Source organism: Micromys minutus (genome assembly GCF_963924665.1).
Source record: "Micromys minutus genome assembly, chromosome: 9".
NCBI lineage: Eukaryota > Metazoa > Chordata > Mammalia > Rodentia > Muridae > Micromys > Micromys minutus.
The window spans coordinates 54,820,042-54,880,989 of record NC_137978.1 but is presented as its reverse complement, the minus strand read 5'-3'; the positions used below and the strand labels follow the sequence as shown (position 1 = coordinate 54,880,989).

General features: G+C 52.1%; 3 protein-coding genes across 7 annotated transcripts; all 3 read left to right on the top strand.

Moving 5' to 3' along the window:
- Nucleotides 1-1,000: 1,000 nt before the first annotated feature.
- PLEKHM2 (pleckstrin homology and RUN domain containing M2) lies at nt 1,001-38,539 on the top strand. Of its 3 annotated transcripts, XM_080920642.1 has the most exons (20): nt 1,001-1,256; nt 21,146-21,252; nt 21,392-21,501; nt 21,858-21,957; nt 22,435-22,522; nt 24,935-25,121; nt 26,593-26,652; nt 29,836-30,061; nt 32,128-32,970; nt 33,092-33,161; nt 33,296-33,386; nt 33,624-33,688; nt 34,012-34,100; nt 34,656-34,788; nt 35,027-35,217; nt 35,509-35,574; nt 36,274-36,433; nt 36,537-36,716; nt 36,809-36,925; nt 37,582-38,539. In XM_080920642.1, the coding sequence occupies exons 1-20, from the start codon at nt 1,197-1,199 to the stop codon at nt 37,717-37,719; spliced, it is 3,081 nt and encodes a 1,026-aa protein (XP_080776768.1). In that variant the 5' UTR covers nt 1,001-1,196; the 3' UTR covers nt 37,720-38,539. The 3 variants fall into 3 exon arrangements, with proteins under 3 accessions (XP_080776768.1, XP_080776769.1, XP_080776770.1); XM_080920643.1 differs by lacking the exon at nt 26,593-26,652; XM_080920644.1 differs by lacking the exons at nt 1,001-1,256; nt 21,146-21,252; nt 21,392-21,501; nt 21,858-21,957; nt 22,435-22,522 and adding an exon at nt 22,835-22,962.
- Nucleotides 38,540-40,445: 1,906 nt separating this feature from the next.
- SLC25A34 (solute carrier family 25 member 34) lies at nt 40,446-45,240 on the top strand. 3 transcript variants are annotated; one of them, XM_080922016.1, is made up of 5 exons: nt 40,446-40,988; nt 41,757-41,822; nt 41,908-42,060; nt 42,827-42,961; nt 43,589-45,240. In XM_080922016.1, exons 1-5 carry the CDS (start codon nt 40,569-40,571, stop codon nt 43,769-43,771), a joined length of 957 nt encoding a protein of 318 aa, XP_080778142.1. In that variant the 5' UTR covers nt 40,446-40,568; the 3' UTR covers nt 43,772-45,240. The 3 variants fall into 3 exon arrangements, with proteins under 3 accessions (XP_080778142.1, XP_080778143.1, XP_080778144.1); XM_080922017.1 differs by lacking the exon at nt 41,757-41,822; XM_080922018.1 differs by lacking the exon at nt 42,827-42,961.
- A 664-nt stretch (nt 45,241-45,904) lies between these two features.
- On the top strand, nt 45,905-49,497 carry TMEM82 (transmembrane protein 82; the record flags this gene model as incomplete). Its single annotated transcript, XM_080920974.1, has 6 exons — nt 45,905-45,992; nt 46,176-46,248; nt 46,412-46,586; nt 47,203-47,620; nt 48,670-48,860; nt 49,056-49,497. 6 exons carry the CDS (start codon nt 45,905-45,907, stop codon nt 49,110-49,112), a joined length of 1,002 nt encoding a protein of 333 aa, XP_080777100.1. The 3' UTR covers nt 49,113-49,497.
- Between the last annotated feature and the right edge of the window lie 11,451 nt (nt 49,498-60,948).

The window sequence follows — 60,948 nt, the reverse complement described above, 5'->3', positions numbered from 1 at the left end:
CTCTCTCTCAGATGACTCTAGCTTGTGTCCCTGGGTTGAGTTGATACAAAATTAGTGGGGACAGAAGGTGTGAGGGCCACAGGGCTTGTTTTGGAGGTTGGAGAGCCACCCGGGGTTTGCAATGGCCTGAAGTTAAGGACTGGACTTTGAAAATGGGGAACTGGAGTGTTGAGGAGGATGGAGGGTGGAGCTGGGCTGTGGGATTAGGGCAACTTTGGGTGCTGAATCTGTAGGCTGTCCGGACCTCTGAACCCTGGGTGTGTGTGTGGGGGACTGGAAAGGAATAGGTACGTGTCTCTGTCAGGACAGGCCTTGTCTCCTGCGTTTCTAAGTATTTGGTTATATCTGGGGTCCCTTGTGGGCAAGGATGAGTGAGGAATGTCAGATTGGGAATGAGGAAGGGGTCCTGTCCTGGTCCTGAGTGGGAGTGGGGTCTTCAAGGAGTTGGACAGACCCTGGAAAGAGGATCTTTGAGTGTTATAGGGAAGGGGAGTGTAGGCAAGGAGAGAGTGGGCGATGTCTAAGGAGTTGGAGCAGTTTTCGGGCCTGTGCTGGGCCTTGCTGCAAGGGGTTAGGGGAACGACAACCCGGTGTCTCAGGGGAGTGGAGAGGAGGCCCCAGGTCTGTGAGGTTCCCGGGGTCTTTGAGCATGGTGGCTCTGGGGATCTATGAGGTCCCGGGGTCTCATGAGGAGTTGTGCAGGGATGGGGAGTCGGGGGACGAAGTCTCTGAGTCCCAGGGTGTTTTGAGGTCCGAGGCTCTGCGGTGCCGCATCTATGCGATCCGGGCTCTGTGAGGTCCCGGGTCTATGCGATCCGGGCTGTATGAGTTCCGGGGTCTGCAGTACGGGGGCTCCGGATCTCTGAGCCCCCAGGTCTCCGCGGGCCCTGGTCTCCACCGCCCCGGGTCTCGGAGGAGGCGGGCCCGCCCGGTCCCCGCCGTCCCTCCCGGCCCGTGCTGGCACCGCCCCGCCTGACATCAGTTCCTGCGGCCGCGCACTGCCGGCGTCTCCTTCCCGGCTCGGCGCTCGGGAGGCGGCGGCGGCGGTGCGAGGCCCGGGCGAGGCGAGGCGAGGGTGGCGGGCGCCGGGGCCCGCGGCCGGCACGACGGAGTCCCCGCACGGCCGGCGGCAGCGGTTAGCGGCGGCCCCGGGCGCCCGGCGTGGGAAGCGGCGACGGGGCGGCGGCGGCGGCGCCATGGAGCCGCGGGAGGTGAAGGACCGAATCCTGGAGAACATCTCGCTGTCGGTGAAGAAGGTGAGCGGCCTCCTTCGGCCCCGGTCCCCTCCCCGGGTCGCCTATGTGGCGGGCCACCGTCCTCCCCGCGACCCCGGGCCCTGCTGGGGAAGCGGGCGGCTCCCCGGAACGCCGCGGCCTCTGAGCTATTTTTAAAGAACAAAGTTGAGGTCAGCGTCCTCGGAGCTCCCCTGTGCCCGACCCGGCCTTGCCTTCCCGAGACTAGCCGGTGACACCTCTGCAAGGCTCCGGGTAGGACCGGGCACAGAGAGCATCCCTGAGGAATCCACTGCATCCATCCTCCCTCGGGGCAAAGGACGAGGACGAGCATCTGCTGGTCACCCCAGCTGTGCCCTGCGATATTGCCTGGGGACCCGCGCAGCCCCCAAGTTGTCCTACTCCGGGATGGCAGTTTAGAAAAAGCTAATTACAGAGTTCTGGTTGGAGAGCTGAGGTGTGTAGGGTTGTATTTTTGGATGGTGAGCCTTGGGACAGTGACACTATGACACTTGGCGTCGGGGATTTGTTCGTATTGGTCATTGCCCTAATTCCTGGTAGAAATGACTACCTGTCAAGGGCATGCACATGGGTGAGGAGACAGGCCAGCCTCAGAAGGCTGGGTGTGGTGATCCAAGTCTGTCACCCCAGCACACAGGAGGCCAAAGCAGAAGCCTGAGGTGCAGGCTAGCCTGGACTACTTAGTGAGACCCTGTCTCAAAAACCAAAATTAGGGAAGTGGGAAAGACTGGTTAGTTTTTCTTCATGGTCTTTCATATGTTTTGTGTGTGTGTGTGTGTGTAAGAAATATATATATATACACACACACACATATATATATATACATACATACATACATACATACATACATACACTTATGAGTTTTGTGTGTGTGTCTATATATGAATGGAAGAGTGGAGGCTGTGAGAGGACAACTTTAGAGAATTGCTTCTCTCCTACCATGAAAAGTCCAGGAATCAAACTCACTTTGTAAGTGTTGGTAGCAATGCCTTTACCCACTGAGCCATTTCTTTGGCCCTCTTCTTTCTTGCTTTTCTTTCTTGCTTTTCTTTTTCGTTTTCAAAACAGTCTCATTATGTAGACAAGGCTAGCCCCAAACTCTCCCTCCGAGTGCCTGCCTCCTTTAAGGTTCTTTGTGCTTCTCATTGGGCATAGAGGCACTTGCCTTTGATCCCAGGATTTGGGAAGGAGAGTCAGGTGGATTTCTGTGAGTGTGAGGCCAGCCTGGTCTACATAGTGAGTTCCAGGACAGCCAGAGCTACACAGTGAGACTCTATCCCTAAAAAGCAAACAAAATAAAAAATAAAACGCTTTCTGCTTCTAATAACACTTACTGAGACAGGAAGTTAGTTGTGGCCACGTAGTTTGAAGGAAGCTAAGGAGTACTGATTCTCTGTCAGAACAAAGAGCGGGATGGTGGCACACACCTTTAATCCCAACACTCAGGAGCTAGAGGCAGGTGGATCTCTGTGAGTTCAAGGCCTACAGAGGAGAGTTCCACCCCTGTCAGGGAGGGTTCAATGAAGAAAATAAAAACAAAACAAACAAAACCACAACAGCTAGAAAATTCAGCTCCAGCGGTAGGCACTGAGGCTGAAACAGCCACGGCAGGCCTGGTTAAGATGGCCGTAGCATGTCAACTGGTTTGCAAGCCAAAGTTGGTGTGTGAACCGAATAGGTTCAATCCCCAGAACTCACGATGGAAAAAGAGAATTAAAACAAACAAAACAAATGTTGCTGGAGAGAGAGAGCCAGTTCACTGGCAACTTTTCCAGAGGACCTAAGTTGGGGTCCTAGCACCTACACAGGGGTGGCTAACTACCGCCTGTACAGTACAATGTGCGCCTCTCCCCACACTGACACACATTGATAAAAACCCTTTAAACAGTGGTCCTCCAAAGAGACAGGAAGGCCCTACGTAAGCTTTAACAGATTGGTAGTATTCTCAGAAGGTGGCATTCAGACTAAAGGGAACATCCTCTAAAGAAGTGCCCTGCCCCCAGGCAGTTTTCTGGGCACCGGTATCAAGGGGTCTGCAAGGAGATGTGGCCAAAATGTGTGCCCTGGGAAAGCCATACAGCCTGGCACAGAGGCCAGCAATGCGCAGGCCCCAGGCCTGGCATTGGATTCTGGATGTCACCCATCGGAATGATCCGAGCAGCCAGCGGGACCTCTGTTGACCTCAACAGTCAGACTCTGCTTGTGATGTGTGGAGGTTCAGTTCCACGAGAGAATATACCTGCACTGCTCCGCACGATCCCTGCCACGCACTTAGCTCTGTCACAGCTGCCACTGTCACCCGAATTGTTCTGTCTTTTCTTCCCCTGAGGTGGGGCTGGGACCCAGGGTGTGTGCATGTTGTATGAGCGCTCTACCAAGACCCACAACCATGGGCCTTTTTTAATTTCCTTATTTTACTTTACCTTATTCTTTTAGATAGCCCAGGGTGACAAAATGACCTGCTGATGAGTTTTGATCTTCCCTCCATCTTGCAATGGAATCACAGGCGTGTACCACATCTGGTCTCTGTATGTTGCCAAGGATTGAGCCCAAGGCACTTGTATGTTGGGCAGACACTTGGCCCACTGAGCTACATCCTGAGCGTCCCATTTCTGTTTTTTTTTTTTTTTTTTTTTTTTTTTTTTTTTGGTTTAGCAAGACAGGGTTTCTCCATGTAACCCTGGAACTCTCTCTGTAGACCAGGCTACCTCAAACTCACAGAGATCCATCTGCCTCTACCTCCAGAACGCTGGGATCAAAGGCATTCTACACTATACCCAGCCATTTTTAATTTTTCTGAGACAGTGTCTAACTCCCTTGCCCAGGCTGGTCTCGAACTCATGTCCTCTTGCCTTAGCTTCTGAAGAGCACAATTATAGACCAGAGGCACCATGCCTTCCTTCCTGGAAACTTTTTCTGAATATTTTTAAGCATTACAGCCTTGGCTGAAATTACCCACTGCTTTCCTTTTTACTCCAAAGCAACCACACATTTCTGGGTAGCTTGTGGGCTGTATTCCAGTGAACCTTTAGAATAGACTAAACTTCCGCCCGCAGGTAGGAGTTTATATATGGACATCTGGGTATACCCCCCAAAAAAAAAAAAAGTTCCCGTCAAGATGGGCTGGGGAGCACTTCTAGAAAAATGAGGGTGACAGGGCCTGTAGGGAGCCCAGTGGGCATGGCAGCTGCGTCTTGGTTATTTCAGGCTTTCGGGGTGAATGTGGGAGCCATGAATCCCAACTGTGGATTCAGTTTCTCGAGTGTCCTCTCCAGGTCCTCCTTCCAGGACCTAGGAAGGTGACATGGGACAGAGATAAGGGCTCCATCCTCCGGGAAGATGAGGAATGATGTGGTCAGATCTTGGCTCGGCCCATTTCACACTCAAGCTGATTCAGCACAGGCTTCAGGCAGAGTGTGATGAGAATGCAGGGGGTTAGCTTCAGCAGGGACCGCTCCTGAGGAGGGGGAAACGAAGGAAGAAAGACAGGGTATCATGCTGTAGCCTAAGCTGGCCTCGAACTCACTGTAGCCCAGGAGACTGCTGCCTGTAACAGTGCCTCCCTGGAATTACAAGCGTGTGACATTATGCTAAGCAACAAGTTCTGAAAACACACACATGACACAAATGTGTACCACACATACATGTACCACATACACACACATACATACATATAACATACACCCCCACACACACATATGTACCACACATACACATACATCACATACACACCACCACAAACGCACCATACACTACACACACCACACACACTACATACATGCATCACACACATACACATATGCTATACATACATGGGCAAACACAAATATGGACAGGGTGTGGCTCAGTGGTAGACTGCTTGCCTTAGCATGCACAAAGTCCTGAGCTGGACCCCCAGCACTGGATTGGGGGGTACACCTTTATCCCTGGTGCTAGAAGGTAGGAGTCGGAGGATTCAAAATTCAAGATTATCCTTGGCTACATTAGAGAGTTCTAGGCCAGCCTGGGCTACATGAGACTCTGTCTCAAAAAACAAAACAATGGCTAGAGAGATTGCTCAGTGGTTAGAGCACTGACTGCTCTTCCAGAGGTCCTGAGTTCAAATCCCAGCAACCACACGGTGGCTCACATTCATCCGTAATGGGATCCAATGCCCTCTAGGGTTAAAGGTGTATGCGGCTCTGTCTGGCCTTTCCTTTCACCTCCTCCAGAGAGCTTAGCCATGGCAGTGCGTTGAAAATCAGTGAAAGTCCAGGCCCTTTGCTTTTGCATCATTAGTTTTGTTCTCTCAGCTTTCTGGGAAAATATTCCGAAAACCCCCGAAAGACATGAGTCACTGGGGCGAAGATCTAAGTAAATTAATAGCCACACACATATTTTATGAAATAAGGTGCTTCCCTGTTCTTTCTGCTCGGTCGTGGTTTTGGTTGCAGAAGAGGCTGTGAAGGACCCAAGGACTCCCAGGCAGGCTCTGACCCTGTAGGTCACCCCACTGACACCCAGGAACAGGTGTGAGGCAAGTGTCATCTGCTTCTCCTGAGCCCGGCCCATCTGGCTTACAAAATGCTTCTCTGACATCAGGTCTCTGTTAGAAGCCTTCTAACACTATTACCGCCCAGTCCATCCAGGGCTTGGCTCCCGCTTAGAGCCGTTCAAATGGAAAGGCTTCCGGGTGATGGTTTGAGGCCAGGCAGAAATTCATCCGCTCCTGGGCTTAGAGGCACAGCCACCCCTGGCAATCATAGCACGTAAGGAGGACCAAGTCTGACTCCCTGTGGCCATAGCTCACACTTAAGATTGGGTGGTGCCTCTCTCTGATCTTCCTCAAAACTCAACTATCTTGAGTTTGGAAAGGTCATGAAAAAACTGAAACTCTGCTGTTCAGTCTAGACACATACTGAATGCCCAGGATGCGGAGAGGAGCTTGGTGTGAATGGTGCAGGGAGGACAAGGCTGGCTTTTCTAGGTAGCTTGCTGCCCTGGCCCCGCCCCCGGCCCAGGCAGACCGTTTGTCCTGCTGGAGTGCTTGTTTTGGCCTCAGGAGTCGTCACTATGTCCCTTGTCTGTTGCTGTCAGAGTAGACAGTACCCTGAATCCACGGGAAACACTGGGGCTCGCCTTCCTCCCATAACAAAGTTCTCCCATGTGTCCCCTTCGGTGGCAAAGGGGCTTCCCAGCATGCTCTGCAATGTGGATGGAGCAACCCTTGCTCTGAGCTGGCCTCCTGGAGTGTCCAGTCTAGTGAGCAGTCCTGCTTGGTGAGCAAATGCTCTCCACCAGCCTGTTGGTCCTTCTGTGCAGCCTCCTGGGTGCCCGCCGGGTGGGAGTGTCTTAGATGAGGCAGAGAGCCGAGGTTTTAAGCTGGGGCTGGAGGCTCACTTGTCTGTTGGCTTTTTCTTGACACAGTATTTATTCAGTGATGTTCTGTACTTGTCACCACAAGGCTCTCTACCTGCATCGCAGCCCCCCACCTTGGATTGTGAGGGCCACAGGGCTGGCCCCTATCTCTGATTCACAACAACAAACACAGGGTCACAATGAAAGAGCTCTGAGATGTTTGTGAACAGGAAGAATGAAGATATCATTATGAGTCCTGAGTAAGGGCCAGACAGGCTGCCCAACCACAGAACCCAAGGCCTGAGCAAGGCCTCAGAGGGTCCATCTAAGGGAGGGTCTCAGGCACCGTAGTGAAGGACATGCTCGGCCCACCAGTGTGGTCTTCTGTCTCATGGCAAACCTGATGAACCAGTACAACAAACATTCCACTTAGAAGGTCTTACTGGACGTCTGCAAGCAGCATTTGCTAATGAAGAGTGAAGACCAGGCCATTCTTAGAAGAGTGTGCCCCAGAAGGCACTCTGTCACAAGGTCCCTTTCTAAGGTCCCTGGGAATGGCAGCCTGGGAGCAACTAAGACTTTCAAAGGCTGACAAGGCTCAGAGTGGATGAATGAAAGATTAACAATACGTGGAGAAAACTTTGGCTCATAAAACTCCAACTCGAGGCAGGGGCAACAGTGTCAGCCAACATGCAGAAGTGGCTATGTGGGCAGCAGAGATGGTCTCAGGTTGTCAGCATCTCCCACACTGCCCAAATCTTTCCCAGCACCCCAGTAACACACACATGTGCACATATATGATTAGTCTGTTGGCTTTCATAAGCCTCTGGGGTCCTGAACGCATCTCACGTCCAACAGCCAGGTAGGTGGTCCTGCTTCAGACTTGTCCATGCTGTGTATGTATGATTTATCTTCTCCCGTGCTTGTGAGTGTTAGGCCTTACAGAAGCAGGCAAGGAGAACATCTCTGTTTCTTACGGTCCATTCTCTTCCCCAGACAGCTGCTTAACAGTGGGAACTACCAGATTCTGAGTAACCCAGTGGCTTAGGAGAACAAGGAAGAGACTGTCCCCATTTGAAATCCACAAGATCCCCCACCCGAGTTTTAGGAAGTCACAGATCGCTGATCTATCTCAGCACAAGTTGTCTGCTTTTTCTTTTTTCTTAGATGGCCTTGAACTCACTTCATAGCCAAGGATGACTTTGACCTTCTGGTCATCCTGCCTCCACATGGAGACCTCACCCAGCTTTATTTATGTGGTGCTGGGGATGGAACCCAAGGCTTCGTATTTGCGAGGCCAGCTCCCTACCCATCAAGCCACACACCCCCCAGCCTCACCCAGGCCCTTCATTTTTGGTGTCCACTGGCTGCTAAGGCTTGAAGGACCGAGAAGAGGCAATTGCAGACTCCTTCTTATATTACTCTACCAGAGTCGGCGCCTATCTGCAGCTTTCCCCAGTCTAACACTGCACACGGCAGGACAGCCCGTGCTGCCTGCCTACGGCAGGGAGGCAGCCTGTCCAAAACCATTAACCTCAGGAGGAGCAAGGCTGACCTTGGAACCTCCTTTCTGGCTCCTGTTCTTTCCAGTTCTCTGGGCGACGGCTGCCTTAAGATGATAATCAAAAAGTGTCTGTCTCTATAGGTCAGTCTTTCTTTTTTTAAGATTTATTTAATGTATATGAGTACACTGTCGCTGTCTTCAGACACACCAGAAGAGGGCATCAGATCTCATTACAGATGGTTGTGAGCAACTGCGTAGTTGTTGTGAATTGAACTCAGGACCTCTGGAAGAGCAGTCAGTGCTCTTCACCGCTGAGCCACCATCTCTCCAGCCCCTCGGGCGGTCTTTTTAATGTATATAATAGTGGGTTTCATTGTGATGGTTACACATGTGGATCTTTGTACTCATGTTTATCTCCTCCTGCCCCCACCCCCACCCCCTTCCCCTTGGGTCAGCCAATCCGTATTTGAGTGACTGCTGTGTGCTGAGCTTTCCTGTCCTTGCTCGGAACCGGCAGTGAGCGAATCTCAAGAAAGAGGTTCCAGTCTAGAGCCGAACTTGAGGCAGGTGGCAGTGTGGGTCTGTGGAGGTGGGGGCCAGTAGGTAAAGTGCACAGGGACCTGTGTGTTTGATCACTGGAACCCACCTTAGAAAGCTGCCCATAGCAGACTGTGCTTGGTGACATTCCTGGGGCTTGAGGGCCAGCCAGCCTAGCCCATTCAGTGACTTCCAGGCCTTAAGTAACCATGGTTTGGAATCCAGAATGTTCCAGGCAGACTTCCTCACCCTTTGCACTTTCGGTCTGTAATGTATCTTGACTAGACCATGGCATTGCACGGGCCACGTCCTCCAAATACTTCATTAGGCAGTGACCTTGGTGGCCATTTTCCTTTATTGGCACACTGCTCGGGTGGGGGATGGACTCCTGAGGTCATGCAGGCGCCATGGTTCGGGAAAGGGGAACTAAAAGAGACCACAGGCCATGAAGGTGCCGCTTGGAAGTCCTGGTTAAAGCAGGCTTTGAGCAACCCCTCCCCCATGCCTCACTGGTGCCTGAGAAAGCTGGCAGGATTCTGACAGCTCCAGCCTAGAAGGATGGGGAAAAGCTGCAGTGTGTTCTTTCAGGCCAGTGCCTGCCTTCTGGGCCTCTGGTGTTTGTCCAGGGGCTCTTGGCAGTTTTTCTCCCCACTCTGAAAAGGCATCCTTGGTTCCTCCAAAAGCGATCAAGGCTTGCTCCCAAGTCTGAGGAGTACTTTGAGGCTTGGGCAATCTCCTTCCTGGAAGGAGAAGTATTTAACTACTTTTTAAAAGTGTTTTTAGGGCTGGAGAGACGCTCGCTCGGCTGTAAGGAGCACTGGCTGCTCTTGCAGAGGACTCTCAGGGTGGGTTCCCAGCGGGACATGGTGGCTCCCAGCCATCGGTAGCTCCCGTTCTGGGGCATCCAATTCTCTCTCTTGGTTTCTAGCGGCTTTGGGCATGGTTATGGCTGTATACTCAGAAGCAGGTCAAACAGTTTATACACAAAACAAACAATTTTAAAAAAGAGTAAAAATTTTAAATCACATATAATTATTTGTGGGGAGCATGCTACGTGGAGGTCAGAGGACAACTTTTGAGTCACTTCTTGCCTTCCACCATATGGGATGGAGGGATTGAACTCAGGTCATCAGGCTTAGTGGCAAACACCTTTACCTGCTAAGCCATCTTGTTGGCCCTTAACAACTTTAAATTTTATTTTATTTTTTAAATTAAAATTTTAGACATATGCCTATAATCCCAGTACTTGAGGCAGAGGCAGGTGGATCTCTGAGTTTGAGGCCAGCCTGGTCTACAGAGTAAGTTCCAAGATAGCCAGGGCTATCCTTTCTCAAAGAAACAAAATTTTACATAACAAAAATGAATGCCACGTGTTGGGTGTTTGCCCGAATGTTTGTCTGTGCACCATGTCTGTGCCCGGTGCTCGTAGAGACCAGAAGAGGACATAGGGTCTCCTGGAACGGGAGTTACAGGTATTTGTGAGTTATGTGGGTGTGGGTGCTGAGAACCTAACCTAGGTCCTCTGGAAGAGCAGTGACTCTTAACCACTGACCTGTGCATGTAACCCTGATGTCCTCAAACTCCCTGTCCCGCTGCGACTGACTGAACTGACCACTGTGATTACCGGCATGTCCTTCTCCATTGAACCTGGTGTTGGAAAGTGAAGCTGCCTCCTGCACGCTTACCAGGTACTCTAACCAGCTGAGCCACGTCCCAGCCCAGGCCGTTAGAAACTGCATTCTGTTGAATTGTTTAAGAGGTCTGTCCTCTTCACCCACCATTACGGACTAAGTAAGGCACATAAAAAACCTCCAGAACCTGGGTTTCCCCCAACCCCCATGGAAGCTTCTTTGTAGATCCACCAGCCCGGTGTGATGTCTGCCATTGTCCTGCGGCTCTCTGCAGTGATTTGGGAGGTGGGGAACAGCTGTGAGATGTTACCAGTGTTGATTCAAGATAGTGCAGGCTGTGGCAAACGGACCCTTGGGACCCCTCAGGGACTAGGTAGTGACTGCCACACAGAGATGGACGGGAATGTCGCGTCCATGGGGAAGCAGGGCCCAGGTCTCTGAGTTCCTCCAACCCTGTGCTTCATGTCAGGTGGGATGGAAGCGGGGTTGCTGCCTCTGGGGACTGAGCAAATACGGTTCAGAGGGGGCAGGGAGTACCGTTGCCTCCCTCAGCCTTAAAATGAGGGTTCGTTTTTCTGACTTACCAGTGTGCTTGTGGTTTGCTAGGTGTCCCGTGCTGCCCCCACTCTCTGGGTCACTCTCCCTTCGTATGCCTTTGTGCACTGGCATTCCTACGGAGACCGTGGGAAACTGCTTGATGGTCACGCGGTTGTCTTGGAAACACTGGGATGTTGGAGTTCTTCATCCCTGGCTGCCATCCGGTCCTGACTGAGACCTTGCTGGGGATTCTCCTCAGAAGTGCTGTTGGCACTGCTGTGCTGCCCCTTGGATCATGTGACAGGGGCACTGTGGTTCTTAAGCTTCCTGGGACTGGAGATACAACACAGTTGGTAGACGACTGGCTTAGCATGCATGAGACTGGGGCTGTGATTTCCCGCACTGCATAAAACCAGACGTGACAATGGGTACCTCTAACTTCAGCACTTAGGGGACCGGGCAGGAGGGCCAGAAGTTCAAGGTCACCCTTGGCTACTAGACAGCCTGGACTACTTAAGACACCCCTACACACAGACACACACACACACACACAAAAGAAGTGTCGCTAAAATGCATATTTACTATGCACCTACATATGTCTGTTTTTGAGGAACTAGGTGATGGGCACCAGCCTTTCCCATCAGTTCTCTGGCATCGGTACCTAAAGATGGTAAAGACTTCTGATCTGTATAAAGCTGGGCCTGGTTGCAAAAGTTTGTAATGCAACTCTTTGGGAATCGGAGGCAGGAGGATCTCAAGTTCAAGGCCAACCTGGGTAACCTATTGTCTTAGTCATCCCTTTGAAGTCCCAGTGGCGCCCCCCCACCCCAGTTACACACACCTCTAAGAGGCCACACCTCCTAATCCTGTAACCTTATCAAGGAGTACCACTTTCGAGGGACCAAACACAGGAGCCTGTGGGTAACAGGCTATTCAAATCTCTGCATGGTTAAAACCTTGTTTCAAGATGAAAAGTTTAAAAAGGGCCAGAATTATGGAGACCCTCCTGAAGGGACACAGTCACACCGGCCCTTCTCCATCTGTCACTGATTGGACACGTCGGCCTTTATCCTCTTTCTGAGACGCTTAAGAATCAGAATTGGAAGATGTCATTCCTGAGACAGTAAATGGAGTCTGTCCTATGGTTCAGCCTCTGCTGTTCCTCTGAGGACCAGCCTCAGATGCATGTCTGGGGAGGCCAGAGGGGTCGCCTGGGCTGGTGGCATACACAGCAATGCCAGCACTTGAGAGGCTGAGGCAGCCTGGGCTACACAGTGAGTCACCCTGACTCAAAAGGGACACGGAGCCCGGCATCCTGCCTGGTCAGTGGCCGTGCCTGGAGTAGAATTTTAAACTGCAAGGCAGACACTGTCCTGTCATTTTTCCTGGGACTATTACTCACTCATCCCTGCTGCTGCCACATCCCAGGGAAGTACCCCGGAGGATCGCTGTCTGCTCCACCGTTTGAGCTCACAGAAGTGTGGCTACCATCAACTTAATTATTTAAAGGCTGACTCGGGTGAGCCCATCCTTCCTTCCTTTGCTTCTGGACCTGGACTTTTGAGAGCTTCCTTAGCCGTCAGCCATCCGAATACTCACCCATGCAAGACAAGAGGAGGCTGCTGTTACCAGGTTACCTCTACTCCTGGCAACAGAAGAGAGGCTCGCCTGCCTTCCATGTTGCCAGGCTATTTCATTTTAGGTTTGTATATTCTCTGAGTGAGCAGGGCTCGTCACAAGGATGGGACAGGACTAGGGACCCGTTTGCATTGTGACTGGCAGGTGTGGGGATAGACATGTACTACTGTGGAGCCTCCAAGCAGCCAGGCGGTTAAAACAGCCACTCACAGCCCTGGATTCATCCTGCCTCATACACTCTCCTGATGCAGGGTTTATCCTGCCCTGTGAGGACAGGAACAGGACCCACTGTTCCCGCAGGACAGCTTCAGTCAACAGCAGAGTCTCTGTCAGTCTGGACAGCATATGGCCTCTTTTAGTCCATATCAACCAGGGTAAAACCATTTTTGCATGTGGCCATTTATAATCTCACACGGCCACCTTTAAGTTACCTACGAGGGGCCAATTCAGAAGGGTTGGTGGGACATGCCGTGGGATTCAGTGTTGTTTTGGGTCCCTTGTCCCATAGGGGAGACAAGACCAAGCTCTCAGAACAGAGCCTGAGACCAGCCCTAACCAGAATGTTTTGCGTCAGACATTTCTTGGCTTGCTGGTGAGTGCCACCCACGTCTCCCTGAAGTCACGGGGCTGATGCAGTCACATGACGGCTAGTCTCCCTGGCACTTAAGGAGCGCATCCTCTTAGCTTTAAGGGAGTCTTGGGTGAACCAGGCAAGCTCTCCCTGGGCCTGGTGCCTGAGCACACCACTAAAAATGGGGGGCAAAGTATCAGTTTAGCCAGACTAGGGTGTGGTCTGGGAATAGGCAGCCTTTTAAGAAAGCCAACTTTACGTAATATTATAATGTTCAGGCCCTCCCTTGTCCAGCAGATCTGTATTTTTTGTCTTTGTTGTTATTTGGTGTAGTTTAGTTTTTGAGACAGGGTATCTCTGTGTAAAGCCCTGGCTGTCCTTGAACTCACTGTAGACCAGACTGGCCTTGAACTCACAGAGATCCACTTGCCTCTGCTTCCTGAGTGCTGGGGTTAAAGGTGTACACCAGCTTGATCTTTTGGTTTTGTACTGTTTTATTTCTGCGTATGTGTCTCTGTGGGTGTATGGCATGTGTGTGTAGGGAGGTTGGATCCCCTGGAACCGGAGCTACAGACAATTGTGAGTCACCTGATGTGGGTGCCGTGGACTGAGCTTGGGTGCTCTGGAAGAGCAGCCAGTGTGCTTAACCACCAAGCCCCTTACGCCGATACTTTTAAACGTCTTCCGAAGGGAGCTTTCACACCCTCCCGTGTAGTCGAACATACCAGCCCACCTGTGTCACGGCGGGCGCCCGCCATTCCTGGAACAAGCCTGACTTTCTTGTTCCACCCGTTTTCCCTGACATCCTTTTAGCAAACTGGTTAAAGGCGGTTTTAGTGTTTGTAGTCTCCTGTTCTTTTGTTCCCTTCCTTCCGCTCTGCCTTTTCTTATTCTTTTGAATGTGTTCTACTGAATGTACTCTGGCCGTCCATAGCTACTTCAGTGTACAGATAGACAATTCTTCTTCCTACAGGACCTGATTCCACTGTTACCTTTACCTCCTTCACAGTTCAGTGACACAGTGATGGGGGCTGTGAGGGGAGGCTCGCTGCTCCTCCCAGCACTCAGGAGGCAGAGGTGGACAGATAAGAGTTTTAGACCAGCCTGGCGTACAGAGTGATCTAGGACAGCCCGGGCTACACAGAGAAAGCCTGTCTCACAAGAAGGGAAAAATAACAGTGACACTTTTCATTGATGTCACCAGGGCTGGCTTGTAGCTCAGTTGTTAAATAAAGTGCATGCCTTCCGAACATGAACTGTGTAAACCAGGCATGGTGGCACACGCCTGCAGTCTCAGCACCTGGGAGCTAAGGCAGGAGGATCAGCAGTTTAAGGTCATGCTCTGCTATATAGCAAGTTCAAGGCTAGCCTGGGCTACAAGAGATGGTAACTTGGAACAGAGAGATCAAGAATCTGCTGTTTTATAATCAGGTTTTAGTTATTTCAGTCATTTTTTAAAAATTCCTTGTTTACACTAGACATGTTCCACGGGACTTCCCTGCTCCGCACCCCAGGGGCTTCCATCAAGGTTCCCATCACATCCTTTAAGTCCTTGGCCACTGTGACCCCACAGTACACTCTCTCTGGAAACTCTCTCACATGGCTTCTGCAGCATACACTGTCCCACGTGACTCTCAGCTGCCCTCCTGACCTCACTGTGTATCATCAGCCCCTCAGACTGCGCTCCAGCCTCTGGACCACACCCACTGCCCCCCCCCCCCCCCCCGCAAGCTGGCAATGCATGGGGCTTCCTGGGAAAGCTGAGAGTATGGTGGTGCGTGGCCTGCGTGTGCACTCTGCTGTGTCAGCCTGGGAAGGAGCCTGGGCATGGGTTCTCAAGTTCTGCGGGGGGCTCCTGTAGAACCCCTGGTCAAGCAGCACTCAGAAGTCCTTTTCCTGACCTCAGCTTCCAGCATGGCTGCTGTGCCTCTGAGCCCATCTCCCCACCACCTCCTGGACAGCTCCCCTTTCATGTCTCCTGGCAGAGCTCCACCTGCTGCAGGAATGGGACTATTTGGTGGCGGGGACCTGGAAACCTGGAATCACCATGGCTTCCATTTTCTTACACATAGCTTCTTACTTACTGAAGAACCCCTGGACACTGTTCTTAGGTCCTCAGTCTGATTCCCCTCTCACTTCCTCCAACACCACGGCTGCCCTGGTGCCATTGCCCTGGCTCCCCATCTGCACGATGGTCAGGATTCTCCCAACCAAGCTTTCTGCCTCCTCTTGGCATCCACAGTCTGGACATGCCACACAAAAGCCTATGATATGCATCCGATCATCCTGTCTCCTAGTGGTTAAACCTTTAGCGGGTTCCTGTCCAACTGGGAATTAAGTATGGATGGAGTCCTTACATGGCCCACGCCTCCCTTCATGGCCTCATCTTGCTCACATCCTTAGTCCTGAGCCATGTCAGCCTTCTCACTGTTGGTCCTACCTCAGTGATCATCCTTGGACGGATTGTCCCTGGCCCAGAACGGATAACAGGCCCGTGTCTTTCTTTGCTTTAAAATAAGGCTTAGCACCTTTGCCATATCAGATGTATAGTCACCTATAGTTTATCACTAGCACTAGAATGTAAGTGTTACAAACGCCAGGACTTTGTAGATTTCTCTGAAGAATGACATCGGAGGCTAAGGGCATAGTCAGTGTGGTCTGCTTGTTTGGCAGACACAAGGCCCTGGGTTTGAGCCTCCAAGACTGCCAGACTGAGAGGCACAAATTTCATACCCATGCATACTAGGAAGTTAGTAATATTAACTGAACTGTGTAACTCCCGGAGACGTGAACCACCTGCTTCCAACCTCTGCTGAGCTGACCTTAGGAGATGCTGCTCCTGGTTCAGCTGTCACAGTGTGCTGCTTGCCACCTCTCTCGGGACCTTAGGCCGTGGGCCAGCATCCTTTCTCTACACAGCCGGATAGAATCTACTTACCTCTGTCACCGTGACAGCAAGGCAGCATAGATAACACAGCAGAAGAATGTGTTCTGCCAACTCTGAAATCTGCCTTTGCCCAGGGGACAGCCTCTGAACAGTAGAGTGAGTTCTTCCCAGAACTAGGGTGTTCCTGTGAGTCTCAGAGGACAGGCACAAGGAGGGAGGGCCATGGGCCCATGCAGTTCTCTGACCATCATCTGAGAAACAGGTTCAAATCTACAGGCTTTTAAGTTTTTACTTTCGCTTTTAAGATTTTTGTGTATACAGTGTTCTGCCTGCATGTATGCTGGAAGAGGGCACCAGATCCCATTACAGATGGTTGTGAGCCACCATGTGGTTGCTGGGGATTGAACTCAGGACCTCTGGAAGAACAGTCAGTGCTCTTAACCACTGAGCCATCTCTCCAGCCCCTGATTTACTTATTTTTAGTGTGTGTGTGTGTGTGTGTGTGTGTGTGTGTGTGTGTGTGTGTGTGTGTGAATGTTGTGCCTGTGTACAGGTATGTGGACCACATGTGAGCCAGGCACTCACAGAAGCTAGAAGAGGGCACTGGGTCCCCTGGAAATGGAGTTACAGTTGCTAAGGGGGTGCTGGGAACTGAGCCCTGGTCCCCTGCAAGAGCTGTCTATGTTATTGACCACTGAGCCATCTCTCGGGGCCCTGTTGTGAACTTTTAAATCCTGCTTGGGTGGCACTTGAGCTTTTCTTTCTTGGTCTCTCTTAAAACAGATTAGAAAAGAATTTAAAGAGAGTCTAACTTTTTTTTTTTTTTTTTTTTTTTTTTGCTTTGTGTTGGTTTTTGAGGTAATGACTAGCTATGTAGCTAGCCCAGGCTAGCCTTCAAGTCTCAATCCTTCCTTAGCTGCTGCAGCGCTGGGATCACAGACATGCACCATCACGTCTGGTAACCCTGACATTCATTCAGAGATTTTGAACTCCGGTGTGATAAAAAATACTTGTTTTTAAAATCTGGCTGTGCCAAATGCTAGCTGTGTGACTTGAGCTATGGTGTGGCTGTGGCAATTACATAGACTCTGAGTAACAGGGACATCACCAGATCACAGCTGCCCAGACTCATAAAGGGTTTATGAGACCCTTTGATTCTGGCTTGTTTGGCTTTTCGAGATGGGGTCTCCCTAGGTAGCTCCGGCTGTCCTGGAACTCACTATGTAGACCACCCTGGCCTTGAACTAACTAGATCTTCCTGCCTCTGCCTCCCAAAGGACTGGAAGGCCTGGTCACCACACCCAGCTTGCCTTTTGATGAATAAGGTGTTAATCTCACTGGAAGCCTTGTGGGAACCAAGTTTGGAGCTGCTAGCTGGGTGACCTACCCCTGGGTCTCTCCGTGAGTAACAGAGTCAGCATCCGACCCATGTCTGATCCCAGGACCCACACTCTGAGGCTCTCTCTGCAGCCTTCCTGCTGCACATAACAAGGGCTCGGTCCCTGACGGATCTCATCATGGGTAATAGTGCTCTCGGCAGACACTGAATGCTTGTGCTCGTTACATCACTCTGAACTAATCAGCCGCTCGCTGTCCCTGTCCTGCAGCTGTGGGAGGCGCTGCCAGCTGCCTCTCTGGCTCGCCTCTGCCATTTGTCTACCGTGGCGCTGTGCTTTGCTGACCAGCTCCCGGCGTGAGAGCTTAAGCTGTCGATGAAGCTCCTTGAACAGAGGGTCAGGCAGATCTCTGGAACCCACCGATCAGCTAGCTTAGCCGATTGGTGAGCTCTCATTTCAGAGACTCTGTCTTTAAAAATAAGGCAGTTAGCTTGGCATAGTGGCACAGGCCTTTAATCCCAGCATTTGGGAATCAGAGGAAATTGGATCTTCTAGAGTTTGAAGCCAACTTGATCTACATAGCAAGTTCCAGGCTAGTCAGGGCTATATAACAAGACTCTGTTTCAAAACAAGAAAGAATATGCACACACATATACCATGCACACACATTTTGCGATGGTTCCTTCTAACTGTCAGTGTAACACAGTCTGGAATGACCTGGAGATAGCTTCAACAGGGATTTTTCTAGATTAAGGTTGGCCTGTGGGCACATCTGGCAGATTGTCCCGGTTTTAAGTGATGTGGGAAGTCCCAGCCCACCCTGGGCAGTACCATTCCCTAAGCAGGATGACCTGGGCTCTATAAGTGTAAAGGGTGGGCTAAGGACACATTACGACACACAGTCGTTTGGATCGATCTGCTTGTGACTCTGGATGTAGTGTCTCAAGTTCCTGCTGTTTTGGTTTCTCCCAACTTGACAGGGCTGTGACCTGGAATTGTGAGCTAGAAGAAACCCTTTCTTCCCTAAATTGATTTTTGTCGGGGTATTTTATCACAATAACAGAAATGAAACTAGGACACATGCACACAAAATAATTTTTTTTTTTAAAAAAAGAGGGAAGAGTAGGAACCACAGCTGATAAAACAGTAGTTGCTGAGAGCAGAGTTTATCATCTTCACACCGAAGGGTACATTCAGCCAGAGCCTATCCCATCAGTATGAACGACAATCCAAGTTTGTTGTGGTTCATCATCTCAGCTAAGGTTTATTTGCTTTATGCTCACCAGCTACGCTGAGCCTCTGGGATGCTTTTGTTACCTGATCCCCTCAGTCAGCAGCATCCAGCAGGACCGGCTGCTGTGCTGGCTGTGCCTGCGTATGCAGTGCCCAGGACAGAGCGGCTAGCCCAGGCTCATGCCGCCAGAGTGGTGGACGTTTTGTTTCATTTAAGTTCGTTTAAATCTTGTTTTATTTTTAAAAATGGGCATTGTGTATGGTGCTGGAGATTAAGCTCTAGCCCTGTGTGTGTGTGTGTGTGTGTGTGTGTGTGTGTGTGTGTGTGTGTGTCTGTGTGTGTGTGGGTGGGTGGGTGGGTAAGTGCTCCATTACTCCAGTCCTTAAGTTAGCTTCAAATAGTCACTTAAGGTCAGCAGGCACCGGACTGGACTGCTCATCTCAAAAAAAAAAAAAAATCTCTTCAACTATTTTTTTTTCAGGGGTGGGGTTTTGTTTCGAGACATGATTTCTCTGGATGCTCTGGAACCCACTTCGATAGACCAGGCTGATTTAGAACTCACAGATCCACCTGCCTCTGTCTCTGGAGTTCTGGGACTAAAAGGTGTGAGCCACCAGCACCCAACTTCCCCTTTAACTGATTTTATTTATTTATTTAAAAAATATTTATTTGTTTGTTTTATATATGTGAGGACACTATCTCTGACTTCAGACACACCAGAAGAGGGCAGCAGATCCCATCACAGATGGTTGTGAGCCATCATGTGGTTGCTGGGATTTGAACTCAGAACCTCTGGAAGAGCAGTCAGTGCTCCTAACCACTGAGCCATCTCTGCAGCCCCTTGAACTCATTTTAAAGGGGAGAAAAATGAGCAGGGAGTCAAGTAACTGAGGTGTACTGCTGTGTGGCACCGCCAGGCCTAGCTCCCTCTCCTGCCTCAGCCCCTCTGCCACTACTGTCTGCTTCCCTACAGCTTTTACTTACACGTTTTTATTGATTTGGTATGTGTTGGGGGTGCACACATGCTGTGGCACACGTCTAGAGCCCAAAGAACAATTTATGAGACTCAGTGCTCTCCACCTACCCTGTGGGTATGGAGAATTGAACTCAGATCATCAAGCTTGGCAGCAAGCCCCTTTGATTGGTGAGCCATGGTGTGATTTTTTTTTCCTCCCTTAAAAAATGGTTTTATGTTGTAGTTTGCTCTCTGAGTCATGAAATCACGGGTAGATTTGCAACTGTGTATTTTTACAATATTTGCACATTTACAGTGTGTAGATTCGTAAGATATAACTAAGGACACTTGTCAGATTTCTCAAGGGGTCCCAAAGAAGAGCTGAGAAAATGGGAACAGGGCCTGTGTCCCTAGGTAGGAGGACTAGACACTGAAACACCATCCCTCCACGCGAACAGTCTTTGGGTTCAGCGTAATTCTATTATAAATCCAAGATGGGGCTGGAGAGATGGCTCAGCAGTTAAAAAGCACTGGCTGCTCTTGCAGAGGATCTTGGTTCAGTTCCCAGCACCAACATGGCAGCTCACAGTCATCTGGAACTCCGTTCCAGGGGATCCAATGATCTCTTCTGGCCACTTTATAAACAAAAGTAGTCATATACATTAAATAAATTAATAATAATAAAATGTTAAAGTAGCCAATGGGGACTCAAGTAAAACACACGGAGACAAAATCCGCCTTCAGCCACTGCATCGTAAACAAGCCCGTCCTCTCTGTGCCCCTTCTGCCTGCATGAGAAATGGGCAGATCCTCTGGGACTGAATTCCAATTCCGGGCTGCTAGGCTTGTTCCGGGTCATAGAGAAGAGGCTACTTTTGTTGTGGGAGCTCAATGGTTGGCCTCCCTCCAAGAGCATGTGCTCCCTGGTGTGGCCGATCCTTCAGGGCTTCCTTCTGGAAAACATTTGAGAATGAAGTTGTCCCAGGAGCTTAACCCACCCCCAGGGTGCGGGGTGGGGTGTCTCTGCTCTTTTTTTGCATTTTCCCTCTGGCCACTGGGAAGGTGACAAGGGGGCTTTGGCTCTGCTCTGGCTGAATAGCACTCAGGATCTACACTGTCTTGCCCATTAAGCTAAGCATCAGCCTGGTGGGCTGGGAGTGCTTCAAAGCACCTCCTCTGTGATCTCCATCTTCTCCCCTTCCCCTCCTTTCTCTCTCTTTCTTCCATCTTTCTCCCCTCCCTCCCGCCCTCTCCCTGTCCCCCTCTCGAGCCCTGGGAACAGAGTCCTTCTTGGCCCAGAGCTTGACACAAATCTGGCACACACCTAGATGTGGCCATGTTCCTCGGGTACATCTAATGTCTATGTCAGCCTCTGGCAGGAAAGTCATCAAAGCTGGTGACCCAGCCTTTCAGACCTTGGTGTGTACAGAGGACAGCTCCAAGCAGGGCCTACACATTAAATAGTTTTTTTAAAAAAGCAATTAGGAATCTTTTAAAATGCTTTCAGACATCACCAACAGGCTGTGTGTGTGTGTGTGTGTGTGTGTGTGTGTGTGTGTGTGTGTGTCTGTATCTATGTTTGTCTGACTTATATAGGCACTACTATGTCTGCATCTGCAGCCTATGACCCTACCCTGGGGAACCTCCTGGGCCGACTCTGCTGGCCATCACAGGCCGGCATATGCCTGGAGCGTCCCTGGCCAGCACTGTTTTCTGCCTTTCAGCTTCAGAGCTACTTCGCAGCATGTGAGGACGAGACCCCTGCCATCCGGAACCACGACAAGGTCCTGCAGCGACTGTGTGAGCACCTGGACCACGCCCTGCTGTATGGGTGAGCGCAGGCACAGGGACCTTATGGAGGGAACCAGGCACAGGGAGGGACCATGATGCCCTCCAGAGAGAAATTCCTGTTCTTGTCTGCCTGTTTGTTTTTCTTTTCTCTCCCAGCACTGTTTGTTTTGCCCTCACAGATTGCAAGACTTGTCCTCTGGCTACTGGGTGCTTGTGGTCCATTTCACCCGCAGAGAGGCCGTCCGGCAAATTGAGGTGTTACAGCATGTGGCCACCAACCTGGGGCGAAGTGAGTAGAACCTGGGGCCAGCTGTGCTCTCCCTGTGGGGAGCTTGGGGCTCTGGTCCTGCCTGGTGTCAGCCTGAGGCAGTGGGGGTTTGTGCGCTGGTCACTGCTGAAGTGAAGGGGAACAGGGTACACAAGGAAACCTTTGGAGTCCCAGGCCAAGTGTACGTGTCAGAAACCATGTTAGCCTATAGGGTTGGGGCAGCATCCTTGACTCTATAAAAAAGTCACTGACCACCACCAGCACTTCTTGCCTTCTGTGCTCTAACTCTCCTGGCCAAGCACAAGCTAAGGCCTGGAGCTGTTAGGTTCCCAGGTTCCTCACTGGCCTTTAGCTAAGTCACTCCTGCCTCTCTGCAGGCCGGGCCTGGCTCTACCTGGCTCTCAACGAGAATTCCTTGGAGAGCTACCTGCGGCTGTTCCAGGAGAACCTGGGTCTGTTACAGAAGTACTATGTCAGGTAAGTGGCTGGACTGCCTGGTCCCTAAGCCTCCTGTCACACAGAGACAGAGGCCCAGCTCCGTGTCACCTGCTGAAGGCCTTGACAGTGGAGCACCTGGAGTCTTGCTGGCAGTCCGAGGCCTCCTCCGGAGTCCCAGTGGGGCTCTGAAGAGTCTGGTGACTGTCCTGGCCCCAGACTGACCAAACACCCAGCGCTTGCCTACCCATTTCCTGGGGACACTTCAGGGACAGAGTGTTTAGAGCAGCCACCGAGAGCCTGGTAAGCCTTATGCTCCAGGCCCATCTCCGGAGGCATTGGCAAGCTTCACAGCCAGTAAGAGTTGGAGAGAAGTGGGCGTGGCTGAATGAGCTGGGCACCATCCAGGGGTGGGCTGTCATGTGTCCAACTTCAACACCATGGGCATTCTGGTGAGGGTGAGCCAGGCTGGTGACCAGACTCAGAAGTCTCCAGGTTGGTTTTTTTTCTGTCTGGCAGGAATGCCCTGGTCTGCAGCCACGATCACCTGACTCTCTTCCTGACCTTGGTGTCTGGGTTGGAGTTTATTAGGTTCGACCTGGATCTGGTGAGATACCTTGGCTCTTGGTACTGGAGGGAGGGAGGCAAGAGAGGGAGCATAGAGAACTTCATTTTCTAGTCCATCTGGAACTTGCTGGGTGTGGCCGGGCTTGGCTGTGTCTGCTTGTTCAGATAAAGGGTGCCTTTAGGGTCAGCAGGATTGGATGGAAAGGGGGACTCTTGCCTTACTTCTGGCCAGGATTCTTGCTTCAGTGTTTTTCTGCTTTTCTATCCACCCGGGGAAATGGAACACTGTCTGAAGTGTCTTAGCTCAGAAGAACTTTACCTTTGTGTCTAGGAGGTGAGGACAAGGGTCCTTGGCTCTGTGCTTCTTTACAGAGCCGCTCTGACTCCTCTTGAAATCCTCAAGTTTCCTTCACGGCCATGTGTTGTAGCGACCTTGTCATAGTGAGGGTTTTACAACTGTGAGCAGACACCGTGACCAAGGCAAGTCTTATAAGGACATTTAATTGGGGCTGGCTCACAGGTTCAGAGATTCAGTCCATTATCATCAAGGCAGGAACACGGCAGCATCCAGGCAGACATGGTGCAGGAGGAGCTGAGGGTTCTACATCTTCATCTGAAGGCTGCTAGCAGAATACTGAGTTCCAGGAAGTTAGGATGAGGGTCTTTAAGCCCACACCCAAAGTGACACACCTACTTCAACAAGGCCACACTCCCTTATAGTGCCACTCCCTGGGCCAAGCATATACAAACCATCATAGACCCTCTCAGGTCCACTGGCCTGATAGATACAGATATATAGATAAAGAGATAGATAGATGGATAGATAGATAGATAGATAGATAGATAGAGAGAGAGAGAGAGAGAGAGAGAGAGAGAGATCCCTGTTCTAAAGTTTAATTTGCACATTATGCACAGGGGTAAGAGAGATGGCCCAGTGGTTAAGAACATGGACTGCTTTTGCAGGGGAACTGAGTTTAGTCCCCAGCACCTGTGTATGAGACAGGCAGCTCACAACTGCCTGTAACCCCAACTCCAGGGGATCTGAACCCCTCTTCTGGCCTCAAGAGCATTGAACTCACAAATGCACATACCCCATCACTAGCACATGTGAACACACACTTAAAATACAAACTTAAAAAGAAAGCTACCTGGGCTGGAGTGATGGCTCAGCTGTTAAGAGCACTTACTGCTCTTCCAAAGGTCCTGAGTTCAATTCCCAGCAACCACACGGTGGCTCACAGCCATCTGTAATGAGATCTGACGTCCTCTTCTGGATGTATATGCAGCAGAGCACTCATACAGTAAATGAATAAAAAAAGAGAAAAAAAAGCTACTTGACACCACCACACATATATCATGAACACAAAGTAAAAACAAATAATTTTTTTATTGAGACAGGATCTCACTACGTAGCCTAGGCTAGCCTGGAACTCACATAGATACCTGCCTCCACCTTCTGCCTCGACCTTCCAAGAGCTAGGATTAGAAGTTTGTACCACTATGCTTAGATTCTAATATTCTGAAAACTTACCAATTACTTATTTCTGGAAGTTTCCATTTAGTATTTCCAGACCACAGTAACAAATTGTAGCAAGCCAAACTGCAGGCCTGAGGAAATGTCTGAGGACAATGCTGTCCCTAAGGCCAGCGCACCTCACAGACCCAGCTGCCCCATTCCAGCTGCACTCCTCCCCCTCCCCATCAGCAGGTGGAGGCCAGACTCGGCTTTTAGACATCAGAGCAAGTGAGAGTCTCAAGCCAAGAGCCATCAAGAGAACGTTGCTGGTCTAGACAGCTCCTGCCTTTCTATGTGTGGTGCGATGACAGACCCCCTGCCTTGCACGTCTTCATGCAGGCAATGCACTGTTGACAAGTCAGACACATCTGCGGGACACACCCGTGGGACACACCCGTGTTTTTAGGACGGCTTCCTTATTTTCTGGGGGAAGTTATCTTCTAATTAACTCCTGAGGCATGTTGGTTTTCCTAAGAAAAGAGCATAGTGTGTGTGTGTGTGTGTGTGTGTGTGTGTGTGTGTTGTAGGGGTGTGTGTGTGTGTGTATGATGCGTGTCTGTGTGTGTTTTATCTGTATGTCTCTGTGTGTGGTGCTTAGGGGTCTGTGGTATGTTTGTCTATGTGTATTATATGTCTCTGTATGTCGTGTGCATGTGTGTATGTATGTGTGTTTTATAAGTGTGTGTAGTGTGCAGGGATGTGTGTGTATCTGTGTGGTGTGTATCATGTGTGTAGGGGTATGTGTGTATCTGCATGGTATGTATCATGTGTTTTTGTGTGTGTATCTGTATGTGTGCATGAGTGTGTGTATGCCATGTGTGTGGTATGTGTGAGCCCCATTTTCCCATCCTGAATCTGGTGACTGCTCACCCAGCCATGTTTTCTGTCCCCCAGGTTTCTATCCAGCATCCCTCTCTTCCTCTGCTCTCTCCCCAGGACGCCCCGTACTTAGACCTGGCCCCGTACATGCCTGACTACTATAAACCTCAGTACCTGCTGGACTTTGAGGACCGCCTTCCCAGCTCAGTTCACGGTTCAGACAGCCTGTCCCTTAACTCCTTCAACTCTGTCACCTCCACCAACCTGGAATGGGATGACAGCGCGATTGCCCCATCGAGCGAGGGTAAGCAGCTCCAGGGGAAGCAACCAGGCCTGTGCCCTGAAGCTCCTCCGGAGCCTCCTGAGCCTGAGGGAGCGGAGCATGGTGGCTCCCTCCTGGAGTTTGGGATTTGCAGCTGAACAGAGCTGGTCATCTCTACGATCTACATTTCCTCGGTTTCTATAGTAGCTTAAAAAAAAAGAAGAAGAAGAATCAGGCTTTATGAACCTCACTGACTTTTCCAGAAGTTTCTAACCTCATCCCCAGGGGCAATGTGCCCTGGAAACTCTCTTGTCTGAGTCTGCCCAGCATCAGCTGCCTGGGCAGGACTGCCCTGCAGCAGGTTCTACAGAGACTGAGCAAGTTCAGGAGAGACACAGCTGGTCTGAGTACCCGCAGTTTCTTGGGCAGTCCCTGCTAGTGCCCCTCCATGGGTCAGAGAGGGCTGCACCTGTCGTTGAGACTGAAAAGCCATAGATGGGTCCCTTCATCTCAGATCAGTTGTTAGAAACCGCTGATTTCCCTCAGACCTTAGTCCTCAGCCCTCGAAAAACTAGCCTTTGCCCAACTCATTCACTCAACTTCACCTCTCGGGGGCGGGGGCCAGGGCCAGGCAGTCACTTGGTTCCACTGGACTTGCTCCCCGAGACCTGGCCTTCCTTATTCTTGGTTCTGCCTATACCATGGGTCATGTGCCCGACTTTGAGACTTGCTGTTAGTAAGATCTGCATTGCAGGATCTGGCAGTGTTGCTCAGTGGGTAGAACACTGGTCTACTGTGTATGAGGCTCTGGGTTCAATCCCCAGGACCGCATAAGCCCAGTCTTGGGGCCAGTGAGATGGCCTGGTGGCTGACCACCTTTTATCCTGGGAACTCACCATGAAAGGAGAGAACTTTTTGAAGCTTATCCTCTGATTTACACATACACTTTGCTATAAACACACACACATGCATGGTGGGGGCAGTAACCTATCATCTTCAGCACTTGGGAGGTAGAATCAGGAGGATCAGAAGTTCTAGGTCTGTAGCAAGTTCAAGATCAAACATGTTTCAAAAAAGCAGTCAGAATAGTAAGTAATACACTGCGTATTTGCCTGTGGTAGAAGTGCTAATGCCATTGAGACTCTGCCTGGGCCTCATGGGAGGAGGCCTGGAGGAGGAGTCAGGGGGGCAGACCTTGAAGCACCCAGGCCATCCATGAATGGGGGTCTCCCTGCCCCCACTAAGGTCAGCGATTTATTCTGTCTGACTCAAGGCAGAAGGACAGGACCTCATTATCCCAATATCACAGCTAGAAGGCAGGCAAGGAGTGGGAACTCGGGTTCTTCTCTGCCAGAACAGGCTCTGAGTTGGGAAGGAGTGGCCCTCGGGGCAGCCGAGGTCACACTTGCATGTTAGAACATGCACTGAGCTCTTCGCCCATGTCTCCCACCCTCTGCCCCGACGTCCCTCCACTGCCTGTTTCTAACCCTGAGTTTTATCCCTCGTTTTATAGATTATGATTTTGGAGATGTGTTTCCAGCAGTGCCGTCTGTACCCAGCACAGACTGGGAAGGTGGGACAGAGTCCTCTGTGACCCTCTTTTCCTGTTTGCACCGTTTCCACGCCAAGCTTGCTGCATGTTTGGGAATCAGCTCCTTCTTACTTATAACAACGCCACAGCTGGTGTTGGAGTAGGTGGAATTCTGCAGTAGGGAACTTGGCCCTTAGTCCGGAGCTCTTCCCTTGGGGAGCGTTTGTGCCTTCCCATGGGGGCCTCAGGAGTCACTAGCGACTGTGGCACATACAACAGGCCACCTGGTTCCAGTCCAAGTCATGTATGTCAGTGGCCTGGCTCAGTGGAGTGGAAGAGTGATGCTTTGAGATACAGGGATTGTGAGCATCCTGGAGGAAGATGGAGGCTTGATCCTTTCAGGTTATCCCTAATGGACTGAGGAAACTGCCCAGGCACAGCTAAAACTCCCTACAGGGAGAGCCAGCAAGATCGCTTGGCATCAAACATGACCACATAAATTCTATCCCTAGAAGCTACATGGTGGGAGGTGCAAACTAAATTCCCCAAGTCAGCCTCTGACCCCTGCACACATGCCCAGCATCCTCTGACCCCTGCACACATACAGCATCCTCTGACCTTTGCACACAGAACATCCTCTGACCCCTGAACATGTGCACAGCATCCTCTGATCCCTGCACACACACACACACACACACACACACACTCACACTCACACAGCATCCTCTGACCCCTGCACACACACACACACACACACACACACACACACACACACACACACACAGCATCCTCCGACCACAGCACACATGCACAGCTTCCTCTTCCCCTCTGCATACATCCATAGCATACCCTGCCCCATTAATAAGTCAATATAGAGGTTCTCTTTGGAATTTTTAAAAAATATTTATTTATTTGATGTTTATGAATACACTACTGCTGTCTTCAGACACCAGAAGAGGGCATTAGATCCTGCTATAGATGGTTGTGAGCCCCCACGTGGTTGCTGGGAATTGAATTCAGGTCCTCTGGAAGAGAGGTTAGTGCTCTTAACAATTGAGCCATCTCTCCAGTCCCTTCTCTGGGATTTTAAAGCAGCTTAGCTTCCTTCACTGTCTACCGAGCATCAGCATTAGGGCATTTTTCTACCTGCGACCCATGGCTGGGCTTGGACAGATCCACATTCCAAGGTTGTGCGCCTTACTCAGAGCATGGTCTGTGTTTGATATGGTAAATGTTTGCTCCTTAAATCTGAGGCTGTCCCAGACTCCCTTCCTAAAGAGCCCCTACCCTGGGGACCCCTTCTTGCCTGAGGTGAGGTTCCTCTGAGCAGTGGGAGAGAACTGATTTCCCATGTAATATAGTGTGAACCAGCTTAACCTTCAGCGGCATGGGGTCTAACACTGAGGTAAATTGTGCTGCTCGGCCAAGAAGGTAGCTTTGAGGAATGTGTATTTGAGGGCAGGTAGCATGAGACCGGGAATTCCACCTTAACATCTTTTCTCCTCTTAGGGTCTTCTGAAGCCTGATGCCAGCCAGAATTGGCTTTTCCCTCTGATTCTAACCACTAACCCTTTCCCAACCTTCTGACCGTCCTCTGCAGCCCTCACATCCTCCTTAGATCTTGTCCAGGAACTAATATCCCAGCTTGCCCAGACTGGGCAGGGCCAGTTAGATTCAACAGTGGCAACAGTGACTTCCCAAGTTTCCCTGGCCCACTGTAGCAGCTCACCTAGCTCAGGTCCAGCTGCTTCCTTGAGACTGAAGGAAAGCAGGACTTGGGGGTGGGGGCCTGGAGTTCCAAACTTGGGGCCCTGAGCAGGGCTGCATAGGGTCTTAAGTTTCTTTATGGAGTTACTAGGTACCCAGGCTTAGCACCTCTTGTGTTCTGGGGTCTGTTTGCTGGTCTCTCATGACCCCTCCACAAGCAGCTACAAGTGTTAAGGCAGAGGGAGGGAGTAGATGAACTCGGTCCCCGTGAGAGCCTCTGTGCTGTCTGAAGGCATGGCTTCCTTCCTCTGAGAGCTAGGCTCCAAGCTCAGGGAAGCTGAAGAGCCTCGCTAGCTGTAATTACGTTGAATCATTCCTGAGGCAGGAGGACTGCTGCTTGTCACAGACTAGTCAGGGCTACAGGGGAGTAAGAAACAAGATCCCACATCTTTAAAATAAAATATAAAACAAAAAGAAAGAGGAAAGGCAGCCACTTAAGAGAAATGAAGTACAATGTCAGCCAGCAGGCCCTGGCCCTTGCAGCGGGCTTAGGGAAGTGTGTTTCTCCCGCTCCTGCACAGTCTTTGTGGCCATTAGTCCTCACCTGGGCTGTACCTCGGCTGGTCTCAGCTCTCTGCCTGGGCAGTTCCCACCTAACACCAGATAAATGGCCCTGTTCTCGCCACCCATGATGGTGCTCCCTGCCTACCCGTCCCAGTGCGTTAGGACAGAAGGGTTTGGAGGGGGCCAGTTAGAACAGCTCCTCACTGGAAGGCAGCATCCTCCAGCTCACCCTAGAGGGGTACCTGGCTCTGTTGCCCAAGAGTGCTGTTGGATTTGGGAGACAAAAGCCAAAATCCTCTGAAGGGCCTTCAGTGTCTTGGGGGGCAGCATCTTGCACCCCTTCCTCTCTGTATCTCCTCTTGCCCCTGGTCTGTCCTGCTGGGTCCTGTGTTCCCTCCCCAGCACCCCTCCTCTGTGTTCCCCAACCCATGCTTCCGTGTTCTCTGTTCCTTCCGTTCGCTTGTGTCCTCTGTTCACCGTTGTCCATGGCGGAGCGGGGCTTGCAGAGGACTTTGGGTATCACTTTCCACAGGGAGTGGTGTTGAGGAGCTGCTGGGCATCCCGAATCCTTGTGGGATTGGGGGCTCTGAGGTTATCCTAGGAGGCATGCAGCTGTCTCCTCCTGGGGGCCCAGCCACCCTGGGAAACATCAAAGTCACCCTGCCCGGGGCTTAGGCCTAGAAGCTGTTTGACATTGTGGACCCTTAACTGAACTTGGCTAAGTGTGAGTACTGAGGGCTCCCGGTGACAGACAAGAGGGTGTCCCCATCAATTAATTGGCTCCAAAAGAATTGATTCCATGTCCTGTGGGTTGGAGCCTCTGCTCTTGAACCAGGGCCACTGTGATCAGGCTTCCTTGGGAGGAACTTGCCCACCTCCCCTGCGATAAGGCATCCTCTGGGGTCCCGCTGGTGGCTGACAGGCTGTCGGTGTCCTGTCTCCTTGTCCTTGCAGATGGAGACCTCACAGATACCATCAGTGGTCCCCGCTCCACTGCCTCAGATCTGACCAGTAGCAAGGCATCCACCAAGAGCCCCACCCAGCGCCATAACCCCTTCAATGAGGAGCAGGTGGAGACCGCATCATCTGACACCACCCCCGTGCACACTACCTCGCAGGAGAACGAGGAGGCCCAGACCCCAGACCAGCCAGATACTTGTACAGAGCTTGAAGTTATCAGGTCAGCAGGAAGCGGGCCTGGGAGAAGGCGGACAAGTGCCCGGTGGCCAGCATCCACCTCTGAACTCACTGTAGTCCAGGGCAGACAGAGGCTTCCCCAAGGGCAGGGCACATCTCTGAGACTGTCGGTGTTATTAACTCTATCAGTCACCCCCCAAATGGAGACTGAGCCCTGTCGATTTATTTAATCAGCTTAGCACAATTCCTGGGTGATTATCCCTAATCTGTTTTTCCATACACTAGACTGGCTAGTTCCCAGCTGTGCTCCCAAAGTTACTTGCTGGTTGAATGTTGCCAAGGCTCTTTCTGCTCCATCAGCCTGTCCTCAGGATGCAGTTTTGTTAGCCTCGCACCCACAGTCTATCTTAATGGAGACCTCCCGTTCCTCCCTCCCTCTTCACTTTCCTTCCTCTCCTTCTCTCTCGCCTGGTGGTCTCTACCTGTGAGCCCCCAGCCCTATAACTTACCCCCAGCCTACCTTTACTCTCCCCAGAAATTGGCTATAGCTACTTTTATTTAACCAGTCAGAGGAGATTGGCCAGCAAAGTTTATACATCATTTAGTTGTACGTGAGGATGTGCTCACGGGGCTGCAACCAGATCTTGGGGGCCAGTGTTCGGCAATGTGTATGCACAGCACCAGACCAATTCCTGATATTCTAGGCCACAGGGATCAGATGTCTGTCCCCTACAGGGTGCTATAACCAAGTACAGAGACAGAACCATGGACTTCCCCTCCTGCCTTTACCCCCTGAAACAGCATTTCTCTGGGTAGCCCTGGCTGGTCTGGAACTCACTGTGTAAACCAGGCTGGCTTTAACTCACAGAGATCCTCCAGCCTCTGCCTCCCAAGTGCTGGGAAGTTGGCTGGCATTCTGAGATCTCTTTGGTTTTGGTTTTAGTTGAGCCTGCTTCGTTTGTGTATACATGGACAGGAGTGTGTACACAAGGGACAGAGGAGGGACACTTGGTCAGAGCAGTCTCAGCTCTGAGAACTTTCCAAACCAATTGAAGAAATGCCCCTATCCTGTCATATCTACTCATCTGAGGCAGGAGCATTACTCTCTAGGATCTCAGCCCAGGACACACATAAACACACACATACACATACTCTCACACTCTCTTTCACACATCCATACTTACTCACATATGCTTTCATACATCCACACTTGCTCACACACACACTCACACACATCTACACTTGCTCACACACACACACTTACTCACACACATCCACACTTGCTCACACACACTGTCACACTCTTTCACACATCCACACTTTCTCACACACACTCACTTACACACATCTACACTTGCTCACATACACTGTCACACTCTCTTTCACATGTTTACACTTGCTCACACACACTCTCTTCCACACATCCACACTTGCTCATACACACTCTCATACACTCTCTTTCACACATCCACACTTGCTCACACATACTCACTCAGGCTGTACACAGCAGCTGTAGTGAGTCAGAGCTGAAGTGGCTTAGCCAGGACCTTCCCAGCCATCTTGGAACTAAAGAACAGGGCCAAGACAATGGGCCCAGAAACTCTGAGGCACTTCTGGGCATATCAGTCATTCACAATGATAAGTACCTGACAGAAAGGATCTGCTGCTCAGATCCTAAGGGAACACTGAGAAGAGAGCCTTTGGCCCAACTCTTCGTGGCCTAGGTTTGATCCCTGGGCAGGTGCTCAGTTAGGTTTGTTTTGCCTTGTTTCGCTTTCTGAGACACTGCCTCACTGTGTAGCCCTGCTTAGCCTGGAACTTGCCGTGTAGCCCAGGCTGGCTTTGTATTCACTCCTCCAGCCTCTGCTCCTGAGTGCTGGGACCATCAAGTCTACACCAGCAGGCCTGGCTGCTCCCTCGGTTCTATCCCCTAGAATGTGCAGGCCTGCTCGGGGGTCGTTCATGACTGTCCCTCCTGCTCTGTCAGCAGCAGGACACCTTAGGCCTCTTACCTTGCACTGCCCGGGACCACACACCCTCGGGATTGCCTCTCTGGCCCCCAGCCGGTTTCAAGTGTTACCTCCCTCCCTGTCCCTGCTGTTGTTGCAGGGTCACCAAGAAGAAGAAGATTGGCAAGAAGAAAAAGACCAAGCTGGACGAGGAAGCAAGCCCACTGCACCCCACCTCTAGCCAGCAGAAGTGTGGCCCGCAGGGAGATGGTGACAGACTTGTGGGCACCCCAGGCCTGCTGAGGGACTGTTTAGACACCGTGCCTGCCTCCCGACAGGAGCAAGGGGAAGGGCCCAGCAGTGGGCACTCAGAACTCAGCCAGGTGGGCTTGCTTATCCCCGAGATGAAGGACACCTCCATGGAGTGCCTGGGACAGCCCCTGAGCAAGGTCATTGACAAGCTACATGGCCAACTGGACCCTAGCACCTGGTGCTCCCATATCGACCCCCCAGATCAGTCCTTTCGGACCGGCTCTCCGGGGGAGGGCCCGGAGAAACCACCATTTTGTGACTTTAGTGAGGGGCTTCCGGCCCCCATGGACTTCTACCGGTTTACAGTCGAGAGTCCAAGTACTGTTGCACCAGGTGGCGGCCACCATGACCCTCCAGGGCCTAGCCAACCGTTGCATGTTCCTGGTAGCCCTGCGGCTGCTCTCCAAAAAGAAGAGGGAGGAAGAGGAGAGGGACAGACATCTCAGCCCCTAGAGGACCAGCAAGGGGAGGAGATTCAGGAGCCAGAGCCTCAGGAACCAGACAACCAGTTACCACTGATCAGCCAGGAGCCTGTGCCTGAACCTGTGTCCCAGCCTGAACCTGTGTCCCAGGAGGCTCTTTGCAAGATCAAGCAAGACCAGCCCAGTCCTTGTCCGAGCAGCGCTGAGGACTCCGGGGTAGAGGAGGGCCAGGGGAGCCCTTCAGAGATGACGCACCCCTCAGAGTTCAGGTGAGGGCTGTGCAGGATCTGCCAGGCCAGCAGGGATGGCAGGTCTAGCCTGCTGTGGGAGGCGGGAAGGAGGGTGACCTCCTGCCTGACCACCGCTCCTCCCTACCCTTGTTCCTGACAGAGTAGACAACAACCACTTACTCCTACTCATGATCCACGTCTTTCGAGAAAATGAAGAACAGTTGTTCAAAGTAAGTCCCACCAGGGGAAACCATGAAGTGGCACAGAAAGGCGGGTTGTCACCCAGGCTGTTCAGTGCGCATGCGGGTCCCATGTGGGGGGGGGGGGGGGACTCAAGCTGACCACCGTTTGCCTCGGCCCATAGATGATCCGGATGAGCACAGGGCACATGGAGGGTAATCTGCAGCTGCTCTACGTGCTACTCACAGACTGCTATGTCTACCTGCTTCGGAAAGGTGCCTGCCACCCCAGGCCAGGGTGGGTGGGGCTGGGCTCCTTCCCATCCCCCACCGTAGGCCTGAACTAATGACAGAGTGTCCCGAGGGAGGGAGCTGGACTGAGCACCCTGTCTGTCTTTCTGCTACACCGTCACTTCCTGTTGCAGGGCAAGGAGGGCTGGGTCTTCGAAAATGGGGCTGGGGAAGGGGAAAGAGGCCAGCCAGGGTAATAGGCTTTCCGGTCTCCTCTCTCAGGGGCCACAGAGAAGCCATACCTGGTGGAAGAGGCTGTTTCTTACAATGAACTTGACTATGTGTCGGTGAGTGCAGGCTCTGCAGTTGGTGTGCCCACAAGTACGGGGCTTCTCGGGCTACCCCTGCCTAGAGCTATAGAGCGTAGCAGGGTGCCAACATCCAGAGGCCTCTGTACCTGTGCCGGAGACGGGAGTTCAGGGTGAAGACACCTCTTCCCACACCACATCTCTGATCATCTTCCCTAACTCATCCAGACCCCAGTCTTGGTCAGAGGCCTTCTTAGAAGTGACCCCAAGCATGTGGTTTCTCCCTTCCCAATCTTAGCCAACCTTTAGTATGCACGCTCCTTCCGCCAGGCAGTGGCCAAGTCCTATGTGTTTTCTGTCAGGTTGGCCTCGACCAACAGACTGTCAAGCTGGTGTGCACCAACCGCAGGAAGCAGTTTCTGCTGGACACAGCTGACATGGCCCTGGCTGAGTGAGTGTCAGCCCCCACCCCTCAACAGGACAGGAGAATCAGCATCTGCCGTGGGCATGGCCCTGGCTGGGGGTAGAAGGAGGCACCAATCTGTTCCCCCAAGAGCCTTCGGTCTGCTCAGAGAGGCAGAGAAGTGAACAGTCACTGACCGACTGACTCACGTCAGCTCAGGTGACCTCAGCCTCTCAGGACCCACGGAGCGGAAGGGGTCTGGTATGAGGTCCGATGGGAGGGGAGGCGCAAGAGCTGGGCTGCTGCTGTCCCAGGTGTGGCCTGAACTACCGACACGGGAGTTCCGTGTGCTGAGGTCATGTCTGTCCTGATTGGAGTGGTCATACCCTACTGCCCAGCGGTCTGGGGGTAGCCCACTGTCAGAACCCAAGGCCACTTGGGCATCATCAAGTGATGCAGGGCTCCGACCGCGTCATTGCCTGCTGCTGCCCAGCACCCTCAGCCCCTACTTTCTGTGAGCTCTCCGGGCCAGGCATTCTCAGGACAAAGCCCACCAAGGACCTGTCCCCAGGTCTCTGACAGCAAACTGCACTCTCTGAACAGGCTCTTCTTGGCGTCTCTGAAGTCAGCCATGATCAAAGGTTGCCGGGAACCACCCTACCCCAGCATCTTGACTGATGCCACCATGGAGAAGCTGGCACTGGCTAAATTTGTTGCCCAGGAATCCAAATGTGAGGTGAGTAGCTGGGGCCAGTGGCACACCATTGGCCTGCCTTGGTTCAAGGCTAACTTAATACACATGGTGCCTTAGGCATTTCTCCATCACCTCCTGGCAAGTACGTTTTTCATCTAGGCCCTGTCCTCTTGTCCCCTTGGCTATGTCCTGAGGTCACCTTGTTCTCCTGGGGCCATTCCTGGTTCCTTGGCCTCAGCTCTGCAAACGTCTCACCTGCTTTGTTGCCTGCACCCCGCAGGCATCCACTGTGACGGTGCACTTCTATGGGCTTGTGCACTGGGAGGACCCCATGGAAGAGGCCCTGGGCGCCGTTCCTTGCCAATGCTCACCTGCTGAGGGCACCATCACCAAAGAAGGCATGCTCCACTACAAGGCCAGCACCTCCTACCTGGGCAAAGAACACTGGAAGGCCTGCTTCGTGGTGCTCAGGTGGGAACCCCAGGAGCTGTGGGCCCAGGCCTGTGTCAAGTCCCTGGCAGGAAAGCCTGAGGGCGGGTGCCTCCTGTTCCCCCGTGCTGTGGGGTCACCCAGGGGCATAGAGCTTCTCTATATAGCTGGTTTTCTGGGCCCAGGATTTCTAGGGGCAATGTTCTCCACTGCCACGCTCAGATTCCTTCCTTACCCCTCCGTCGAAGGCAGATCCCTGGTTCCCAGTCAGTATATGGGGAGTTCCTGGGATCTTCTTAGCCAGGCCTCACCTCGCTGTAACTGACCCTGTAGCAATGGGATCCTCTACCAGTATCCGGATCGCACTGACGTCATCCCCCTGCTCTCGGTGAACATGGGGTAAGTGTCCCAGGGAAAGGGAACTGTTCTGGTGTCATGGTTAGGTGTCTTGCCTGGAGGTCAGCTATGGCTGAGTCTGAAGCCTGACCTTCTGTCTTCCTCCTCTCGCCTTATCCCGTAACCCTGACTGGTGCCTTGTGCTTTGCAAGCTGTGAGGAGCTGTGGAGGCCAGAGGAATGAGGAGGTGCCCTTTTGCTGAAAAAAGGGAACCCTGTTCCAAAAATTCCAGCCAATGAGAGGCGAGCTGTAGAGGTAGTGGGTGGGCAGTCCCTAGTTCTGAGCAGGTGCATTGAGTGGCTTTGTTTTGGGGAACCCCAAGTGTGCTTGATAATTCTAGAGATATGGGTTGTCAGAGTGGCTCACTTCCAGTGTGGGAGACAGAAGCAGGAGATCAGAAGTTCCAGGTCATCCTGTGCTATATAACAAGTTCTGGGCCAGCCTGGGCTACATCAGACCCTGTCTTAAAGGAAAAAGGAGAAAAAAGGCTGTTTTACATACACAGACATACACACACACACACACACACACACACACACACACACTCACACACTCACACATACACACACACAACCAGAGGGCTAGCCAAGCATATGCAAACATCCCTAGAACCTGAGGCCCAGTGCCTGCACACTTCAGCCCACCCCAGGGTCCCCCACCCCTGCCTCTGCCCTCCCATTTCACCCTCTTCCTCTGGCCCAGCGGGGAGCAGTGCGGTGGCTGCCGGAGATCCAACACCACGGATCGGCCCCACGCCTTCCAGGTCATTCTGGCTGACCGGCCCTGCCTGGAGCTAAGCGCCGACAGTGAAGCCGAGATGGCCGACTGGATGCAACATCTTTGCCAGGCTGTGTCCAAAGGAGTAAGTCTGCTCATGTCCACCACCCCCACCCCAACAGGGGGATTCCTGGCGCAGGTCACCCTGGAGAAACAACCCACCTCTCCCACCTTCTGCTTATGACCAGGTCATACCCCAGGGCATAGCTCCCAGCCCCTGTATCCCTTGCTGCCTGGTGATCACGGCGGACCGCCTCTTCACATGCCACGAGGATTGCCAGACCAGCTTCTTTCGCTCCCTGGGCACAGCCAGGCTCGCAGACATCACTGCTATCTCCACAGAGCTGGGCAAGGAGTACTGTATTCTGGTGAGCGGGCAGGGTTAGGGTTAGGTAGGGGTGGGCGGGACTCAGGCTTCGCCCAAGGAAATCCATGCTCACGTGGAATCCGCTGCCCCTAGGAGTTCTCCCAGGATAGCCCACAGCTGCTCCAACCCTGGGTCATCTACCTGAGCTGCACTTCCGAGTTGGACCGGTTCCTGACTGCCCTGAGCTCTGGGTGGAAAGCCATCTACCAGGTACCTAACCATTCTTGGGGCGAGGCCTGGCCTAGCCTGAAGGGTTCTGGGGACAACAGTTTGCCAACAACTCTAGACAGACAGAAACTTTGAGCCAAAGAAGCAAGCACCACTGTCAGCATGTCTGTCAGAACTAAAAATACCACCAGGAGCTGCCCATTCCTGACCTGAGTTCCAGTCACTGTGAGACTCTGGTGGGCCTGGTGAGATGCCGGACAGGCCCTCCCCCACCCCAGCCCTGGAGAAGCAGTGACTTGGTGTGGTTTGGTTTTGAGACGAGGCCTTACTATGCAGTTCTGCCCAGCCTAGAACTCACAGGGAAAAATCTGTCTCTGGCTTCTGGGATTAAAGGCTGTGTCCAAAGGTGCCACCACACCCAGGGAGAGGTACTGTTGTGTGTGCGGTGCCCCCTGCACCCTGTCGTTCCAGGGCAGCTCTAAACTGTGCCAGAAACAGAAAACAGTCAAGAACAGATCCCCTCCCCCAGTGAATTCCAGGGAGAACGGAGAGCTGGGCCTTGGGGTCTGTATGCCAAGCAGAAGAGAAACTCACAACATGGAAGGTGTTCCAAAAGGCTACGCAGGGCCCTGGAGGTCTTCCATGGCTCTTGGGAGAGCAACCTGGAGTCCTTATGTTTTCTGCGTATCCCAACACAGGTAGACCTCCCTCACAAGCCAATCCATGAAGCTTCCGTCAAGCAGAAGTTTGAAGACGCCCTGAGCCTCATCCACAGTGCCTGGCAGCGGAGCGACAGCCTCTGCCGCGGCAGGGCCTCCCGGGACCCCTGGTGCTGAGGCGTGGCTGGGTGACATTGAGCAGGCGGGAAGGAGGCAGGCCGACCAGCTTCTGCACTGTGGTATGCCACCACGGTGTTTCAGAGCCAGGTGTCGACAGCCCACTCCTACCTTGGGGTGGCAGAACCAGTCTGTGTGGCCTGAGATAGGGATTCAGAGTCAGTGCCTGGCACTGTAGGCATCCTGCCCAGCGGTAGTGACTAGAAGTCACTGGGGCAGAAGGTCTGAGCCCTGTGGGCTCCGTAGGCACTTGGTGTCCCCTGGCCACCACTTTAGTCCTCACCATCTGCTCAGGGTGACAGAGAGAATGATAGCATCTATTGAAGTGGAAGCAGAGACAGGAGGGTGGGTGTGCCATCTTCCTCTCCTGGGTCAGGGGCCTGGGCGGATGGTCAGGGCCCCCTGGGGGTCCTGAGTGCCCAGCCACCCTTGTTCATTTTTGAACACTGTCCCCACTGCACAGGGAAAGGCAAACACTAGGTATCTGTGCATGCCCCCTCTCACAAATCAACCCCACGCACAGCGGCCTGCCTTGCACAGCCTGGGCCCAGCAGCTCTCCACGGCTGCCAGAAGGCCCTGCATGTCCTCTCCTTTTCCTCAAATACAGCAGAGCTCGTAGGACCACGGATCAGTTGGCTCCTCTTGCTGGGAGCAAAGGAGAGGGGCCGAGAGAGGAGCAGAGCCCATGAGCCTGGTGGCTTCTTTGACAACCGACCCTTGCTTGGCTGGAGCTAGCCCTTCCTGAGGTCTTTATTAGGTCCCTTGAGGGACAGGTCAGGTGGATTGGGTATTTGTTTTTTAAAATAAAACTGATGTTATATTGCTGAGACTTGTCACTGACCCTCTTTCAGTGGGAGGTGGGTAGAAGAGAGTCCCCCCCCCCCCGTCTCCATTGTCACACACACACACACACACACACACACACACACACACACACACAGGTTGGTCTTGGCTGCCTGGAGGAGGAAGGCCCTGGAAGGCTGTTTCCTACATGGCCACCACAAGAGGGAGCCTGGTGGTTTGGCTGTTAAGGGAAATGGATAGAGCCAGCAGGGTCACTCTTCATGGGACCCTGAACACGCCGTTCCATCGCACACGGGCTCTGCAGTGTCTGGTGAGGGTGAGCATGGCTGAGGCACTAGAAGTTGGGGACGCAGGAGGGGCATGGGCCACCTTTTACTGGGTGAAGCGGGTTTTTCACCCGTCGGTCTCCCAGAGGCCTCTCTGGAGGCACCTGCACCAGGCAGCAAGCACTGAAACTAGGAAATGGAAAATTCTAGAAATAAGCACTGACGCAGGTTTTAAATATGCGCACTGGTTTGCATACTGTGTGCCACCTGCACAGGTGTGGCTCATCCAGTTGTCCAGCGTGTCCGTGCTGGGTCCGCCGTCAGGCACCTGGTTTTCACATCGACTGGGGGTGGAGCAGGATTTGTATTCAAGTAACCCTTTTTTTAATTTAATAACAGCCCTCAAAGTCACCCTCTGTGTCATGTGTGTGTGTATATATGCCCTCACACACATGCACACATACAGGATAACCTAAGCTATATACTGAGACCCTGTCTTTTTTATAAAGGCATTGACATCAGTGGTGTTTTCTGGGTGTGCTGTTGTATGCCTTGAAATCCAGCACTCGAGGGGTGGAGGCAGGTGGATCTCTGTGAGTTCCAGGCCAGTCTGGTCTCCATAGTTCCAGCACAACCAAAGCTACACGGAGAAACCCTGTCTTTAAAAAAATAATAATAATAGTGGGCTGGGAGAGATGGCTCGGTGGTTGGAGCACTGAATTAGCTGCTCTTCCAGAGGGCCTGGGTTCAATTCCTAGCACCTGCCCACATGGTGGCTTGCACTCACGTGTAACTCCAATTCCAGAGTATGTTTATGTAGTACCCTTTCTGGTCTCCATGTGCACCAGGCACACACACACACATGTAGGCAAAATGCCCATATACATTAAAAAGTACAAGACAAAGTCATGGCAGATCTGTAAGTTTGTGCTGTCAGTACTGGGGGACAGAGGCACACGGAGCTTGCCATGAGTCTGGAGGTGGCCTGGTCAGCACAGTGAGCCCTTGAGAAAGAGACACCGTCACACCTGAGACTGAACAAATCTCACCAGTGGTTCTGCAGGCTCTGGGGTCCTCCCTTGCATTCACTCTCGTTGAAATGGGACGATAAGGCTGGGCGTGGTGGCCTGCCCCTTTACTCCCAGCACTTGGGAGGCAGAGCAGGTGGATCTCTGGGAGTTTGTGGCCACCTGGTCTACAGAGCTCAAGTCAGGCCAGCCAGGGTTATATCAAATGACCTTGTTTCAAAAACCAAACAAGATAATTGAGTGAATAAATCTGAAAGAAAAGAAGGAAGAAAGAAGGAAAGAAAGAAAGGAAAGGAAAGTTGAGCTATAATATGGCGGATGCACAAATGGGACAGTTAGTTGCTGGTAGGCCATTGGTAGGGACAAGTCACCACAACCCCCAAGCTCTAGCTGTAGCCGAACAGGGACCAGAGATGGGACAGGAAGTCTAGAGGACAAGGAGGAGTGCCCTCCCTTACTCTTTCTTCCTGCCCACTGTCCTTGCAGTCACAAGTGACCTTTCCTCCAGATCCCAGGGCCTAGGCCCGCCCTGGCCAGCAGCAACTGGGATTGGTCCGAGCCAGAGGAGGTGTGTCTAGATTCCCATAGCCCTGCAGATGAACAGCAGGTGGAGTTCCAAGACAACCAGGGGCCTCCAGCCAGTGGCAGACTCTCTGTCCTCTAGACATGGAGCTGACCCCCCTTGGTCCCCAGCCCTGTGGCTACACAAGGGTGTGGACCGCCTAGACACTACCACCTCCAGACTATGCCATGGCGCTGACCCAGGCACAGACAACTCCTGCCATGGATCAGAGGGAGATGGTGTCACCAGCTGTGGACCTGGTGCTGGGTGCCTCAGCCTGCTGCCTGGCCTGTGTATTCACCAATCCCTTGGAAGTGGTAAAGACTCGTCTGCAACTACAGGGGGAACTGCAGGCCCCAGGCACCTACCCACGGCCCTACCGGGGCTTTGTGTCCTCGGTTGCAGCTGTTGCCCGGGCAGATGGGCTGTGGGGCCTGCAGAAGGGGCTGGCCGCTGGCCTTCTCTACCAGGGCCTCATGAATGGTGTCCGTTTCTACTGCTATAGCCTGGCATGCCAGGCCGGCCTCACCCAGCAAGCAGGTGGCACTCTGGTTGCAGGTGCTGTGGCTGGGGCATTGGGAGCCTTTGTGGGGAGTCCTGCTTACCTGGTAAGTGTCTTCTCCTTCCTTTACAGCTCTGTGACCAATGTGACCAGTGGACTTTGTGGCACTGGGTTGGGCAGGGCAGTCTGGGAGGGGACTGTCTGCTGGGAATATCTGGCTCAGACCTGGAACCTGCCCTCGCTCTGACCCTTGCTTCTTTGGGAGCCATGTCCACTGAGCTTAGCTGGGAGAAGGAGCAGGTTGGAAAGTAGGTAGATTGTAGCCCTCGCTTGCCTGTGGTTGCACGCAGAGAGCCTAGCGTACAGTAAGAATAAAAGCTACTACAGAGTGTAAGTCTGTTGTGTCCTGGTCTAGGCACTGAACAAATACTTTATACTCTGTCCTTGAAAGTAGCAGCACAGAGTCCCAAAGATCTCCTGAAGAAACCTGAGCCACCGAGATGCACGCCCAGGCTTCGGGATGTGGCTCGGTTGGTACTGTGCTTTCTTAGCACGTACTAAGCCCTGGGTTTGTTCCCAAGCACAACACAAGCCAGGCATGGCACTGCCTGCCTACCCATAATCCCAGCATTTGAGAGGTGGAGGCAGGAAAAGCAGACTTAAGGCCATAGTGACAAGACGAATTTGGGGCCAGCCCTTGGGTACACGAGGCACTGTCTCAAATTTTAAAATAACAAAAGTGAACTCTGGCCAACCAAGATTGTCTCAGAGCCTCAGATGTGGGGTCAGGGATACCAGGCAGGCGCGGGGCTCCAACATGCTCAGCTCGGTTCCCAGAGTCTATCCTAAGCTCTCATCTGCACTGTATTCCCAGGTCAAGACACAGCTGCAGGCCCAGACCTTGGCCACTGTAGCCGTGGGCCATCAGCACCAGCATCAGGTGACACACCTTCCCCAGAACCTGGGGCTCCAGGCTGTACAGGCGCCATGGCTGTCTAGTGACCCACACCATCTCCTCTCCGCAGGGTATCCTGAGTGCCCTGGAGACCATCTGGCGCCAACAGGGCATGCTGGGGCTGTGGCGGGGTGTGAGTGGGGCTGTGCCTCGAGTCACAGTGGGTTCAGCTGCCCAGCTGGCCACCTTTACTTCTGCCAAGACATGGGTACAAGATCGGCAGGTAAGGGGCTGGGAACACTGAAATACAGGGCAGTGGGAAGTTTCCTGCCTCTTCCACACAGGGTTGGTGACAGCTGGGGCCCAAAACAAAACCTGGTCTTGCTGAACACGGTGAGATGCACTTAGGTTTCTAACACTTAGGATGTTGAGGTGGTGGTGGGAGGGGAGGGGTCAAGAAGCTTAGGTGGTCCTCGGCTACACAGAGTTCAAAGTAGGCCCGGGCTACCTAGATGAGAAAGAGAAGAAGAAGGAAAGATAAGGGAAACGGGAAAGGATGATGGAGGGAGGGAGAAGAGAAGGAAGATGACATGGAAGGAAGAAGGGGAGAAAGGGAAGAGAGGGCTGGAGCTAGGAATAGCGATCCTCACCTGTGATCTCAGAACTTAGAAGGTGGAGGCAGAAGGATGGCAAGTTGGAGAACAGCCTGCTGCCTAGCAAGACCGGTCTCAACAAAGAGAGAATGCGCATGCACGCTTGAGGAAGGATGGAGTGAAGGGAGGGAGAAAATAAAATTGTTGGCTCTTCCATTATAGTTGCCACTAGCCTTTGTGTCTGACAGGAGTTTGGGGGCGGCCATCAGTGAACCCTAAAACCATGGAGGATTGCAGGGTTGGCATTGGGAATTGGAAATGGCTGGAGAGATCTGATTGGCTCACCCACCCCAGCCCTTCCAGCCCTTGGGGCGGGGGGGGGGGAGGGTGGGGGTGGGAGAGCACAGTAGGGGTGAATAATGAGAGCAGGGTCAGCAGCCTGTGCCATCCCCACAGTGGTTTTTGGAGGACAGCTGGCTGGTGACCCTGGCTGGAGGCATGATTAGCAGTATGGCTGTGGTGGCAGTCATGACCCCCTTCGATGTCATCAGTACTCGCCTATACAATCAGCCAGTGGACGGAGCCGGCAGGGTGAGCAGGGGACAGGAGGAACAGAAGATGTGGGGACACGGGACACACACACACACACACACACACACACACACACACACGCAGAGCCACCAGGGGACGCACACAATATTGGAAACATTTTAACGGGCAAGTCCCAAGCCCTTTGACTTTTTCCTGATGAGGAAATGAACTCAGAGACCCGGCTGAGGTCTCCCAGGTGGTCAGTAGAAAAGACAGGGTTGGAATGGCGGCCTTCCTGTCGTAATGCAGACAGGAAGTGTGAGGACAAAGGTGTGTGCCGATATCCAAGTTATACCCCTGCAGGAGGCTCTTTGCCTGTAGACAAAGGCTCCTTTAAAAAAACAGATTTATTATTTATTATATATACACTGTACATATACACTTTATTATATGCACACTGTAGCTGTCTTCAGACACACCAGAAAAGGGCATCAGATCCCATTACAAATGGTTGTGAGCCACCATGTGGTTGCTGGGAATTGAACTCAGGACCTCTGGAAGAGCAGTCAGTGCTCTAACCACTGAGCCATCTCTCCAGCTTTTATATATATCAGTATGTAAATCCTCCCAGACAAAAACAGATGCTACTCCTGACAGCTCAACTCTCCTCCCATGTTTGTCCCCCAGGGCAAGCTGTACAGGGGCCTCGCTGATTGCCTGGTGAAGACCTGTCAGCAGGAGGGACCCCTGGCACTCTACAAGGGCCTAGGACCTGCCTATCTGCGCTTGGGTCCCCACACCGTCCTTAGCATGTTCTTCTGGGATGAGCTGCGGAAACTGGCTGTGAGAGCCCAGCACCGGGGCACCTAGACTGGTCCCTCACCCCGCCACCAAGCCTGGCATCTGGTGGAAGTGGCTTCAGTAGGACCGGCTGCCCAGAGCCAGCTTGAGTCAGACCCTGCCACAGGTCGGGGGGAGGGGGTGGGGAACAGTGGACAACTGGGCTCCATGGTGCCTCAGGACCAGTGCGCCCCAAGTCACCACTCCTTGCTCCCCTTCTCTCCCCTGGGTTCCCGTGCCTTGGCTCACTGCCACAGTAATGCCTGCAGGTAAAGACCTCCCACTCACGGAGCCACTCAGCCATACTGGCTCCTCTGTCCCCTACCCACTGTGTGACCCCACAAGCCTCTCTCAGCTTAAGGAAATTGAGACTGAGGGAAGCCATGTCTCCAGCTGGAGCCACATACCTTTGCCGTGACATAGCCAAGCCTCTGCCTAGCCCCACACAGTGCTCTCAGTGAGGACACTGCTACATCAGGACTACTGGGCTTCCTGTCTCTCAGAGTGTGAGCAGTCCTTGGTGTCCCCAGAGTCTAGCTGGCCAAGGCCAGTTGTCAAACCAAGTTCTGAAGCCTTGATAGTTTAACAACAAAAACCCTGGCTTCCTACCTTCTGAAACCTGCAGTGTTTGGAAGCTCACCAGTGTTAGCTTCTCTCTTTTCTTTTTTTAAAAAGATTTATTATATATACTGCATAATATACACTGTAGCTGTCTTTAGACACACCAGAAGAGGGCATCAGATTTTATTACAGATGGTTGTGAGCCACCATGTGGTTGCTGGGATTTGAACTCAGGCCCTCTGGAAGAGCATTCAATGCTCTTAAAACCACTGAGCCATCTCTCCAGCCCCTCTCTTTGCTTTTATTTCAGTTCCTTGCGTTTTGGTGGAGCCAGGGCCCAGGCATGTCAGTCACATGATCTGCCAGTGGTCTACACCCCCAGCCCAAGACTGACTTCTCCTGAGGCCTCTTTCCTTGACTTTAAAATGAGCAGCTTCCTCTAGTCTTCTCTGGAGTCAAACCAGCTTTCCTCAGGCTGTGAACACAGATCAGTCGGCAGACTGCTCACCGGCTTCTCTTGAGGCTCTCGGTTCCATCCCCAGCACGGGGAATCTCAGCCCTGGGGAGGTAGAGGCAGGAGGATCTGGAGTTCAACGTCATCCTCAGCTCCATAGTAAGTTTGAGGTCGGTCAGCCTGGATTCCGGCTTCCTGTTGGTGTACATTCAGAGGAGCTCGGACTAGGGAAGAGGGTGCCTGTCCGCATGGGTCACAGGGCAGAGCCACTTCAGGGCCAACGACACACTGGGCTTTCTCTCCAGACCGCAGCCACACTCCACCACAGGGACAGGTGTGTAAGGCACCCAGTAGCCTTTCTACTCTGAAAACAGACACGCCCATTCTTGGCCAGGCAGCTTCAACCACCTTCCCCAACCACATCCCAAGTGGGAAAAAATACTCCAGATGAACACTCCAATAAAGTTTTGTACTTTCGAGACTCCCCTCTGCTTCCCTGTTCCTGTCCCACCCCGCCCCGCCCCAACCCCAACCCTGAGCTCTCAAACCCTTTCTAGGAAGGACCCAGAAAGCAGCACCCACCTACCCAGGCGAGGCCTGCCACCTAGTGGACCCAAGGGGAACAGTGTGACCCCGAGAGAGAACGCACGCAACCCGAGCCTTGGGGGGGGGGGAGATTTCAAACCCTTCTTTTCCTGTGTGGCCTGTAGAAGCCGAATTGCTAATTTTCAGAAGCCCGAAGAGACAGAACCCGAAAAGACCTAGCGCTGTCGGGGAGAACCCCTGCTTTGGGAACTTGAGAGCGCGCCAGCTCACACTTCAGGTTGAGTGCAAGCCACACCTGAGGGGGGGGCAGATCAGGAGCTGGCAGAGGAGGGACTTCCGGAAGGCATGGTGGCCTTGAAGTCTAGCGGGGACAGACCAGAATCAGTTCAATGCTTTGCCCTTGAGTCCTAAATGGGAAGACTCCAGCAGCTGCGGGCTGACAGTCGCTGAGTCCCGCAACCTGGAAGATCTAAGGCACCTGGCTCTCCTGCCCCGCCCCCAGGCCTTTGACCCTTTCCTAGTCCCTCCCCTGTCCTCTAGAGACACCTTTGACCGGTGATATCATTGGGTCTGTCCCAGCGCAGACCCGGCCCGAGGCTGCCATGTTCTCCTTGCCTTCCCTCTCCTCCTGGCTCCCCAACTTCCCTTCCTTTGAGTGGGGCTCCAGTCTCTTCGACAGCTTCCTGCAAGGTGAGCGCCTCCGGGATGCACACCTGCCCCCCCCCGTGCCTCCCTCTGGTGGGCGGGGTGCAAGGTGGGCCCCACCATCCACGTGAGGGCCTCGCTCCAGGCTGCCCCCTGCGCTCACCGTCCCTCCCCCCCCCCCCGGCCATCCTAACGCCCCCTCTCACCCCTCTCCTTTGTGTGGTTCAGGCCTGATCGGGGCCCTTGGAGTCTCGGTTCTCAACAGTCTCCTGAAAGTTTACTTCTTCGTGGCCTGTGTCAAGTGAGTGCCCACGTCGGTCCCACCCAGCCCCGCCCAGGCAGTTGGTCCCTGAGTCTGGTCTCTCCTGGAGAGGGCTGAGAGTGAAGCTGGAGCCCTGGCCACCCTCCCAGGACAGGACCCCCGTGATCGTGCCTCTCAGCCCGCACCCATTCTGCCCCCACAGTGACCCCCAGCGGCAGCCCCAAAAGCAGCGGCTTCGAGCGCAATGGGCCTCGCTTGAGATGGTGCATCTGGCTGGTCTGGCCCTGTTCCTGACCGTGATAGGGGCCAGAGTGGCCGCCCTCGTGGTCTTGGAGTTCTCCCTCCGGGCTGTGTCCACACTGCTGTCCCTGGGCAAGGTGAGAGTACAGAAGCCTGGGGCCACTCTGACCACTGCCATCCCCAGGATTGGGAAGTAGGTCCTAGTAAGCTGTCCCCCACCCTTTTCCTTCAGATGGAAACCAGAGATTGCAATTTCTTACCTAGCAGCAGGAGACTAACCCAACACCACCCCCACCCCCACTCCCCAATGTAGGTTCTGTGAGCTGGGACTGTGGGCAGTAGGTAGAGTGCTTGCCTAGCATGCACAAAGCCCTGGATTTGATCCCCCTGTACGGTGGAAACCCAAGCATAGCGAATATTCTTGCCTGAAGGAAGAGAAGTTCAGGGTCATCCTTGACTACTGGGTTTGAGGCCAGCCTGAAACACACTGGAACACATAAGATTTAAAAAAAAAAAAAAAAAAAAAAAACTTGCATTGCTGAGCCCTGCCAGCCCACTTCGTTCTGACAGCGGTAATGGTTAAGGGTCCTCTTGGATCTCCACAAATGGGACAACCGAGGCTCAAAGGAGCACTTGGTTTGTCTGTGAAGTCAGAACCATCACCCTCCAGCCAACCGGATAAGCAAGAGAAACCACCCTTTCAGACGCCAGCCTCAGGCAATGCAGTCTACCCTGGGCTCCTTTCCCCTGCAGGGCTCCGGGGACAAGGAGCGACTCCAGCTCTTCCTGGTGTGTCAGTTCTCCCTGGGCTGTGGACTAAGCTGTGGCCTCAGTTTCCTACAGGAAGGCGCCCCACACCGCTCCCTAAACCTACTGCTGAGCCTGGGGCTGGCCGCGCTCCTCGGCCTGGGTGCCCGGCGCCTAAACCACCACATCTGCAGCCTCTATGAGCTGCACAGTAGCCAACGCTACTGTGGGGTCTGCTTGGGCCTGCTGGCCAGCCAGCACAGCCTGCCCAGGTTCCTGGGCCGCACTCTGACAGTGGCTTTTGCTGTGAGCGATCTGGCAGCTGTGGCCCTCATCAACAAGGACTTCCTGAACACGTCAGAGGCCGTGCGATTCTGGACTCCGCTCACCATCTGCTACACGCTGTTGGTCATCTACATGCAGGGTGAGAGCCCCAGGGCTGGGCTCCCTTCCCTTGGCCACACTCCCCTTGTCATCCCAACCACCCAGTCCAGGGACAGGTCTTAATACTCTACTTCGGGGGTACTGTGGGCTTCTCAGAGGATATATATATGATATATATATATATATATAGTCATCATATAGGAGCCCTAAAGATCTGGTGCATGGGTTGGTCTTAAGGACTAGGTGAGGTGAAAGGGATTGTGGGCCAAAGCACAGAGTGAAGGTGTGGCCATTTACAACCACCGAGTGGGTTTCAGGGTTGTTCCCCCAAGGACCATAGGGATTAGTGTCCAAGCTGGCCAAGTTCAGAAAGGCCTGTCCCAGATCCCTGGCCAACCAGGCTGAGCAGGGAAGAGTGGTCCAAGCAATAGGAATAGCAAGTGTGAAGACCCCGAGGTGGGAACAAGCTTAGCCAGGCTCCGCGTACGAAATGAGGAGCCAGGACAGCTGTCATTCTGCGTAAGGGGAAGGTGGTTTGGATGAGGATGGGGGGATGGGACCAAGTCAAGTCTGACCGTGCAAGACCAGGCTTCCATTAGAATTCTCTAAAAGCCATAGGAAGTCCTGGGAGCATTCTAGGCAGAGGGATGACGTCATCTTATTGATGTCATTTAGGTGTTTAGGTCTCTTCAGATGGTCAGTGGAGCTTGGTCAGGAATGAAACTTAGGAGCCCTGTTGAGTGAGCTTTGGCAAGAGGGGAAGGTGACTGGGACCAGGGTGGGACGAGAGAGAGAGAGAGAGAGAGAGAGATGGCACATGCTGGACAGAAATGCACTGGGCTGTGGATGACTTAGACCAACAGGCAGCCAGGGGGAGATCCTTAGATTCCGGCCGTCGACGGGCAGGGCTCTGTCCTCAACCAGGGCAAGAAGTCTGTAGGTGCCCAGAGAAGAAAGCAGGGATGCAGGAAGGCAGTCAGGGAAGATGATAAAATCCCTGGGAAGAGCAGCTGAGAATTGGGACAGGCTGGCCCCGGCTGACCCTCAGAAGGTGCCGGCGGCCAAGGTAGTGACTGCTGTATCCTACAGAGGAGCAGCGGCAACATCGCTTCAGCCTACAGGGCCAGGTCCAGACGGTCCTGGTGCGCATGGGTGGTCTCTTCATTCTGCTGATGACTGTGGGCCGCTGGCTGGACCTCCTGGGTATCTTTGTCTCCCTTTTGGGTGAGCTGTGGTGCTTAGCCGGTATTCGCGCCTTAATTGACCTCTGCCAGATACAGGTAGGTACCTTTATGGACCCCCAGCTCTCCACCCTGTTCCCAAGGTTCCCTGCACCCCCAGGAGCCTGATTTTGACAAGATTCGGGAGGGCGGGGTGCCAGCCGTCAACCCGGAGGTCCCAGAGGGTAGGAAGGTTCTGATGATAATGGATCTGAGACTAACTGAGGGATGTGTCCCTTCTGATCCCCAACCCAGGGTTTTCCACCCCAGAGGCCTACAGTAACAGCAGCAGTAACAGCAGGAGAAGAATGAGGACGGACAGGTCCATGAGAGCCCCAGCCTTCCACGTGCGCCCCAGCCTTCCACGTGCGCCCCAGCCAGAAGAGCGGTCCCCTCCTGACTCGCCCTGTGGAGGATGTGAAGTTCAGTTTCAGGCCTGGACAGGCTAACCAGCAAGGTCTTGACCACAAAATGTGGCCTGAAGACTGAGCGGCAGAACTGGTCCCCACCTAGACTTTTGGGCAGGCCATGGGGGACTCTGGAGAAAAGTGATGTCCAGGGCTGGGGACCTAGAGAGGCAGGGATAGAGGCCTCTGAGTGAATCTCTCTCTCGAAGATGGGCAGCTTCATCGGAGCCACTTTTCCTGGCCAGGCAAGAGGAAGGACAATTGTGACCTCAGAATGACCCTGCCCTCTAGCCACCCCTCTCCGACCTTGCTTTCTCCGAAGACAATAAAATGTGACTTTTCTCAACCGGCGTTGAAGATCACAATGGCACAGGAAGGGAAAGAGGCTTCCTGAAGTGTGCAGCTTTCTTTGACAGAGTTCTAGGATATGAGCCTCAAACCTGGCCCTGCCCTGAGTTGGCCGATTCGGTCCACTAGGGCTGTGGGAGCAGAGACCTCAAACAGGGTGTTCAAAAGCCCTGTGAGTACTTACTGTGGAAGACCACACCAAACCCACAGTCAGTAGATCATCTTTATTTAGGGTGACTGAAGGCTTATAACATTTTGGGGCAAGGACATCCAGGATAGGCAGAGGTCATTGGCTGGGGGCTTAGGGTACCTAGAGTGCCTCATTTAGCACGGAGAAGCACTTCAGGAATCTCCAGCCTGAGATTCCTGGTAGACTTTGACCTTAATTAGCAGTTTTTCCTCATCCTTTATCAGGAAGCTCACAACTGTGTGTAGGAGGTTCTACAAGACACGTTCTTGTAGAGGGTACTTGTGTTCATGTTCAGAGTTACAGAGAATTAAAAATTTAAAAAGAAGTAGAGGCGGCTTATTAAGAAAAGAGAAACCCAGGGCTGGGAGAGATGGCTCAGCGGTTAAGAGCAGTGACTGCTTTTCCAGAAGTCCTGAGTTCAGTTCCCAGCAAGCACATGGTGGCTCACAACCATCTGTAATGGGATCTGATGCCCTCTTCTGGGGTGTGTGCAGACAGCTACAGTGTACTTATATACAATTAAATAAATTGATCTTTTTAGATAGAAAGGAAGGAAGGAGGAATTCATAGTTCATAACCAGCACACACTTTTAGTCCCAGCACTCGGGAGGCAGAGGCAGGTGGATCTCTGTGAGTCTGCTCTACAGAGTTAGTTCCAGGACAGACAGGGCCACACAGCGGGACCTTGTCTCAAACAAACAAACCAAACAGAAAAGGCGTAAACATTCTGCAGATGACAGTGGGCTGGTGATCTGGGGAAGGCATAGGCTCAAAAGCTCTCGGGTTAGCCGGGCCTGGTGGCACACACCCACACCTTTAATCCCAGCATTAGGTAGGCAGAGACATAGACAGAGTTCAAAGCCAGCCTGGAACTCTATGTAAACCAGGCTGGTCGCATGTGTAAGCCTAAACTGTTAATCCGCTCCACTCTGAGCTCCTGGCAGGCGATCACACTGCTTGCTACCCACCAGAGTTCTCTAGATTCGCTAGTGAAAACACACACACACACACACACACACACACACACACACAAACCTTTATATTTTGATATGCCTTGACTAGTTCAAAGGCTTGGCACTTCCAAACCTCCCTGCGCTGGCACATACACTCCTCTCTTGTATTCCTGAGTTAACCCTTTCTAAATCTATATTATATCTTTGCTGCCCTGTTTCCTTCTGGGCAGCCGTGGGGCTGATTTTCCTCTGCACCTGCATTACTGGAGGATTTCTCTCCCGCAGCTCTTAAATCTGATCTCTCTGTCATGGTGACTCTTTTCCTTCTCTTTTGTGTTTCTTGCCCAGGAATCTCAAAAGTTCCATCTCTCTCACCCTGCCCAGCCATGGGCTGTTAGCTCTTTATTGATTAATCAAAAGCCAATTGGGGACAGGGCCCCTCAGCATCTGGACATAGAGATTCCTGTGTGATTCTGGGAGCAGAATTAAGACACAGCATTAGAACCAATGCTCAACAGCATGGCTCATGAGCATTCCAGATTGCAGTCCCAGCTGCCTTCTCTCGCTGTTGGTTGTGTGTGACCCAGATGGGGAAGGGCTCCTAATCATCTGTGCTGGCAGGCTTCTTGCATAGCTTAAGCTTGCCATTCTAGTCTCTAGCCTGGGGTGTGGTGCAGAGGTGCTATACTGAGGTGGCCAAGGAATGGGACAGAGACTTAGTGCCCACCTGCCACCAAGATGTCCTGCCGCATTCCAGGCTGGAACTCCTCTTGGGTCCCCAGCCCCTGATCCTAACTTATTCAAGGCAATGAGAGTCCTTCTCATTCCAGCCCTGTTCAGGGCCAAGATCAGAGACAGAAAAGGCTGGGTCCCCACTCCATCTACCTTCTGTGTGACTATGGACAAGCTATTACCCCTCTCTCAGCCCAACTAAAGAATTACCAAAAATGTAAAAGCATTACTAGCATTTTAATCCCAACACTCAGGAGGCAGAGGCAAGAAATCTGTGTGAGTTCAAGGCCAGTCTTGTCTACAAAGCAAGTTCCAAGACAGGCAGGGTGACACAGAGAAGCCCTGCCTAGAAATGAATGAATGGATGAATGAATGAATGAATAGAATTACTACCACTAGAAGTGATGGCTCATACTTTTAATCCTAGCACTGGGGAGCAGAAGCAGGCAGATTTCTTGTGAGTTCAAGGCCAGCCATGCCAACATAGCAAATCCCAGGCCAGCCACAGACACACAGTGAGACCCTATAACAAAAAAATTAATTAAAAATTAAACTAATACCATATATTGTGTGCTTACCAAGTATTCGAGTATTGGATACTTATTAATCTATTTTGATCACTCCCTTTTCTGATTCTCTGCTTTGTTTCTGACATGGGGTCTCCCTATGGCTGGTCTAAAACTTATTATGTAGTCCAGGCTGACCTCAAATCCACAGAGATCTGTCTGCCTCTACCCATAGACTAGTGGGATTAAAGGTGCGAGCCACTACATCTGATGTTTTTGAAATGGTCTGGGTATGTAGCCCAGGCTGGCCTTTAACTCATGGCCATGAACTCCTCTTGCCTCAACCTCCCAATAGCTGCAGGTAGGTACCACTATGCCCTGGTCCTGGAGGTTACATTCTATGTTTAAGGACATAAAATTTGAGGTGTGTGTGTGTTTGCATGTTTGTGAGAGAGGAGGAGGGGGAGAGGGAGAGGGAGGAAAGGGGAAGGAGGGAGAGAAGGAGGTGGAGAGGGAGAAGGATTGTCAGAGGCCAGAGAGGAGGTCAGATTCCCTGGAGTGGGAGTTGCAGGCATTTATGAGCTACTTCATATGACTATTGGGAAGCACCCTGCAGACCTCTGCAAGAGCAGCAAGTGCTCTTAACCACTGAGCCATCCTCCCAGCTCAGGCAGGATTTGAAGATAAGCAGCCTGCTCCTCACCCCATTCCACCCGACAGCTCATATTTTGCATGTTCCTTGCTCCCCTTTTCTGTCTGAAGGTTAGGTCTCGGGGACTCACAGAGATGCATAGAAAAGACAGATCCATCCCCCAGGTGGCTCCGGAATGTGCTTCTGACCACCATGTTTCAGGCAGCCAGAGGCTCCCATCAGGTCTATTCTGGGCCCAGCATCGAGCAGTTAAGTTCAGTGGGGATTTTACTAGGGGAGGCCTATAGAACAAAACGCCCTATCCACAAGAGGCCTCCCTGGGGCCATAGAGCTGGTTTGTGTGGAAGTAGCGAGAAGGCGGTGAGGCCTGAAGAAAGCTCTTGAGGACCATAGGCTACCGAGATCCTTCCTCTCTCCAAATACCATTATAGAGCTGAGTGTGAGGAGGCGGTAACTTGGTCAGTAGAGGATTTGCACAAAGCCCTGGGTTCGGTCCCCAGCACCACATAAACAGAGCATGATGGTTTTCACCTGCAATCTCAGTACTTGTGAAATAGAGGCAGAAATATCAGGAGCTCGGGGTTATCCTCTGCTACATCCCAACTTCATGGCCAGCCTGGGCTACATACTCAAGACTCTGTCTCCAACACCAAAACAAAAAGTCCACCATTGCCACCTGAGAACTATTGGCCTCTGGTCCTCTCCTCGCCAACCAGAGCAGGGCTGCAACCAGGACAAGTGGAAGCCGAGGGGACTGGTGTCACTGGGTACAGCAGCAAAAGCCCTGCTCAGTACAACATCTGTGCCCTGCTGTGTGATCTGGCTTCCACCCCTCAACTTGCCCCGTCTGGAGGAAACAACTCATCTGGTGGGCGAAGAGCCAGTATCCGCCAGACCCAGACTGGCTCTGGGTTCCAACAAAACCCACTGTTTGTGCTGGAAGGCATTCGGGTCTGAGTCCACAGCCTGGCTGGGAAAATACTGGCGACATCTGTGAGAGAACCGGACTCAGCTGTCCTTCCCTTTTTATGGGCACAGGGACCATTATCCAAACAAGAATTGGAGTGTGTGGGCTGGCAGAGATTTCTCCTCTTATCAACTTTTTTTTCCTGAAACTTATTTTGTGTCTGGAAAGAGGCTTAAAAACTTGGTCACCCAGCCTTGGGGGTCTAGCACAATGGAACGGTGCTTGCCTCGAATGGAGGAGCTTCCCCCTCCCAAAAAAAGGGGCTGAGGATGGGTCTCAGTTGGTAGACTGTTGGCCTACCACACAGAAGGCCCTGGATTCGATTCTCCACACTGTTTAAACTGGGTGTGGCTTTGCAGACCTGCCATCCCCACATTTGGGAGATGGGGGAGGTTGGATCAGAAGTTCAAGGTTATTGTCTAGGTGTGTAGTGAGTGGAGCAAGTTCAAGCCTAGAATGCGGTACAAGAGACCCTGTCTTTGGAAAGAAGAAGAAGAAGAGGAGGAGGAAGAGGATAAGATGGAGGAGGAAGAGGAAGAAAGGTGGTGAGGTGGCCCATCTGGTAAGGCTGCTTGTCAGCAGGCCTGACGACCTGAGTTCCGTCCCTGAGACACCCGGGAGGAGAGAGCTGATTCCTACACAGTTGCTGGGCCGGACTAGTGCCTATGTGCAACAAGTAAATATAAAGAGAATTGTTTAAAATTTAAAACAGGTGTCCAGTATGGTGTGGAACTTGCCTATAATCCCTGGAGCAGGTGGAGCAGCCACAACAGTGTGTGAGAACCTGACACCCCAGAGAGCAGAAGGTGGCCAATCTTTTTTTTTTTTTTTTTTATCTAGGCTGCTATCAGAACGTGCCACCCACAGTAGGTAACTAGGACAGGTCTTCAGCTGAGGCTCCCTGCTCATGTGATTCTAACTCATGACTAGCTGACGTTAAAACCAACAGGGGAGGGGAGGGAGGCTGAAGGGAGGGCTCAGTGGTTAAGAGCAGAGGTCCTGAGTTCAATTCCCAGCAACCATATTGTGGCTCAAAACCATCTGTAATGGGATCCGATTTCCTCTACTGGTGTGTCTAAGGACAATGATAGTGTGCTCACATACATTAAAGAAAGAAAGAAACCATGGGAGTGTGTGGCTCGGTAGTAGAGCGTGCAGTACCCGGCCCTGGGTCCCAGCTGGAACACCATGACGGTAATAATAAACAAACAGATACATAAAAGAAGTGAAAGACCAGGGTCTTCAGAGTCTGCATGGAGCGGTGGTGTGTGGGGGAATGGGGTTGTACATGTGACTCCTGAGACTGAGACTGTAGAGAGCACCCCTCCCTTCCTCCCTTCCTTCCTTCCTTCCTCCCTTCCTTCCTTCCTCCCTCCCTCCCTCCCTTCCTTCCTTCCTTCCTTTCTTTATTATACATAGTGGCTAGAGAGACAGCCATGGGTGCTAGGAACCGAACTCTTATATTTTTGGTTCTGAGCCTAGCCTTTAATGGCTGAGTCATCTCTCCAGTCCACTTTTCTTTTCTTTTTTCTTTTCTTTTCTTTCTTCTTTCTTCTTCTTTTTTTTGGTTCATTTGTTATTGTTTGTGTGCTGGATAGCTTTATGTCAATTTGACACAGACTGAGGTCATGTGAGAGGAAGAAACCTCAATTAAGAAGATGCCTCTACGCCGGGCAGTGGTGGTCCATGCTTATAATCCCACACTCGGGAAGCAGAGTTAGCTGCATCTCTGAGAGCTGGAATTTACCTGCTCTACAGAGTAAATTCTGGGACAGCTTGGGCTACACAGAGAAACCCTGTCTCAGGGGAAAAGAAGGAAAAAAGAGAGGAGAGAGAGAGAGGGGGGGGTGGAGGGGGGCGAACAAGTCACAAGGAGCAAGCCAGTAAGCAGCATCCCTCCATGGCCTCTGCATCAGCTCCTGCCTCCAGGTTCCTGTTCTGTTTGAGTTCCTGCCCAGGCTTCCTTTAGTGATGGACTATAATGTGGAAGTGTGAGCCAAATAAACCCTTTTCTCCCCAGCTTGCTTTTATTATTATTTATTTATTTATTTCATGTATGAGTACACTGTCTCACCGTCTTCAGACACACCAGAAGAGGATGCCAAATCCCATTACAGATGGTTGTGAGCCACCATGTGGTTGCTGGGAATTGACCTCTGAAAGAGCAGTCAATGCTCTTAACCACTGAGTCATCTCTCCAGCCCCCCTAGCTTGCTTTTGGTCATAGTGGTTCATCACAGCAACAGCAACTGTCTCTGACAAGACAGTTTTGTTTGTTTGTTTGTGTTCTTTTGGTTTTGTTTGTTTATTGAGATATGGTGTCTCAGAGTAGCTACTGTTTGTCCTGAAACTTACTCTGTAGACCAGGCTGGCCTTGAACTCAAGAATTAGCCTGCCTCTGTCTCACATGTCCTGTGATGAAAGGTGTGAGTCACGACTCCTGGTCCCTCCTGGGAACGCCATGTTGCCTCTCTGGGTTTGTGCATCTGTAGCCAGTGGATTAGTGTAGAGTACCTGTAAGGAGTCAGCCTCTGCTGGGGCTGGAGGGAGGCTGTGATATACTCACCGCTTTCACTTCCGGGAGGTCATTCTCCTTAGAGAGGAACAAGACAGGGTGGTATCAAGTGACAATGAGTGTGGCTGAGGGAAGGTGAGCTGGTTTAGACAATAGAGCTTGGTGGGTGGGTGCTTAAGGGCCTGGGAAGGTGTATCTGTCAGCTGCTGCTGTGTAACAGATTCCCCCAAAAGGAAACGTAGTTTCTTAAGACAGTTGACATTTGTCAGTTTATGCCCTCTATGAGTCAGACATTCCCTGCAGCTCAGCCACATTCTCTAGCTCGGAGCCTGTGGTCAAGAGGTCAGCTGCAACTCAGACTTCCTGAATCTGAGATCAGGCTACATGGACTTCATTACAGCTCAGTAGCTTCTTTCCTTCAGAGTCGGGGAAGGAGAGGGAAGGAGAAAGGAAGGAAGGAAGGAAGGAAGAAAGGAAGGAAGGAAGGAAGGAAGGAAGGAAGGAAGGAAGGAGGGGGGAAGGGGACATGGAAGGTTAGAAGCCTCCAACTTCATAACCCAATAGTGAGAGTAACATCACTGGTTTTGCCAGATCCTATTATAAGCAAGTCACAGGGTCCGACACACTTCAAATGAGGGTGTTATAGCAGGGTGGGGGCAGGGACATATTTACCCAGGGGAGTACATCTAAGAGTCCTTGGAGCAGCTAAGAGCTGCCTGCCACAATGCTTTCACTGAGGACAGATCTCTGTGATGAGAGAGAGCTGGGAGAATGGAAGCCTCATGGAGTTGGCAGAGACAGTCATAGATGAGGGTAGGGCCCTAGACACTCAAGTTCAGTTCCCTGGTGGGAGGCAGTAGTGGGATCTGAAGCTTCCTGTCAACAGATTCCTCTGTTTCAGAGACAGAAACACACTCATGAGCTGGAGAGACGGCTCAGTGGTTAAGAGCACTGACTGCTCTTCCAGAGGTCCTGAGTTCAATTCCCAGAAACCACATGGTGGCTCACAGCCATCTGTAATGGGATCCGATGTCGTGTCTGAAGACAGCGACAGTGTACTCATAAATAAACAAGTCTTAAAAGAAACACACGGGTTTAGAAGCATCTGAAATAACAGCTCCACCTGAGAAGAAAGGACCTCAGGCCAAGAGCTCCAGCCTCAGGGCTCTAGTGGGATCTGAGGATCTGGTGAGCAGGGCCTGGGTCACACAGCCTGGTGAGGGGCTCACAAAGGCCCGAACTCCAGTGCCAGGGAATTCTATGCCTACTCTCAGCAACCCACCTGCACCTGACACACACACCTCAAAACACCCCCACACATGAATAAGAATGTGAATAAAAAATAAAAATAAGTCTTTTTAAAGATTTATGTATTGTGTGTACAGCGTTCTGTCTGCATGTATATCTGCATGCCGGAAAAGGGCATCAGATCCCATTACAGATGGTTGTGAGCCACCATGTGGGTGCTGGGATTTGAACTCAGGACCTCTGGAAGAGCAGTCAGTGCTCTAACCACTGAGCCATCTCTCCAGCTTTAGAAATAAGTCTTAAAGTATAAACGTGACTTTTTTTTAAAAAAGGGGGGGTTAATCTGAACAACATGGAGCAGGCCTTTAACCCCAGCACTCAGGAGGCAGAGGCAGGTGGGTCTCTGAGTTTGAGGCCAGCCTGGTCTACAGAGTGAGTTCCAGGGCTACACAGAAAAACACTGTCTCAAAGAACAAAAACATGTGTGTGTGCGCGCGTGTGCATGTGCGTGTGACCCTAGAGGGGGGCACTAAGAGATGTGTAAAGTGAATAAGAAATAAAAAACAAAACCAAAACACCAAAAACAAAAATGAGTAAGATGATGTCTAAGAAATAGCACTCCTTTGGCCCCCACACACATGCCCACACACATGGACACCATGCACATGCCCACACACATGCACATGCCCACACACATGCCCACACACATGCACATGCCCACACACATGCACACGCCCGCACACATGCACACACATATACAGACACATGCACACACACACGTTTGGAGGAAAAGAACATGAACTTCTTACAAAAGAGTAATGTTTAGAGAAAGGAAAACATTTAATTACTAGAGACAGGGTGCTGGGGTCCATTCGTCTGACATCTTTCTGGGCTGTCAGCCAGGAATGCTTACTGGCAATGTTTCCTGCCTATAACCTGGCTGCCCTCTCTGTCCACAGTCCTCCATAATCCATGTAACTCCCAGTCCTTCTGAGGAGCTCACCCAAGTGAGCCTGGCCTGACAGGAGCTTACTTACCTTCACACTGAATTTTCCCGGGGCTCAGAGAGCTGGAGAGGCCGGCCAACTACAGAACTGGGAACACTGGGGCTAGTATGCCATGCCATGGAGGGAGGGGACATTCTCAGTAAGAGAGGGCTCCGGATGGCTTTAGTGAGGAGACAGAGTCTCGACGCAAGAAAACAGATGGGGACACTTTCAAGAAACTGAGGCCAGAATTGCCTCCCTGCTGTTGGCAGAGGGGTTATGGCTGGCAAGGCCCAGGGCCAGAGAGGAAGGCTTGAGGCTCAAGGACCCATCCCCCACTCCCCACCGTCAGTCTAGAGCCCTGCTCACCGGCTCAGCAGCTGTGGGAAATGGCAGGCTTGGGCAAGCTTGGCCAGAATCAGCGCAGGCCCCCAACGCAGAGGATTACATTTGTTTTCACAGTGAAGACACAGGAAGATGGTCCCCCTATGGTGAGGAGATACACACAGGCTTACATGAGATTCCACTGTGAGTCCTAGGTCCCAGGCATTGAGTGGGTGGGGGTGTCAAGACAGGGTTCCTCTGTGTATCCCCTGCTGTAGTCCTGGAACTAGCTCTGTAGACGAGGCTGGCCTCAAACTCACAGAGATCCACCTGCCTCTGCTTCCCCAGTGCTGGGATCAAGGGTGTGCGCCACCACGGCCATTCTTACCTACAATTTCCCATGACAAAGAATAGTTGTGGTAATCCTACTGGGACCCCAGACAGTGAGAGTAACAGGGAGGGTCCCCCCAAAGAAGGCAGGTACCATGCCAGCCGTAGGGAAGACAAAGCTGGGCAAACCCCCAGGGTCCTGTCTGAACCTATATCCCTACCTTTAGCCTCCCATTCCTCACACAACAACATTCCTGAGTTTTTAATCCCCATGCAAGCATGAGTCACAGCTGAATACCTCCTAGGTCGCAGGCATCCGAGGGTTACTACTGTTGTGATGAACCACCATGACCAAAAGCAAGTTGGGGAGAAAAGGGTTTATTTGACTTACCCTGTTCATCATTGAAGGAAGTCAGGACAGGAATTCAAACAGGGCAGGAACCTGGAGGCAGGAGCTGAGGTCATGGAGGGGTGCTGCTGACTGGCTTGCTTTGAGTGGCTTAGTCAGTTTTCTGTATTTTATTTTATTGCTTTAAAAAAAAGATTTATTTATTCATTCTATATAAGTACACTGTAGCTGTCCGCAGACACACCAGAAGAGGACATCAGATCTCAGTGGCTGTAAGCCACCATGTAGTTGCTGGGAATTGAACTCGGGACCTCTGGAAGAGCAGTCAGTGCTCTTAACCGCTGAGCCATCTCTCCAGCCCCTTGTTTTCTTTATTGATCTGTGGTTCTTCAAGACAGGCTTTCTCTGTATAGATTTGGCTGTCCTAGAACTCAACTCTATACACCAAGCCAGCCTCGAACTCAGAGATCCGATTGCCTCTGCCTCTCCTGTGCTGGGGTTAAAGGCGTGTACCACCACTGACTGGCAGACTCAACCTGTCTTCTTATAGAACCCAGGACCACCATCTTAGAGATGGCCCCACCCACAATGGCTGGGTCCTCCCCCATCAATCAGTCACTATTTAAGAAAATGCCCTACAGAGTTCTCTACAGGGGTCTTATAGAGGCATTTTCTCAGTTAAGTTTCTCTCCTCAGATGCATTTACCTTGTGTCCAGTTGACATAAATCTATCCAGCACAATCGCTATCTAAAATGTCCCCATTGCTTACAAGAAGGTCACAGACATGAGTTGCAAGAGAGGAGAGTGAGGTCCAGAGAACAATATGCTCAAGGTCAAACAGGTTGCCAGGGTCATTTGGGGGTAAGGATACTGGGTACGCCTGTGCTCCAGTCCATCCCGGGATCCATGATGTGGTTCAGGGAGTTTGGGAGCATATGGCTATATTCCCAGAGAGGAGGACACTTCCTTCCTGCCCTCCAGTCAGTTGGTCCAAGTACTTGGATCTTGCTGGACTGAAGACGCTGTGGGCAGTATGTTCCAGAAACTAGGTGTGATGGTTTGCGTATGCTTGGCCCAGGGAGTGGCACTATTAGAAGGTGTGGCCTTGTTGGAGGAAGTGTGTCATTTTGGGGGTGGGCTTGGAGACACTCCTCCTAGCTGCCTGAGGATGCTTAGTCTGTTCCTGACTTCCTTTGGATGAAGATGTAGAATTCTCAGCCCCTCTTGCTCCATGCCTGCCTGGATGCTGCCATGCTCCTGCCTTGATACTGGACTGAACCTCTGAACCTGTGAACCAATTAAATGTTGTCTTTTATAAAACTTGCATTGGCCCTGGTGTCTGTTTACAGCAATAAAACCCTAACTAAGACACTAGGCAAGAATGATGTGCGAATCCTAGGCCTTCCATAGGAGGATGCCAATGATACAGAGTCCCTCAGTGCACCCTCTCTGTGTCTGTGGCTCTGACATTCCTACTGAGGGGAAGCTGTTCCTCCCTGTGCTGTGTGCTGGCAGACCCCTTAATCTCAACATTCGGGAGGCAGAAGTAAGTCGATCTCTCTGAGTTCGAGGTCAGCCTGGGTTCAGTCCAACCAAGGCTACATAGGGAGACCCTATCCAAAATAGAATTGGGAGGTAAT

Coding starts and splice junctions, on each gene's coding strand:
- PLEKHM2 (XM_080920642.1), top strand. CDS start 1,197: ATGGAGCCGCGGGAGGTGAAGGACCGAATCCTGGAGAACATCTCGCTG. Junction 21,958..22,434: donor TTACAGAAGTACTATGTCAG/GTAAGTGGCTGG, acceptor TCTGTCTGGCAG/GAATGCCCTGGTCTGCAGCC. Junction 33,162..33,295: donor ATGAAGAACAGTTGTTCAAA/GTAAGTCCCACC, acceptor CTCGGCCCATAG/ATGATCCGGATGAGCACAGG.
- SLC25A34 (XM_080922016.1), top strand. CDS start 40,569: ATGGCGCTGACCCAGGCACAGACAACTCCTGCCATGGATCAGAGGGAG. Junction 42,061..42,826: donor CATGGGTACAAGATCGGCAG/GTAAGGGGCTGG, acceptor CCATCCCCACAG/TGGTTTTTGGAGGACAGCTG. Junction 42,962..43,588: donor CAGTGGACGGAGCCGGCAGG/GTGAGCAGGGGA, acceptor TTTGTCCCCCAG/GGCAAGCTGTACAGGGGCCT.